The 70,641-nt window shown below is 43.6% G+C and overlaps 1 protein-coding gene and 1 long non-coding RNA gene across 2 annotated transcripts; one reads left to right on the forward strand and one right to left on the reverse strand.

Moving 5' to 3' along the window:
• The first annotated feature begins 17,863 nt into the window (after positions 1-17,863).
• LOC141370275 (uncharacterized) lies at positions 17,864-20,603 on the forward strand. The gene is made up of 3 exons (XR_012374176.1): positions 17,864-17,928; positions 19,411-19,570; positions 20,500-20,603. It is a non-coding gene; the product is annotated as an uncharacterized lncRNA (long non-coding RNA).
• Positions 20,604-30,017: 9,414 nt separating this feature from the next.
• On the reverse strand, positions 30,018-55,001 carry FEM1C (fem-1 homolog C). Its single transcript, XM_025860802.2, has 3 exons — positions 54,675-55,001; positions 53,096-53,829; positions 30,018-34,665 (listed from the first exon to the last, which is right to left on the reverse strand). Exons 2-3 carry the CDS (start codon positions 53,637-53,639, stop codon positions 33,356-33,358), a joined length of 1,854 nt encoding a protein of 617 aa, XP_025716587.1. The 5' UTR covers positions 53,640-53,829; positions 54,675-55,001; the 3' UTR covers positions 30,018-33,355.
• Positions 55,002-70,641: the final 15,640 nt, after the last annotated feature.

The following is a 70,641-nucleotide window of genomic DNA, read 5'->3' on the forward strand; positions in this document are numbered from 1 at the left end:
CTGAGTCACTCTGCCAGGTCCCCGGCTGGAGACCCTTGCATCTCCTTCCCTTCTCCCGGAGGAGAAGGTGAGCCTGGAGACTTCAGGGGAACCACCCAGAGCCAGTGTCCCGCCAGCTGTGAATAAAGACCGCAGTCCAATGCAGAGGGACCGTGGGGTATCTATGCACCAATAATTTTTTCCTGCTTAGTAAACCTTGAGAACAATCTGATGACTGGATTTTTTTTTTTTTAATTTTCTTCCAAAAAAAAAAAAAAAAAAAAAAAGTGCTCACACAGTAAGAGTGGCCGAGGAAGTATTAGTTCTGGTTTTTTGCAGTTGCGACATTTTCCAGTTGAAAATTGCTTCATTATCTACAGTGTCCTCTCTGCTTCCCCTCTCTGGCTTTTTGGCTTTCTTGAGAGTCCTGAAACTCCCCCATGCTTCTAGAGTGTACGAGCTTGTTCGAGAATCCATGCCATGACTGTGCAAGTATTGAAAATTCTCCATGGCTTGTCCTTTCTCTGAAAAATGCCTTCATGTTGGTGTCTCTCTAACGACCTTCAAGCTCATCATGAGCCCACATCCCCCTCAGTCTGTCCAGTGGGGTCTGGGATGCTGGCAATTCCAGGAAAGACCTCAACCAGTTTCCCCCAAGAATAAAGACCCTTCAGGACAAACATCTCGCTGGACCCAGGGCTCTGTTGGTTGGTTTGTTTGTTTTTATTAAATATATATATATATATATTTTTAAAGATTTTATTTATTTGACAGACAGAGACACAGCGAGAGCAGGAACACAAGCAGGGGGAGTGGGAGAGGGAGAAGCAGGCTTCCCTTGGAGCAGGGAGCCCGATGTGGGGCTCGATACCAGGACCCTGGGATCATGACCTGAGCCAAAGGCAGACGCCTAACGACTGAGCCACCCAGGATCCCTAAACATATATTTTTAAAGTTTCTCTTTAAATTCCAGTTAGTTAACATACAGTGTTATATTAGTTTCAGGTGTACAATAGAGTGATTCAATACTTCCATACATCACCCAGGGCTCATCACAACAAGCGCGCTCCTCGATCCCCATCACCTATGTCACTCATCACCAACCCCCACCTCCTCTCTGGTGACCATCAGCTTGTTCTCTAGAATTCTGGTTTACAAAGTTCTGGAGAACCAGGCTCAGTTCCTTCTGAGCACGAAAATGCTGTTCAGATGACAAGTCCAAAGCTACGACTTTAAGACCATATGTTGGGGGCGCCTGGGTGGCTCAGTCGGTTGAGCGACTGCCTTCAGCTCAGGTCATGATCTTGGAGTCCTGGGATCGAGTCCCGCATCGGGCTCCCTGCTGAGCAGGGAGTCTGCTTCTCCCTCTGACCCTCTTCCCTCTCGTGCTCTCTCTCTCTCATTTTCTCTCTCTCAAATAAATAAATAAAATCTTTAAAAAAAGCCCACACACACAAATCTTACTATGCTTTAAAAAAAAAAAAAAGACCATATGTTGGGCCCTTGCTCACTTTCCTACACTCTAAGGGAAGAAGACAAGGAAGAGCTATTATTGGTGTTTGGGGATGAAAAGTACTTTGTTCTAGAAGGTGAGAGCGTAGCTTCCACCACACAGTATTAGGAAACGCCACTTTCTGGGCGGATGAATCTGTTGGGACTCTGATCTGAGTTCCGACCAAGAAAAATCCCAAGACCAGTAGTAGGCTTCAGCAAAGGGGAGTCTATTGTCTCAGGGAAAAGCCAATGTCAAGGCTAGGTCTGTCTGGATACGTCATTCAGCTCGGCCGACGCCAGGAATCAGTCAATCTCTCTCTTGCTAACTATTCATCTAATTTCCTCTGGGTTGGCTTCCTTTCCAGTGTGCTCACAATGCTGAACTCCCAAAGAATCCTGGCTTTCACCCAAGTAGACTAAGGAAAGAGAGCTTCTGCTTCTTAAGAGCTCCACAGTAGCCCCAGGACCAAGTCATATTGGACTGGCCTGAGTAAGCTGCTCTGTATGACCAGCTCATGGGGTTTGGGTAATGAAAGGAGCTGACGGGCCACAGCAAAACTGTGATGTTCCCAGAAGAAGGAAAGGATGGAGGCCCAGAGCCACCCAGGCGCCCCTGAACTGTATTTATTGAAACGAATACATGCATAAGTGGACACATAGAGTTCAAACCCATGTTCTTCAAGGGTCAGCTGCACATTTCTACTTGTATATGTTTAAAGTGTCTTGGACAGGCATACCTATACCCTAGTGAAAGTGGTAGCTGGGACTGGGGTGCGCATACGTGGGGGTGGGGGCGCTGGGAATGGAGGGGAGATTTCAGCAATGTCTCTGATGCAGTTCTTCCTGAAAGAAAGTGCTATGAGGGGCGCCTGGGTGGCTCAGTCAGTTAAGCGTCTGCTTTTGGCTCAGGTCATGATCCCAGGTTCTGGGATCGAGTCCCGCATCGGGCTTGCTGCTCATCAGGGAGTCTGCTTCTCCCTCTCCCTCTGCTGCTCCCCCTGCTTGTGCTCTTTCTCTCAAATAAATAAATAAAATCTTAAAAAAAAAAGTGTTATGAGAACAAAGGAAACAAAAGTGGGGATGCACAGGCTTATGATGTTACCCCATAGATCCACAAAAGAATGAAATATGTACATGTATTATTCAAACAATTCAATAATTGAATAATAATTCAACAGTACAAAGAATTTGAATATTCATACAATTCTATGGAAAATTGGAAAAGGCAAAAGAGAGAAATGCATTTCATAGTGAAACCAAGAGGAAAGGAACTTGCAGTGCTCGGGGGGTTACTATAGATGCCTCGACCCCTTTCAGAGAACACAACCCTTTTACTCCACCCTCCTAGGAGCGAAGCTGTGTGCAAATGGGATATTTTTATTTATTTATTTATTTATTTATTTATTTATTTATTTATTTATTTTTTAAGTAGACTCCATGCCCAGCAGGGAGCCCAACGCAGGGTGTGAACTCATGACCCTAAGATCAAGACCTGAGCTGAGATCAAGAGTTGGACGCCTAACTGACTGAGCCAGGAGGCACCCCAAATGGGATATTTTTAAAAGAAATCATTGGAAAATCCTGAATGGCTTGATTGATATATGGTTGATAGAGACCTGGAATTTGCTTTGAGAATTTGTTTCCTTTCTTTCTCTTGATTTGTATGGACTCCTTCCATAGTAGAAACACAATAGCCAGCATTATTTTCTAAGCTTTGGAGAAATAATTAAACCCGGGCCAAGAAGCCAAGGGCACAAGAAGAAAGAAGCATACAAATACTTTAGGCAACTTCTCGAAAATTTCTGAAACATGCCCAGAAACATGGAATTGCAGATCTGCTAAAGAGAAAGGAAATGTGGGAGCAAGGCAAAGGGGAACAAAGACCCTCATGAAAGAGAAGTCAAATTCTATATCCCTCCCAAAGGGGAAAGAGACTAGGAATTCAAATAATTGTTCTGGGGTTTTGTTTTTTTTTTTTCACCCAGGCGCCCCTCAAATAATTGTTCTTTTTAATTTTTTTAAGATTTTATTTATGTATTTCACAGAGAGACACAGCGAGAGAGGGAACACAAGCAGGGGGAGTGGGAAAGGGAGAAGCAGGCTTCCCATGGAGCAAGGAGCCGGATGCAGGGCTCGATCCCATTTAGGATCATGACCAAAGGCAGATGCTTAACAACTGAGCCACCCAGGCACCCCAAATAATTGTTCTTTTAACTAAATACTCTCTATTATTGCAAAATAAAGAGTTGCAGGGATGTTGTTGACCTTCCAAATATACTTAAGGAAACATATTTTTACTTAGGAGAAAGGCAAGAGAGATGACATCAGTTACTTGAAAGAACACAGGGGTCCTCCAGCACCACTTGGGAAATTGTTTAAAAAAATCTGCTCTCATCTGTTAAAAATGGAAATTGAGGAATGAAAGGACTCTTGGCGCTTTGCTCCAGAAGTCATAAGTTAAAGGGGTAAAGGATACTTCTAGAACGCTACCGTGGTCACAGAAAGGACCGCCCTGGCTTGATCCTGAAGCTTCCCCAGGATCCCAGATCAGCTAACCGTGATTTCTACCCGTGGTCATGGTCAACAAGAACTATGGGATTTGGAGTTCAGTATTAGCACATGGCCCCTTCTTTCAAGGGGATCCTACCTGGTGCGTCCACCCTTCTAGAGAAAAGAGCGGAACAAAGATGAAGCCAAGCTAGGAAATCATGCACTAAAGAAGAAAGGGGAGGGAGGTAGCAATTTCTTTACGGACACTCCTGGGTGTGGGCACTTCACAAACATCATCGTCTGCTTTAATCCTTACAACCGCTCAGGGAGACAGGTACTTTCCTCTCCCTTCTTTTCAAATGAGGAAACAGGGATCAGGAGGTTAAGTACTTGCCCAAAGCCCCTCAGCTCCAGCAGGTGGCTCCATTGGGAGTGGCGGAGGGGGCACCAAGCAGTGCTGATGGGGGAGGGGGGTTGCAGCTCACACTCTCCCACCTGCTCTTAACCTCACTTCTATTGGGGCCAACCTAATTTCACACTTGGCCTGTATTCCCTGGTGCTCAAGTTAATTTGTAAGATTGCCCTACTTTTTTTTTTTTTTTTTTTTTTAGACAGTGACTCTATTTGAAGGCTCTTCGTCACAAGGGCACAAACATCTTTTCTAAGTGAGTACTATTTCTGCTAATGATGGGAGACTGGAACAAGCAGGAGGGCAGTCTCTGACTCACCCTCTTTGGCTCCATCCATGAAAATGGACCCCAGAGATTCCAAACAAGAGAGACGATAAAAGGCATGGCTCGGGCGCTTACCCTCCAGGGGGTTGCAGACTTGGGGACATGGCTTCTGTCTGACCCAGAAACCAGGCTTCTATGACTGAAATCTGTTCAGATGCTCGTCAAAAAAATATCTCTGCCTTTTCTCCCTCCCAAAGTGCCTCTGGAGCCTCAGCAGATCTCGGCTCAAGTATTCCAGAACACCTCCTCCCGTTGGCAAAGAAGGACTGGAACTGTCTAATTTTAGGGTCTAACAGTTGGCAGGCAATTAAAACCGTATTTATTATGGGCTTCAGAGGAGAATAATTTATTTATGGGTAAATTAGGATCACTGCAATACAAACATGCTCCCACGGATCAGGAATTTGCTATGCTCGACCAGGGACTCTAAGAGCTTTGCCATTTTTACAGTATGGGGCTTCCTGTCGCAAAACAAGAGAAAAGGTCCGACACTTCCAGTCTACTTTCAACATTGGTCGGCGCGCCTGGGCGGCTCAGTCGGTGGAGCAGCTGCCTTCGGCTCAGGTCATGATCCCAGAGTCCTGGGATCAAGCCCCGCATCGGGCTCCCTGCTCAGCGGGAAGCCTGCTTCTCCCTCTCCCACTCCCCCTGCTTGTGTTCCTGCTCTTGCTGTCTCTCTCTCTGTCAAATAAATAAATAAAATCTTTAAAAAAGAACGCGAAAGCAGGGTTCTAGTCAACACTCTATTTTTTAGCATTGGTAATGATTTGAAGTAAGGGATCAAAGGAAACTATCAACAAGAAAATCTCTTCCCCTTCCTGAAAAAAAAAAAATTACATTAGTGCTAACAGTTCGGAAAAGCAAGATGAGAGTATTTGGGGTTTGATTTGCTTTAAAAATTTTGCTGACCAGAAATTTAGGCTGGAAGTAGGTGAGTCTAATTATGAAGGCTTATTGGATGACATTGATTTGCTAACATAGAGAAAGTCAGGCTGTATTATTTCTCATTACATAAATAAATAAGAAAAATAAGTAAAATTGCTTACACTAGGCTACACTCCCAACTGCCCTCTCTGCCTTCAATTTCCTGTTTAAGAGTCTTCCAACCTAGAGTATGTCCTCACCTCCACCGCTATCGTTTTACGGAAAGGCACAAAGCATAAAAATACACACAAGCATGAGTCCCTTCCAATGCAAAAAGTGTATTGCAATGTTCTATGCAGGGTAAGACATTTTGTTTTTAACTTGTTTTTATGTCCTGATGTAGAAAAAAGTCTAAACCCTTAAGCTAGGATGTAGTCGTATAGCTTCCATTACATGACCTACTTCCCCCAGACTGGGGACAGACTGGTAACCTGGGACTACACCCTTGGGGTTATGTGTTTCTGCATCTTCTAAATCTCTCTCTCTCTCTCTCTCTCTCTCTCTCTCTCTCTCTTTTGAGAGAGAGCAAGAACTAGCAGGCGGGGAAGGGCAGAGGGAAAGGGAGAGCAAGAATTCCAAGCAGGCACCACGCCCAGCATGGAGCCCAACGTGGGGCTTGATCTCCTGACCCTGATAGCCTGACCTGAGCCAAAGCCAAGAGTTGGATGCTTCACAGACTGAGCCACCCAGGGAATGCTCTTTGTCTTCTTTTCCTGCCCCTGCTGACTATTACATGGGAGCCTGGGTGTGAGTAGTTACACATGATTTCCAACTAGTCCCTCTATGGTCAAACCCATTCAAGTATAAGGAGACATGAAGAGCTGATAATCACCCTGGGCCACCCATCCTAAATGAGTACACCATCCTAAATGACCCTCCTTGGGTCAGTCTTCATCACAGAACACGTTTTGTTTTATTTTGTTTTCATGGAAACATTCATTACTGTAGGAAATGATCTCACTCATTGATTTGATTCCTTGTTTATTGCCTGTCTCTTTTTACTACGACATGCTTTCCATGACATTAGGAAATGTGTCTTTCTAATTCATTCCTGTGCCCAACCACCTAGAAGAGAGCCTGGCACATAATGGAGATTCAATAAATGTTTGCTGAAGGAAGGAAGGCCCTAATGACTTTGGGAAATACAAACAATGGGTCTATAAGTGAATAGATAGTACTCAAGATAGCACTCAAGAACTTTAGAGTCTTGTAGATAGAAGGAATCTCATAGGTCATTTAGAGTTGGCAAATTTGTGTAAAAGGACCAGACAGTAAATATTTTAGGTTTCGTGGGCCACATGGTTTGTGCAATGATTACTCAAGTCTGCCACCGTAGCATGAAAGCCCCATAGACATTATGTACATGAACGAGCATGCCGTGTTCCAACAAAACCGTGTGGACAAAAATGGTCAGTGGTGCAATTCGAAGATATCTGTACCCCTACGTTTATTGCAACATTATGTATGGCAGCCAAGATCAGAAGCAACCCAAGTGCCCATTGATAGATGAATGGATAAAGAAGATGTGACATATGTATATATATGTATATACATTATCATAGGTGATATATATGTACACATGTATTTTATATATATAATACATATAATAATAATATATATATATATATTACACAACAGAATATTACTCAGCCATAAAAAAGAATGAAATCTTGTCATTGGCAACAACATGGATGGACCTAAAGCATATAATGCTCAGTGGAATAAGTTTAGCCTGAGAATGACAAATGCCATACAATTTCACTTATATGTGAAATCCAAAGAATAGAACAAAGAAAAAAACAGACTTCCGATACAGAGAACAAACTGGTGGTTGCTAGAGGGGAGGCGGGGGAGGGGATGCACGACGGATAAAGGGGATGAAGAGGAACAAACTTCAGGGATAAAATAAGTAAGTCACAGAGGTGGAAGGTGCGGCCTGGGGAATATCGTCAATAAGACCATAATAACATAGTACGATGACTACTTATCACGGTGAGCACTGAGTAATGCACAGAACTGTTAAGTCACTATCTTGTATACTTGAAACTCATATAACTATTAGTCAACTATACTTCAATAATAAATAAATAAATAAATAATAAATAAATGTAAAGAGGTTGAGAACCAGGGGGAAAAAAATAACACTCAGTGATGGGCTGAAGTTTGCTGACAAACCCACAGTATCCCAGTGGCTTTCCAAGAATACGTTTTACCAAGGACATTAAAGGAAATATAAGGATGTAACGCTGAGGCTTTTTATAAAGCTAATTGTTTTCAACTTAAAAACTTTTTAAAAATTTTTAAAATTTTTTCATTTTGAATTCATCTGGGCTGAGATCAAGATCTGAGCTGAGATCAAGAGTCGGACCCTTGACCAACTGAGCCACCCAGGCACCCTCCCCCTTTTTTTTCTGAGTATCTGTCCTTCCTAGTGTTTTGATCATCAAAACATTTCTTCAGATAAATGACAGTGATGATAAATTGATTTTGTAGTGTTAATATCCTTTCTTGGAACAACAAAAGTGGGCACCGTTAATGAAGTGCCACGATATGTTTTGGACATTTTTCCTCTCCAAGAAACCCAAACGGCTGAGAAAGGACCACGGTGCTCTCCCATACGCCCACCTCATTCGACAGCCGGGCTCTCATTTCTGGTCAAGAGAGCCCTTTCTATCTCGGGAAAGCAGGGGACGTTAGAAGTTGACAGAATCAGGGTGGTCCGGAGAACTAAGCACCAGGAAAAAGTCACCACACCCCACAGGACCGTCTTGGCAGATGACAAGCACCCCAACGGTCTGCTGCACCACACCTATGTTAGCAGGGGTGAAATGCCAGAAACTGCCTTGCCTGCCCCCAAAGAACAGATGCTTCTAGCACTGTGCCTGTCAAAATAAGTTTTCCCCTCCTCCTCCAGTGCCTGGGCACCGTCTTACTTTATCCCAAGCTCCCCCGAGGCTTGCATGGATCCCTGGGCTTAGCTGAAGTGAGGTCACTCACAGGACCCTCCCCGCGAGGCAGGTGGAGAAACGTGTGTTTAGCCCTCCAGCCACATTGAACAGCCAGTCAAGACAGAAGGGGATTGGACTGGGTGCTGAGTGAGCCAGTTAATAGCATCTTCCACGGAATCCTGAGCTCCAGAGCTCGTTACTGTTATCTTCACACAGGTCCAGGATACTCCAGAGGACAAGGGAGTGTCGGCCTGAGGATCTGTAGCATAACCACATTTTTGGGGAAGAAAAGTAGCCTCTTGCAAGGTTGGTGAAAGCCACACACGTAGGAAAGTGGAGAACTGGGAAATAATTATCCAAGTAACCCAGATCTCAAAACAACTTTGCCTGATCACTAAGGCAAAAGGTGAGAAACAAGCCAAGACCCTCGCAATTCAAATAATTGCTTCAGTCGTTTTTTGCACGTGCAGACCTATCTTTAAGTCCTGGACTTGAGGAGGGTGGGGCTGGGAGTTGCCTCTTCTAGGCTCACATTGGCTTCTGCATGCAGCTCTCAGACCTGAGTGGTAATGTCAATGAAGCTGCTTACCCCTGAATCCAGAGGGGTTCTATTTAAACAAAATACATCAAAGAATCATATTAGCTTCTTTTTATCTCTCAGTAGATCATTGCGGGGTGCCTGGGTGGCTCAGTGGGTTAAGCGTCTGACTCTTGATTTCAGCTCAGGTCATGATCTCAGGGTCGTGAGATCGAGCCCCGTGTTGGGCTCCACGCTGGATGTGGAACCTGCTTAAGATTTCTCCCTTTCCCTCTGGCCCTCCTCTTCTCTCCCTCTCTCTCTCTCTCTCTCAAAAAAAAAAAAGATAATTGTTGCTTTGAGGTAAGAGCTGGAAAGAAAACACTTACATAAGGAAAGTTTGACTTAAATAAAAATTGCTTGACGGGCCAGTTCTAGTATTCAGAGACCCAAGTAAACACACCAAAATGTCAGTAGTTACGTCTGGATAGTGACGGCAAAGACATTCGTTATTTCCAAATTTTCAAAATGATGCATATACTATGTATTTAACCCTTTTTAAAGATTTATTTATTTATTTTAGAGAGAGAGAGAAAGAGCGTGAGTGGGGAGAGGGGTGGAGGGAGAGAATCTTCAAGCAGAGTCCCCTCAGAGGATGGAGCCCGACACAGGGCTCCATCCCACGAGATCATGACCTGAGCCAAAACCAAGAGTCGGACGCTTAACCGACTGAGCCACCCAGGCGTCCCTGTATTTAATCCTTTTAACACCAGAACAATCTACTCTCAAACAGTGAATCAGGATATAGGTATTTCTTTTTAACGCATTTTAAATTTCTACCCGTTCAATAAATCTTTATAGTTCATTAAGTACAGGATGGTATCTAAGACACAGAGGCCCCCAAAGATGTTTGAGATATGATCCTTTTCTCAAGAAGTTCACAATCAAATCAACACAGTTTAGTTACAAATGGCGCATTACAAGTACTCCAGAAGGCATCAAGTGTTGTCAGAGATATTTATGGTAACAGAAGCTATTCATTTTGTGAGGAAAGCAATGTGAATGCTGATTTGCACATGTGATCCTTGGATGCACAAACTTTGTTATCCCGAGAGGGGCTGAGGGGTTGGGGACGAGGCAAAGGAAGAACATTGCATCACAGGGAAGAAAAACACTGCATCGTAGGGAAACAAAGAAAACAAAAAAACAAAGCCGTGCACACAGAGTGGTTAATGTTTGCTGAGAATCTCAGTTCAGCGGTGCCTCCATTTCTTAATAGAACCCAGTGACCAAAAATATCGTTTGTGCGTGTTTGTGCAACCAAGTCCTCCTCTGGCTTGAAACACATCAAAAAAAGTCATGGCCACTGAATCTTCTAATGAAACGAATTGGGACAAATGATGTTATGTGCCTCAGCCTATTCGGGCTGATCTAACAAAACACCACCAGGCTGGGTGGCTTATCCACAACGGACATTTCTTTCTCGTGGCTCTGGAGGTTGGAAGTCCAAGATCAAGGCACCGGCAGATTCACACTTGAATCCCTCTGGATCCAACTACTTGGGAGGCATATCTATACTCCGGGGAGGAAAAGCCTTATATATCAGGACTGACAAAGCTCCCCCGCCCAGACCCTGCAATGACCCAGGACTCTCTGCAGGAGGTGGTGTGCTCGAGTTGGCATTCTTACCACATGCTAGGGGAAGCTGAGAGTTAGACAGGCTTCATGGGGAAGACTTTTGTTCAACATATGAAAGACTTTTTTGCTTTTTTTTTTTAAGATTTTATTTATTTATTTGACAGAGAGAGGAGACACAGCAAGAGAGGGAACACAAGCAGGGGGAGTGAGAGAGGGAGAAGAGGTTTCCTGCGGAGCAGGGAGCCCGATGTGGGGCTCGATCCCAGGACCCTGGGATCACGACCCGAGTAGAAGGCAGATGCTTAATGACTGAGCCACCCAGGCGCCCCTTTTTGCTTTTTTTTTTTTTTTAATAAATAGAAAGTAACATTCATAGAACTGTTTAATCTTGCCAAGTAGTGAGCTCCCTAGCAGTGGAAGTGTTTGAGCAGAGACTGAAAATCAGCACAGGATGGAGAGCAGCCTGGCCCACCTCTGAGGTCCCTTCCAGAGTCCTATGGCCCTAGCTAAAAAGTGGGCTGGAATGTGCCATTTTTATTTGCCACATCTGTTCAGCTCACATGCCTGTGCATGAGAAAGTGTTAAGAGCATGCCAAGAAGCTGACTTTCCTACCGCACTATATTGTTGGGACGGTTAATTCTGTGTCAACTTGACTAGGCCCCACAGGATGCCCAGATGTTTGGTCAAATGTGGTTCTAGGTGTTTCTGTGAGGGTGTTGTGGATGAAATTAGCATTGCCATCTGTAGACTTTTAACATTTGATTAAATTAAAATTTTAATCAGTAGAGTAAAGCAGATTGCTCTCCATAACGTGGGTGGGCCTTGTCCAACCAGCTGAAGGCCTGACTAGCACAAAGAGACTGACTCTCCTCCAAGTGAAAGAGAACTCTCCAGCAGACTGCCTTTGGACCTCATCGGTGCTATCAGCTCTCCTGGTTCTTCAACCAGCTGGCCCACACTGCAGATTTGGACTTGTCAGCCTCTCTAACTGTGAGAACCAATTCCTTATAAACCTCCTTCTGTATACACGGAGTTCTGTTTCTCTGGAGAACCCTGATGAATATAACTTGCCTTATCAGTCTCCTGTGCTGACTCAGTCTCTAAACGTTGGAAGCATTCCAAAAGTCAGTCCTCGGTAATCTCCTGTATGTACATCTCTTCCGAGGTGAGACCAGCCAGGTCATGGATTTAAACATCATCCTCTATAAACCATTAGCCTTATAAGCCAGCTCCGACCTCCCCCTGGAGTTGCAGACCGGACTGCACTTCGAGTTTCTTCTTGGATGTCCAAAAAGTTCTCGAATTTAACATAATCTAACACAGAACTCGACCCTCCACTACCCCTCTCTTCCTTCACTCCCCCATCTTAATTAATGACACCACCATTCGCTTGGCTGTCCAGGCTCAAGACCTAGAAGGCGTCCTTGGTGTCGTCTTTCTCTTTCACATCCAACCTCCAAACCTTTAGCAAGACCTACGAGCTATTCCAAAATAGACCCCACCTCTAGCCACTTCCCATCATCCTTACTACCAGGCTCTGCTTCTACTCTATGTTTCCTCCCTTTCTTCTCCTTCCAGGTGTGGCGGTATTTTTAAAACATGAAACTGATCACATGACCTCTGTACTCAAGACCCTCCCACGGTTTCCTGTTTCTCTCAAAATAAAATCCCAACTCCTTCCCAGGGCCTCAAAGGCTGCCTCTGTTCCTCTCCCTGACTTTATGTCCTCTGGCTCCCGCACCCCAGCCTTCCTGCTGTTCCTGGAACACCCAAGCTCGTTCCGACCTCAAGGCCTTTACCTGTGCCATGTCCTCTGTCTGAAACACTCTGTCCCCAAATCTTCATGACAGTTTTCTCCTTCCCAGCATTCATGTCTCAGTTTCAGTGTCACCTCCTTAGAGGTCTTCCCTAACCCAGGGTCTGTCCCCTTTTCTCCCCTGACCTTCCACCCTGAAACACTGCTTTCATTTCTTCATAGCACCTATATTTCTTCATAACACCAGGTTGACCTCTGGATCTGGGGACCCACCTGTAGCAGAGACTGGGCCTCCAGAACTACCCAAAACTCACCCAGGGAGCGCCATGGGAAACGGCTGCCTCGTAACCCTACTGAACCTCGACAGGACGGACAAGGAGACACAGGTTTCCAGAAGGACAGGTTGAAGGTAGGTTCTGGGCTTGCTGCACGGGGGACAGGAGTGAAAGCAAAGCACCCCCATCTTAAGGGCAGGCTGACCAGGGGGAAAGAGCCTGACCAACTCTACAATCAGAGACTACATTTCCTTGAGAGTAAGGGATGGAGAAAAGGCCTGCTAGTGGAAGATCCTTCACGGAAACCTGAGGCCTGGGGAGGAGGGAGCCCTCAATTAAAGGTAATAATAAAAAAAAATACTGTTTGAGGTAATGGGCTGAAATGCAAGTAAGTTGGCTGAGTTGACTAGTTTATCTCTAGAAGACTGTTCTTCAATCACGACTCGGCGCTGGAAGAGATGCAGGCTTGGTGGTGGCATTCAACACTGTAATTAATTCCTACGGAGCATTGCTCACACTTCACTGGTGCTAACCCATGGCCCGTGAGAGCTCACACTGCCCTCCCCGCCCCCCCAACACCTCTTTTACAGGAATTTGGTTACATAAGTTAATGATCTTCCTACTTCTCCTGTCTTTCATGTCACTTACAAATTAACTTGCCTTTCTCTTCTATGGCTTTATTATCCTTCTGCACCTCTGTGAATATCTCGCTTAAATTGAAGTTCTGATTTCAACCAAGGATGCAAGATGGAAGCAACAGACTTACTGGGTTGAGTGGTACCATGTTGGAGGTGCAAAAAAAAAGGGGGGGGAAGAAGAAAACAGAACACCTTCTCCTTCTCCCATCCTCCCAAATAGGCCCTCATCATTCTCCATGTGACAAACGCTAGGTTGGGCCCCGCTCAGTGACTCTGCAGGCCTGGTCACCCTCACCTGATCGGTGCCCTGTGTTTGATCTGGATTTCCACCCTGTCTCCCAACAGCAAATCACAGGTCGGAGTGGCATTTTAACGAACTGTGAACACTTTCGAAGACAGAGCAACATAAACTGAAGATGGGTCTTCAGAAAAATGCACAAGGCTGGTAGTTGTTGTTTTAAAGCACATGCAAAGAAAACGTGTAGGAATGACAGCAGCATTACCTTGAGTGAATATCTGTATCACATCGAGCATCTACCTGAGAAAGTCCTGGGAACCGATGCGCCATCTCAAGCCATTTCTCAATACACCGATTCTTAACACCATCACCGTCTGAAGTCTTAGCTGTAACAGAGTAGCCAAGGAGCCCAAGAGTTTTTCTATCTTTCTTTTGCTAAATAGTCAAGCCCCAGTTTTATGAAAACCAGGATTTATTACTAAAAAGATAATGTCTCTGTGTTTCATCTAGGATTCCTCCATCCTAAGCCACAGAAACCACCATCAGCCAGTTTAGCAGGAAAGAGGGATTTATTGAGAGGCTATGGGAGCTGATACTCACAAAGGAAATGCTGAGGCACCAGATCTCGACGGGGACAGGAATAAGGCTACTCTGGGGATCGAGGGAGCCGAAAGAAACAGGGAGCCTCTTTGGGATGCCACTGAGTTCAACGCGTTCTAGTCATTTTTCCTCTGGATTCAATCCACAGAGACGGAGCATCCGATTGCCCTACTTTAGTGACTGTTCAGCACAGCAGTCCCACTAGGACTGGAAGCTGTGAAAGAGGGGTGAGTCTACCCAACCTCATCATGAGGCTGCCACCGGAAGACAAGCTTTGGTGTTGCGGGAGGGCAGGGTGGGGGTGGGACAGGGGAGGGGTGCATAAAAGTCCACTCCAGAGCACCAAGGGACTTACTGATGGAAGATGTTTTTTACTTAATCAGGTACTTTTTAGGTATTAATTTCATGACAGTGACTAATTTAATACATTAAGGAAAGCCTCTTTCTTGATGCCCTGGCTTAGCAATCAGGAACAGCTGCTCTGCTCAACGACTGTCCTGAATTTGCACTGGAGGGACTAAGTTAGATGCCACTGAAGATACTGTCCTCCCCCCACCCCGTCTCATTACCTGGAAAATTCTCTTCACTGACCTCTCACGGTGTGCATGCCACATACTTCTCTTGTGCTTCTCTTTTTCTGTTTTATGATTCAGATGTATCTAAATCTATGCACTCCTTAGAGACCCATAAGTTGACGATTGTTACTTCCCCCCCCCTTTTGCACTATTGTTATTTTAGGGAGAAATATGTACTCCACACATGGATGGGTAGACTGCCTTAATATTCCCTCCCATGAGTCTCTCAGTAGACCGATATTCTTTTATTTGTTTATTTGTTTGTTTACTTATTTATTTATTAAACAGGCTCCACACCCAGCAAGGAGCCCATTGCAGGGCTTGAACCCACAACCCTGAGGTCAAGACCTGAGCTGAGATCAAGAGTCGGGACACTCAACTGACTGAGCCACCCAGGTGCCCCTGGCCAACAATTCTTTAAATTGGCTTTTCCTTGTGGGTTTTATTTTTATTCTCTGTGTGAACCAAGAGCATGTGCAGGGCTCATTTATTTGTGCCTTTGGATTTTTTTTTTCTTTCTTTTTAAAGATTCTGACAGCTGAGGGAATAGTTGCTCTTCCCTTTCTGAGACAAGACTACAGTGGTAATTTAAGAGAAAACACTGTCAAGCTTGGATGTGTAAAATTCCCAGGGTCACTCACAGGCGCCCCGAGCGCCCCGAGCACCCCTCCAGTCGCTGCTGCTGTGTGTCTGCAGCGTGCGGGGCACAAATGGGTTGGCATCATCCGCGAGGGTGGGTTTGGTTTCGTAACTGCTAAGGAAGTGACAAGTCGCCAAGCACTATGTTTAGAGTCCCCGAGCGAGTCCTCTTCCCTGCCCACTCATCATCCAACCCATCAGCAACCCTTTAGGGGCTCCGTGTGAACGCCCACCTGCACCCTCCTACTTCCCTCTCCGTGACCAGCACCCTTGAGCGTATCCACCACCGCGACCGGCGCCCGGGGCGCACCCACCACCGCGACCAGCGCCCTGCGCGTATCCACCACCGCGACCGGCGCCCTGCGCGTATCCACCACCGCGACCGGCACCCTGCGCGTAACGACCACCGCGACCGGCACCCTGCGCGTAACGACCACCGCGACCGGCACCCTGGGCGCACCCACCACCGCGACCGGCACCCTGCGTGCACCCACCACCGCGACCGGCACCCTGCGTGCACCCACCACCGCGACCGGCACCCTGGGCGCGGCCACCACCGTCTCCCATCTGGACTGTGGAGAGCCTCCTCCAGTTCTCCCAGCCCTGCTCACAACCACCGCTGCTTCCGGCAGCAGCTGAGTTCTCTTTCAATCACACACAGCCTGTCAACTGCAGGTCAGCCCCCTCTAAGGGCTCCCCATCACACCCAGAATAAAATCCAAACTTACCCCCCATCGGCCACCAAGGCCGGATACAGTGCACCGGACAACCTCTCCCACTCATCCGCTGGGTCCTTGCCATTCCTTAAATAACCAAGCAGGAGCCCCCCTCAGGGCCTTGCTGTGCTGTCCTCCGAAGGCTGGGCAGCTCTCCCCTTTCTCTCCCTGTCTCTCTCTCTCTGGTCTCTGGCTGTGGTGATAGTCCTCTCTGAGCTGCCACCACAGTCCCATTCCTACTCACTCTCCATCCCTCTAGGTTGCTCTTAATTTTTCCCACGGAGCGTGTATTACTAGTTGAAATTACTGTATGGATGTCGGTCTTCCCCTGGAAGGTAAGCTCCAGATCAGGAACTTTGTGTGCATCGCTGCCGATTCTTCAGCCCCTGCTATGCGACCTGCCACACAGTATGCTCTTGGTCAAGGCTTGTGGGAGGAATGGATTCTCTGACTTCTGAGCACAAGGGTTTCTCCCGTGAGCTACTTGGGAACCCAGTTATCCTCCCCGGGGAGACTCTCTCGAGGGCTGGAAGGTGAGGAGGGGTATCTGACAATGTGGTGGTGTATGTAACAGGAGCATAATCGGAAGGGACCCTGCAGGTCTTGACCGTGTCACCCGGGCTCCTCTATCGTACCAGACTTGCACGGTCGCTGAGACCATTCCAGCAATTCTCAACTCCCTGTACCCTACCAGTCTTTGGCAAGAATGCACACGCACTTGAGAACACGGCAGGAGCACCTGCTCTTCGGCAAAGGAAACCACAACTCAAGGCCTTCTGAGAAATCCAGGCCTGCATTTTGACGTTATGGAACCTGCCCGCTCTCACTGGCTGCTGGGGTCTCACTCTACCCCAGTACAGTCTCTACAAATGGGAGCCTATCTTGGGGAAGGATCATGGCAAGAATGCCACATTTCGGGTCAGAAAAATCTAGGTTGGAAGTCATGAGCACTTGACACTTCACAGCCTGGTGACTTTGGCCAAGTGGTCGATGAGCTCTTCCCTGTACAGGGGATATGATACCACCCACTTCACGGGTTCTCCAGGGGCGTCGGCAGGATCCGGCCGCGGGGGAGTCCGGCCAACGGCCGGTGCCCAAGAGCTCAGAGCATGGCAGCACCTTCCCATCCTTCAGACCCTGGAGCTCTTTCCCTCTGTCCTCAGACACTCACGAAAGAAGGATCCGGTGGCCCACCCTATATGCTTTCTCCAGCATCGATATCTAGGCTTGTAAGGTTTGTTTTCTTAGCCTCACATAATCAGATGAGTTCTGCCTAATCAGCCAGAGATGTGGTCTTCCTTGGATAGTAACAGCTTTCAATTTTGCAAACACATTGCCTCTGCTGCATTTTATTCTCAGTGCATCACTAAAATGACAAGCTGCTTGCCTCAGAATGTATCAGGAATTCTGTTTCTTAGCAACACCCCTCCCACAGGCAACAGAAGACAGAACATAATTCCCTTTGGGCATTGGGAGTCGGCTCGGAATACGGAAAATGTGGCCCATCTCCCTGTCGAGGCAGAATCAGAAATCAGTTCGCCACGTTTGAAAGACACTACAGTGGAGACCCCTCGAAGGAAAGCTTTTGAAAAGCTTAGCACATTTCTCATCCCGGCCCCTGTGGTTACGGGGCTTATTTTTAAAGGTGTTACAGAATTTTAGCATATTAGTTTGAGCCTTGCTCTGCCTGATTCAAAATTAAGAATGAAGCTTTCCTGGTGCTAAGCTCTTTCCTGTTACTACCTTCAAGTCCATCTTCCAGGAAAGTATAACAAGCTTTCTTAGCTGCCAATAACAACTGCCCTCTTCCGTTTTGTAGTCTGGATTTCAGAAAATAAGAATTTTACATTTGCGATCAAGTACACGATACGTCCGTCGTGCGCGTCTGGTTCGTCTAAAGGTTAGATCCAAGCGAATCTAGCATTCATCTTCTCACCTACTTTTCCACCAGACGGTAATATTAGCTATTACATCTATGAGCAAATTATGTGCCGGGTGTTCTATTTAGCACACTTGTAAAGGCTTTATTTACTCCTCGTAAAATCCTTGTGAGATCGGTATTATTAATTCTCTTTAACTACAGAACTGAGGCTTCAAAAAGTTAAGTAACCAGCTCAAGGTCACACAGCGAGTAAGAGAGACTCATGCACTTAAGTAATACGTTAATTTTTACTCTAGAATATTTTACTCATTAGTTCCCTTTGTGATTTTGTGTTCTGCTCATTGCTGCCTTTGACCTAGTTTGCTGAATCTAATCGAGGGAATAAATAAAACCATGTGTGATTTTTACATTTCTAGAAAAGGCAGTATTCAGTCGTGAGCACTAAGGACACGTGAACACATTTTTAATTAATACTAACCCCTTTGATGCTGCATTTGTATGCTACAAAGAGAACATAGTGAATGAATCCAACACAGTAACCAACCAACCAACTAAACAAGAAACTCCAGTGAGCTTCGGACTTATTCTCTGAACCGATCAGTTTCTCAGCCACCAGCGCCAAACTATTTTTTCAGCTGTTTGATAATCAGGGTAATTTACTATGTCTTCTCCATGCCTGTGTCTGTGATTCTGTCATGTCCCGTGGGTAACTAGGAGACTGGCAAAACAAATGTGGTCACGATTATTTAAAGTGTGTTCCCATCTGATGGATCTAATTTTTTCTTAGACACCTGACATTTGAATGGCTATCATATTCTATGACTAAAAACAGTCTTGTGATTATCATTTAATAAGCCATCCTTAACCTCAGCACGAATACTCCAGCGAATGTACTCTCTGGTAAGCTGTTGACATAATCCAGCAAGTGCATTACCATTTCGCTCTACGTTCAATAATGTCTTGAGAGGATTCTCTCTCCGTATATGTGTGTGTGTGTGTCTATGTAGATATATCTATAGATCTCTAATATAACATGTGTATCTATATAGTATATGTTACATATACATATATAACAGAATAATCCTGGAATTCCAGTATTCCAGCACAAATGGAATGACACAAGATCCATTAAATACACATTTCTTCTTTTAGCTACCTTGAGACATCAGCCCATTGTTAGAGGTGTATGACATTCTCTTAAAGGGTCATGAAACACTCAATGTTTCGCAGACATGTAAATAGGGATAAAAATAGAACTTGTACTTTGGACACCAAAATAGCCCATAAGTGAATTTTTCTAATAAAGGAGAGAAAATGTGTTATATGAAACTTTCACCCTCTCTTTTGCCCTGGACGTTGCAGGCAGGTTCACGTGAGCGAAGTCTGCAGTCTGGGACGACAAAATGAAGACCTACCTTTCTGTGGCTCAGAAGATTCTCAGCCCCAGATCTTGGCCTCATTACAGGTTGCTCTAAGCAACTTTGTTTTCTATTGTGGCAGAGGAAAAACAATGTTCACATTCAGAAGTGAGTCCCGTGGGCATTCCCAAGGTCGTCTACAATTCTTAGCAAAATTATAAATCCATGCTTTTCTGACCCATTGACAAAGTACAACAATTCCAGGGAGAATATCAATATAAGAATGACTTTGACTCACCATTAACTCATAAAACTGAAGATCCTCTAATAACCCTTGGACTTGTGACCCATCAGTTTGAAAATGAGGCTGGTGATTTTGCTTAGTGCAGGGTGTTCTCTAATTACAAACACCTGGAGATAGAGGGCAGCTAAATCTACCACCCCTCCCACCTTAAAAAAAATTTTTTTTTAATATATAGCCAAGCTTGAAAGAAAGAAAAACTCTTGAGGTACCTGGGTGGCTCAGTCAGTTAAGCATCTGCCTTCAGCTCAGGTCATGATCCCAGGGTCCTGGGATCGAGCCCCGCATCGGGCTCCCCGCTCAGCGGGGAGTCTGCTTCTCCCTCTCTCCCCCTGCTTGTGCTCTCTCTCTCTCTCTCTCAAATAAATAAGTAAAATCTAAAAGAAAGAAAGACAGACAGAAAGAAAGAAAAACTCTTAAGTTTCAGAAATGAAGAGGGGATGCAAAGCCAGAGATTAAGCACAAGCTAATACCAACACGGATGGCGGTTAGGGGGGGGTCTCCTGGCTAGGGACTGAGGGTTCCACACCCATAGAAGGCAGCTCCTTGACTCCCAGTTAGACTGGGAGCTGGAAATGAATTTTGCACGTAATGTCAGGAACCCTAGAAAACTAGTCCATAAGAATAGGGGGGCCAAGAAAAACTCAGCCTCCTAGTCCAGAGAGGCAGCAAGGAGCCTTTGTTGTGTGTTCATTATTCTGCATCAGGTTAAATAACAAAAGGCTCTCACGTGAAACTAACTTGAAGCCCACACGCTGTGCACAGGATCCAAATTAATTTCACCCCCTTTTTATAGGGCTCTCGAGCTGAAAATTTAATGTAAAAACAAATTCTGGAACCCCTGGGGCCCTGGTTGCTCTGTAGGGATATTTCCTGGATGCATAGGTCTCACACCTGAAGAACTACCACCTGCTGAGGACTGCTATAAAAATAAAACTACACCCTTTGGGAGGAAAGGAGGTGTCACCAAGAGAGAGCACCATACACAGGAGGATTCACACCCCATGAACTCAAGACAATCTAATGAAAAGGAATCATGAAATAGGAACGTGAACCCAGTGGTCGGGAGAAACTGAAAAGGAAACAAGGATACTTGAACAAAGAGAGAACTTCTAGAAATAAAAAGAGACACAGTGAAATTTAAAAACCTAAGAGGTTGGACAGCCAATATATCCAGGAGATCTTAGAACTCGTGAAGGCAGGAACGGTTCAGGAACATGAGAGTCTAGTACAGGCACAGTGGAGAGACCACAGAAGTCTAACAACAGGTCCCATAGCAGTTCCAGAAGAGGACAGAGAATGAGGAAGAGTCAACATACAAATGTGGGCGATAATTTTCCAGAACAGAAGAAAGATATGAATCCACAGATTGAAGAATCATACTCTCACAAGGAGGATAAATAAATAAATCCCAACCTACATACTCTCACAAGGAGGATAAATAAATAAATCCCAACCTAGTCACATCATCAAGAAACTGCAAAATGCTGAAGACAGAAAATCTCAAAGTAAATGAGAAAAAAAAAAAAAAAAACACCAAAAACCCAAATCGATCACCCACAATGGAACAAAGAATGACTTCAAACTTCTCAGCAACTTTAGAGGCCAGAAGACAATGGAAGAGTATCTTCAAAATGCTGAGGGGGAACACTGTCCATGGAAAAGCGGTTAATATACATCTTTAAAATGTTTTCTGGGGCGCCTGGGTGGCTCAGTCAGTTAAGCGTCTGCCTTCGGTTCAGGTCATGATCTCGGGGTCCTGGGATCGAGTCCTGCATCGGGCTCCCTGCTCATCGGGGAGTCTGCTTCTCCCTCTCCCTCGACCCCTGCTCCTACTCTTGCACACGAATACTCTCTTATAAATAAGTAAAATCTTTAAAAAAAAAATAGTGTCTTCTGTATGCTAGAAAGAATTTTTCCCAAAAGGAAGTGGGCTTCAGGTAATGAACAGTGCTGTTTGCGAAACTGATAAATAAGTACGTTGGAGCCCAAAGGAAGACAAGAAAATGATTCACATGTATGGGAGGAGTGTTAAATCCCAGGTGAGCCATCCTCTGAGGAGGGCAACGACCGGAAATTCGAGAGGGAGGGGATAGGAGTGCAAACATCCCAGGGAGTGCGGAGCTCTGTTAGGACAGCATGCATGCTGTATGCATTTTCTGGGGCTGCTACAGTGATTTACCACAAACTTGGCTTCCAACGACAGCAACTGACACTTCCACAGTTGTGGCCAGCAGAGTCCAAAAGCAAAGTGTCAAGAGGATTAGTTCCTTCTGGAGGATCCAAGGAAGAATCAGTTTCCATGCCCCTGTCCCAGCTCTGGGTGGGTGGCTGTCCCCAGCCCTCGGGGTTCCTTAACCTGTAGCCACAACCCTCTGATCTCTGTCCCCAGCTTTGCATCTTCGTGCATGTGGCTCTGACTTCACATGGCTTTCTCCCTGTCTCTCATAAGGACACTCTTCATTGGATTTACAGCCCATCCTAATCCAGGATGATCTCATCTTGAAATCGTATCTGCAAAGACCCTTATTCCAAATAAGGTCACCATCTGAGTTTCTGAGTGGACATATGTTTTGGGGCGACAATTCAACCCAGTATACATGTTTAAAAAATGTAAAAGTAGTCACTAACAAAGTTGTTTTTCTTTTTTCTTTTAAATGGAATGTTAAAAATTCTAAACAAATAGAGGGAATTAAGAAAGAAAGAGAACAATCTCCCTGGAGGAGGCCAGGAGACCCAAAAACCAAGTAAAAGTACGGTAAAAGAAGATGGTAGAAATCCAAATGAATGAGAAATTACTTTAGATGTAAATAAGTTAAGATGCAATTGTTAAAAGACAGATTCAGATGAGGTTAAAAATGAAACAAACCTAAGCCAACATAGACCATTGCTGATGAAAATGTTTGCAGACTTGGGTAATATTCTGTTCACTATCTTCCTTAGCACCATAGCTTAGCCAGAAGTACTACATTCCCATTGGATTAATGTCCTGAAATCATTTTTACCTGTGTCAACATTAAGAACAGACTATAGGAGCACCTGGGTGGCATAGCTGGTTAAGCACCCGACTCTTGGTTTCAGCTCAGATGGTGATCTCAGGGTCGTCAGATCAAGCCCCGTGTTCGGCTCTGTGCTCAGCGCGGAATCCGCTTGAGATTCTCTCTCCCTCCCCCTCTGCCCTCCGCACACCCTCCCTCTCTCAAATAAATAACAAATTATTAAAAAAAAAAAAAAAGAACAGACTATAAACAGAGGCTACAGAACCAAAAAAAGGAAAAACACTGCCTTCAAACTAAATTTCTCCCATTCTAACTGTAGTTGAGAAGTTAATTTTTCTGGCTCAGTTTCAAGATTGTTTAAAAGTAGTTTTAGATGGCTTAAAAGATTAACGAAAGGTTAAAGCTGTGAGATGTATTTTTTGATCCCTCACTCATCTTTATCCTTCTTCGGATTCTACATCTTAGTTAAAAAAAAAAAAAAATTCTCTGAAATTCCAGACTACAGAGAACAGATCTTGTTACCAAGCCTGGTAGACTCTGACTGATTTTCAATAATGGTGAGCACACATTCTGAATGCACAGTATGGGCCAGATTTAACGAGTTCAGAATACAAAAAAGGTCACTTGCATGCACACACACACTCAAAGCTCCTACGATTTTATGTAAGAAAAAGTACACATTTCAAGTAAGATAGAAAGTACAAATTTTAGCACAATAATGATGTCAAAAAGATGAAGAAAATTCAGTCGGTTGCACTGTGTACTTTTCCTCTAAACCTCATTTCGATAAAAAAGACGAAAGAGCCAGTCCTAACAGTGTGAACTATGGTTTGATGGCGGGGGGGAAGGGGGGAAGGTGCACATTGTAATAGAGAAGCAATTTTCATTCAAGATCTCTCTCAATTTTTATTAAACCTAAAAGTCAGAAAAACCCTCTGCCCTCTGGAACCGTTGAAAAGTAGCTCTGTTTGCCTCTCCCCAAAAGACGGCTCCCTCTTCAATGGCAAGGCTGTGTTTGGTCTATTTATATCCCCAGCTCACTGTATCGGGCTTGATGGTCAACACATTTACTGAACGTGTGAGTTTATGTGATAAATTGCCCCCAAATTTATTTTCCTTCCGCCATAAAGACTCTTTCTCTTCACCTTTCAGTACATTGGCAGGCTGGAGGAGTTTAAGTTCTGAGAGTCAGACCCAACAGTGTCCTTCAATTTTTTTTTTTTGGATTTTTTTTTTTTAACCTTGATTTTCACACCACCACAGCAGAATTTTGTGTAAATATGCTGCACATATGCATGCTTATAAAAGCACAGGTACACGAGCAGCAGTCTGATTTCCCATAATACCGCAATGACCCTATAAATATAATTAACAGTCTTTCCAGGGGAGTTAGAGACTCCATGGAAGTCTTTTGAATTCCTCTTTACCTGAGAAGAGGAATAAAAAGAGCCTCTGGAAAGGTATGTATGTTCCATTTAGGATATTACAGATTGGGGAGGTAAAATGAAGAAACCCACAGTTGGGGCCTCAAGAAAACCCAGTTCAGTTAATAAATACAGAGCGCCATGTGTTATGAGGATTACTAGCAATTCCCTTATTTTGGCTTTCAGCACAAATTGCCTAAGGTGTTGGAGTATGCAATCATGGAGAATAATATCACTTTAATAATTACCCTTGAAAGGCTAATTAAAAGAAACACTCTTCCCTAACCTTGCCCCTGAACCCACTCCCCACCACCCTCGAACATTGCTTCGTTTTTAAGGCCTATTCAAGTGGCAGGAAGACCAGTTTCAGCAACTGGAACTTGTGATTCTATTTCAGTAATCACAACTTCTAAATTTAACGTGAAAAAGCAAGGCAATCAGCAAAAGCAGTGAAAAGATACTAGAGTCAGATCTGCTGAGGCAGGGAGAACAGTGTGGGTTGGCAACAGGTTAAATGTTTGTATTTCTACTTTTGTACATTATGTCTCTTCTACATTTCCTTGTTTTTGATGGTGAGCCACTGCTTTGCAGACAGAATCTTCCATCACACACAAGTTTTGTTGAGCACGAATGGTGTTGCCTTAAGTAACCTTGGAAAATGATCATTTGACTGGATACTGCAAGGCCGAGGGTGGTTCAGTTGGTTAAAGCGACTGCCTTCGGCTCAGGTCATAATCCTGGAGTCCTGGGATCAAGTCCCACATCGGGCTCCCTGCTCAGCAGGGAGTCTGCTTCTCCCTCTGACCCTGTTCCCTCTCATGCTATCTCTCCTTCTCTCTCTCTCAAATAAATAATAAATAAAATCTTTAAAAAAAGAAAGAAAGAGAGAAAGAGAGAGAGAGAGAAAGGAAGGGAGGAAGGAAGGAAGGAAGGAAGGAAAGAAAGAAAGAAAAAGAAAGAAAGAAATGTATATGAGCCCTGTATTGTGGGAGTTCAAGTTCTTGCAGGGGTACCGGGTTAGCAGTTCTGAAACCACTTCAGACGTACACCAGGGTTAGAAAAATAAGTAGATAAATTACAGATAATAGGAGCCGGCTTTCTCACAGACAGAAAGAAGCTGCAAAGCACAGGGACAAAGCTGGGATGAATCCTGGGGTGCTGGATGAGGAGCTGGAGACAGAAGCATGAACTCAGATTTATTTTCAGCACTACAGACAGAGAAGTAACTGTAGATATGTGTGTGCGCCTGGGTCAATATACACTCAACAAACACATCTGACCATCAAGGTTTGGGTTCTGAATACCATTCCCCAATAAAAAGAACGGGGCTCCTTGGAGAAATGGCTGGTTCTTTAGGGCTGAGGTAGACAAATCCAAGATAAGCCTGGTGCATTTTGTATGTCAGAAAGTAAGCAAGCCTCAGGGCACGTGGGTGGCTCAGTTGGTTAAGCGTCTGCCTTCGGCTCAGGTCATGATCCTAGGGTCCTGGGATCGAGCCCCATATTGGGCTCCCTGCTTGGCGGGGAGTCTGCTTCTCCCTCTCCCTCTGCTGCTCCCCCTACTTGTGCCCTCTTTCTCTCTATCAAATAAATAAAATTTTAAATAAAAAGAAAGGAAGCCTCAAAAGAAAAAAAAAATCAAAAAGATGTGGCTCCCAATGGCCAAAGCTATAATGATCTGAGTGACAAAACATTAATTATAGTATTTGATTGTAACACAGAAAAATATACATCCATGAGCCTATGCTGAAAAATGACTGAATGAGGGAAAAGGGACAAATTTCCCTTCTATTAAGAATTCCAAATAATAGGGGCACCTGGATGGCTCAGTCGGTTGAGCGTCCGACTCTTGATCTCAGCTCAGGTGTTGATCTCATGAGTTCAAGCCCTACGTTGGGCTCCATGGCTGGGCCTGCAACCTACTTTAAAAAAAAAAAAAGAATTCTAAATAATATATGCAGATACCCCTCTCTGGGAAGTGGAGCTTAATTCCCCTTCTCCTTGAGCAAGACTTGAGCTTAGCGACCCACTTCCGAAAAAATAGCGTATGTAGTAAGTCTCCAACAGAGAAAGAAACCTGCCTGACACCATCATAACCAAATGTTCAAGGTTAATATCACCAGTGGTACATCACGTCAGCATCATATACCCCCGGGAAGATGTAATGAGAATGGTATATCACCTCTGTGGTATTCTTCCCTAGAAAATCACAATCCCAAGAAAACACGAGAAAATATCAGACGGATCCACACTGAAGCACTTTCTACAAAATATCTGACCAGGACTCTTGAATCATGTCAAGGTCTAGGGAAACAAAGGTTGAGAAACTGTTAACGGACAAAGGAGACATGATGACCAAATGCAAGGTGGTATCTTAGATTGGGTCCCGGGACAGAAAGTTTTTCCACTTTAGGAAAAACTGAAATACAAATTAAGTCCATAGATTTGGCTAACCGTATTGTACCAGTGCTAATTTCTTAGGGTTGACAAACTAGGTTTTCATAAACAGGTACTGTGTACCTCGGATGTTAATATTAGGGGAAGCTACCCGATGGGTATGCATAGGAATATTGCATACCACCTTTGCCACTTTTCTGTAAATACAAAATTACTCCAAGAGTTTAAAACATTTTGTTGGAGTATTCAAAGAAAAATATCCTATAATTCTTACTAACTTGTACACGTCATCTGTGAAATAAACAATATTCACAATTCGACTGTGTATCAAGACCCTGAGAGGAATATCCCGAATTTTCCCTTAACACTCCAGGATAAACAGGTCACACTCATTTAAATTCATTCTTGACCTAATTCTATTTTCAGCATCTCCTGAATTTTAGCTACCTCCCACTATTTTAAGAATTTGCTTGTCCTGAACAAATTTAAGATTTAAAACGGAACAACAGAAGGTCGAGAACACACCTTAGCATTAACTGTGTTTAACTGGGAGGCAAGATGGGTGGTTTTCCTTTTGCTTAGTTCCCAAAGTCTTGGAGAGTGAGCGGATACGATCATCATCATTTGGTATAGCGCCTGGTACAGCAGAAATCTGATAATACCGACTCAGCACTGAACTGGTAAGGACAGGTACTATTAAAGAATCAAGGTGAGGATGGCTCCCAGAACCGTGCCCCAGCCTCCCGCCATAAAGGACAGGGCCCAGTGGGGGTGCTCTGTGGACCAGAGGCTTCGGCGGGAGCTGATGAGCCCCACCCAAGTCCAGCAACAAGGGAATTTCTGCCTTCCCTCCATCAGACCATCTCTGCAAATGGGTGGGGAGCATCCACAGGAACGTCTAGGGAGACCTGAGGTAACAGCTCTCCCTGGGGTTCCCCACTGGCTGCTCTCACCGCGTGCCCATGGGGGAAGCCCCCAAGCCCTGCGACCCCCACGACAGGGGCACCACGGTCACGGAGGCCTGGACATCCTGGAGGACAAGGGGCCTGCCCCGTGTAAGTTAAGGACCATCCAGCTCTCCAAGCAGAGCCTCCAAGCCCACACCGGCAGCCCTTTGTGAACACATGTTGCTAAATTCTGGGGACACCCACAACCCTGAAGTACCTGCAAGAAACGTCCTCAGAACAGGCGTCCCTGCAAGAGCCCTGACCCTGGCTGTCCAGCCTCACTCCCTATGTTGTCTTTTTATTTCTCCCTAGATGGTTTGCATAGGACTCTGTTATTTCAAGCTGTAGGGTAATTTTTCTCTCTTTGGTTTTTTAATAGTCTCCAGTTGGGCCCTTGTAATGAATATATTAAACACATTTTTAAAAACAGAGAATCAAGGTGTCAGGTGTCTAAGTTTTTTTTTTTTTTTTTAAAGATTTGAGAGAGAGGGCACGTGTGTGGGGGAGGGGCAGAGGCAGAGAGAGAGAATCTCAAGCAGGCTCCACGCTCAGTGCAGAGCCGGACATGGGGCTTGATCGCACAACCCTGGGATCATGACCTGAGCCCAAACCAATATGACGCTTAACCAACTGAGCCACCCAGGTGCCCCCACGGTACCTACTAAGTTTCAGAAGTAAGTATCATCACAAGCGATATTATCATCTACAAAGACATTCAATTATAAGGATGAAAAGATTTTTAAAAAATACCATTCCTAGGATCAATTAGTCCTGGTTATCTGTTATGTAAATAAGGGAAACCTGCCATTAACGAAGTTATATTTGGTCTTTCGGAAAAGGAAAAGAGTAAGTTAATGGATAAGGCTCACATAGATCTAAAATAACCAAGGAGACCTCACATTAGAACAGGCTGATTACTGGGAAGTTTTGCATATAATTCTTCTGTAACAGACACAATTTTTTTCCATTTAATAATTTTTGGCAATAACGTCAAATACTTTAAACCACTCCACTCACCTGACTCACATGAGTAAACGGTGGTTAATAACCACCCCAGATGTCTTAGGGGGACTAGAACTCACCAAGTCCTTCTTCAGTATGAATGTGTCTTAAATGTATCCTTTTGTAAGGTTACATTTTCAATTTTTAAAGGCAGGGCTCTGTATTCACTTTTGAAATCAGACATAAATATTAGATTAGGAAAATAAAACTGCGATAATTCTATTAAGCTGAGCTAATTTTAGGAGAGCAAATCTTACTTAAAAGTACCTTTACAATAAAATGTGAGGTAACACGGCGGCACCCAGGAACCAATGATTTTACAACTCCCACAATCCCCAAATTACTTAAGAAAAGAACGTTCTGGAGGGGATTGTGCTAAGTGAAGTAAGTCAGAGGAAGACAAAAACCGTATGAGGAAGACAAATACCGTATGACTTCACATCTATGTGAAATCTAAACAAAACACAGATTCTAAAATGCAGAGAACATAGTGGTGGTTGCCGGAGTGGGAGAGGGTGGGGACAGGCAAAATAAAGGAGATTAGGAAGAAAGAAAGAAAAAAAGAACATTCTGATAGTACAGAGATGGGAAAAAAGGATGAAAAGTATCTTGAAGAAACAGTATCCTTAGGACATAAGACTTTTTCTTGTTCAAATCCTTAAAAATGTAATTTTCTTATCTTTACACATTTGGAAGATTTCCTCTTAAATACCGGTGGTGGTCAGGGGGACAGCCATAGAACCAAGGGTAAGGAAGACTAAGGCTTAAAAGGGTTCTGTCAGAAAGATGACAAAGTCTGTACTTGTTACTGGTAAAGCAGGTTAATGATTCAAGTAGGGAAAGCCTATGCAGCTGGAGATTTCAATTTATGGTTAGAGTTTAGAAATGACAGCCGGAGCATTTTCCGGACCTATTAAAACTTTTTGTATTAGGAAACTTACCTATAAGAAAAAGACAAGGACTACCCAGATTTTACGATTTAAAAGTGGTGAAATTGATGAAATTTGCCTGCACAGTAATGTATTTATGACGTACTTCTGATACCTAAAACCAAACCAGTTAAAATACAAGAGTAAGAATTAAAAGCAGCCCCTCTCCCATGCACTGAACAACAAACAAAAGTCTTTCTGTATCTTAGCTTCTGTGGTCTTCACTGGAAAAGAAATGAGAACAAACTGTACAAAACCATCTTTTTACATAGAAGTATGAACAATGAATGCTATCTCTAACAGTTCTGACCATAAACTACCAAGTAGGTATTTTTTGAAACAAGCACACCATCAAAGCATTAAGACAGCATCAACCAAGTATGAAGAGTTAATACGAGGAGTGCCCAGGTGGCTCAGTCAGTTGAGCATCAGACTCTCGGTTTCGGCTCAGATCATGACCTCAGGGTCGTGGGAGTCCCACGTCGGGCTCCGTGCTCAGCAGGGAATCTCCTTTAGATTCTCTCTCTCTCTCCCTCTCTGCCCCCAGCCTTCCCTCCCCCCTGTACCCCGCTCTCTCTCTCAAATAAATAAAATCTTAAGAGTCAATACAAATGCGCTTGTATTTGGTGCAAATTTAATTTTATTAAACCTTACAATGAATGTTGTGGCGTATCATTTTCCATTATGTGACAATTTATTGGCTGGCATCTGAATACAGTACTTCTGAAAAATACACAATGGGGAGTGACAAAAGGGAGGAACTAGTTGTTTAGTGATATATATATGAAGGCGGGGGGGGGAAAAGAAAAGAAAAATGAAAAAAGGATGACGACCAATTAGTCTCTTCAGGATCTAACTCTAAAATGGTTAAATTCCAAGCAATAACGCTGCTGTCGCAGTATGCAAAAATACGTTATTATCATCTCGTCTGGCCCCCACAATTCTGATAATTACAAGGATCATTTTACCTGTAAAAGTGAACCTAAGGTTTCAGCTGGGTGATTTAAAGAGCAACCTTTTCGTATAGAATTTAGAGTCTTCCCAAGTCACAGTAGATGGGGGGGGGGTTCTAAAATATTATACATTAAGGGAGTCGCTGTACAAGTCAGCAATCACTTAACTTCAAAATCAGAATGGGCACCAAGTTTATTTTTTGCTGATTTGGGTTTTTTACGCCCCTGTCAGGTTTATGGGTAAGAAAAAGGACTCTTTTTTAAAATCTAGAATCCACTTGTCTTTATAAAGTAGACTGGTATCTAAACTGAGTAAAATGACCATTTCTGTTCCAGGAATGATCAATAGAGGAACATCTAAAATTCAGCAGGCCTTACGAGGCATTTTTACAGAGACATAATCAAAATTTATCAACTCCAGCCTACAAGTAGCTCATTAAGTATTAGAGTACTCAGTATCATGGACGTATTTTAATTCAGTCAACAATAATTTTGAGAATACTTTCTGACAAAGGCCTTAACAGTGTCTGAGGTCACGTTTATTAACCAACCTCCTCCAAAATAAAATCATGGACAATCTTGAGCTATCAAACAATTTGTCAAGAGCTCCTAACAGCGTTTGGGGAGATGGCAAACAGAGGAGAATTGTATCCTAACTGAAATAAGGCATTTTAGTTCTCGAGACTGAAGAACAGTTTTATGCAATCAATCTTTAGCGGTGGAAGATACGCCATGTGAAGAAATCCTCAGCTGCCCTGGAGTTGTTGGATTTAGGTTCACCCGTCAGGTAGTGTGAGGTGTGCCTTACCAAACTCTTCTCCCCGCCCACGAAAGGAAGGGGTAATATTAAATCACTGAAAAATCCAGTTGCTCTTTTACCCCCAAATTACTGAGATCTACTAGTGTCGATTTACTGCACATACAGTTTCCTTTAAAAAAAAAAAAAAAAAAAAAAGCTCATGCATACGTACCACAAGGTTAGAGGCAAATGATTTCAAAATGTTGATGTCTGCTATTTCTAGAATGTGTGTCTAAATCACAAACGGGTTAATCTATGTGGTAGCTCAAACGTTCCACCAAATTTGCCCATGGTAAAGACGGGTTTTAAAGCCTCTTCATCCAAAGGCTGGAGAGCGACCATGACCCGTTATCTCCCATTCACCCTTTTCGACGGTGAAATTCCATTCCCAACCTAGTAAAATAAGTGTATCTTTTAAAAAAGAAATTAAACCTCAATTACTTAACCAGAAAGTAAGTCTAATGCTTTTTATATTTACTACTATTCATCACGAGTTTTTGTTTTGTTTTGTTTACTGAATAAAGATGAAATAAATCTAAGCTGATTCTTTGCAGTGATGACTCTGTAAATACCATGACATCAACCCTCAGGATAAAATGCGAGCAAAAACCCAAGTGGATCCAGCTCATTCAACTCACAGGTACACTTGAATTTTTTTTTTTCCTCAAACAAATAAGGAGCTTTTTATTCAGAACAATTTCATTAAGACATTTGCAGGGCAAATGTGCCATCATAAATTTTATTCTGAATAACAATAAAGTGCTGAAGGATAATTACCTGAATCTTTTTTTTTTTAGTACTTTTCACTTGATCTTTTCTTAAAAGAGCCCTTTCTGTGGCATTAGAGAAGCTGTGTGGAAGAAAAAAACCAAACCAAACCAATAACAAAACAAAACAAAAAACCATACAGAAAGAAAAGCAGAGCAAAGCTAACTTCCAGTAAGGGGACAGGAAGCACTGCAACCTTTTGTGTTTATTAACTAGGGTGCCGAATAACTGAGACCAAAGTAATTCATGCAAGTTATCTTGAAAGGAAGGACACTGTTACTGACCTTGGATACTATGGCAGTAAATTGCATACAAAAATACCTTAATTATCCTAGATGCCTAGATCGGGCTCAGCAAGCATCATGCCCCTGACATGCTGTAGCTCTTTTTGTAACTAAAAGTGATCAATCGCTGAACAGTTCAACGGGACTCATTAAAGCTGTGTGATCAACTTTGAGGTTAAATTGAAGCAAATTCTCTAACACCTAATCACATCATCAGCACAAGCAGGACAACGCTATAGCAGCATGAAAGGTGGGTCACTTTGTAGATTCTTCCTTTTACTGCATGATATATTAAGATGACAGACCTAAATTTCAACTGGGTTAATGAGTTAGAAAAGATCTGTTTCCCAAATTTAGCACACAATAATTTCAGTGGATTGGAGAGAAAAACCTCAGAAGAAGAAGAAGAAAAACCAAACAAACAGAAAAGCCTGAGCTCAGGTAGCTAAGCTGTAGCTCTAAAAAATTGTCATGCTACAAGAGTACTACTTTCAAAAAAATGAACTTTGTAACAAACGTAACAGTGTTTTGAATTGAAGTTGACCAACTGCTGCATAGAAAAATGTGCTAACATACAACAGTCAAGTTTAAGCCGGTGCATAGAGGAGATAAAGCACTTATGGTAATTGCAAATGGTAACAGGTCCATAAAGGGTGTACAACCTAGCATGGGTCCGTAAGGGGGAAAAAACCGGTAAGTAGAAATAGGAAATAAACCAAGTGGAAAGAGGGAAGAAGCTTAGACAAGAGAAGGAAGAAGCGGGGGGGGGGAGGGGAGAAAGAAAGAAAGACCTTCAATTGTATAAAATTCACAAACCAGTAAAGTATAAAGACACCACTGAGAAACGGTGACCTCTGTCCCAAACACCCAACAGCAAACAGAACTGGAACAGATAAGCCTTTGGCAGACAATTTTAGAAATTCGAATAGGACATTACATTTCTCAATAATTCACAAACAATATATTATATGGTATATTTATATTAAATACTGGGAAACCAATCCTGGAAAGTTGATGCTTCTAATGCTTTAGCCAATGACAGCACGAGGACATCAAGCTAAGTGAATGCTGGTGTTCTCACAACAGTGCTCACGTATGAGGCAACTGTCAGCGATCCGTGCTTTCAAGAGTGCGACGCGACAGTCAGATTATCATCTGTGAAGTGAAACAAAGGTCTCTAGCTTTTCTGGGATATGCCCTTTATAATATATTCTATGATTCACAATGACACGAGCAGCAAGACACTGCAGGGTGGTATGATTTATGGGCTGGATCAAATTTTTAGCAATTTCCTTCTCATCCAGCAAGTCACTAGCAGTCTGCTTGTGCAAGTTTGTGGCATCAAAATGTGCACCTGATTTGATAAGGAGATTCATGATGTCGGGATGGTTGTTCAGAGCAGCGACGTGCAGGGGGCTGTTGTCGTCGGAGTCTCTGACGTTCACGTCGGCGCCACACTCGATCAGTATGGCCGTGACTTGCAGGGACGGGAATTTACACACGGGGTACCGCCCTACACAGGTGGTATTCTTGTCCACGGCCAGATGAAGCGGGCTGAAGTTGTTCTTCCCCCTTGGATGCAGCTTAAGAAACCTGTAGATAGTCTGCTTTTTGAAATGGTCCTGTTCTAGAGTACAAGGAACTTTTTCTAACAAGCAAATCAAGTGCAAAATAATGGAAAGAGCTTTATTTAACTGTAACGGGTCAGCCGGACACTGAGTTTGTTTGATAGCTCGCTCTATTTCAAGGACACTTTTGCACAGGATGCCCATAAGATCGTCAAATGTAACGGTGGTGCCCAGCAGGCCTTTAGCCCTATCTTGGAGCATAAACGAGAACAGTTCTGCAAAAGATAACAAGCTGCTGGCAGTCATGGGGCTTAAAGGATCCAAATTGTTCTGCTGCATATCCAAAGCATACTTCCAGAGGTTGATGCATCGTTTGAAATTTCCAGAGTCTGCATAGACAGCGCCTCTGTATCGAATATAATAAGAGGTATCAGGATGAGAAGGACCAAGAATACGTTCTCTAATTAATAGGGCCTGCATTCTCATCTCATCAGGGTCAGCGATAAGGCCTTCTAGTTCTTCTGCACTGTTCACCTCCTTGGCATAATCATAAGCCATTATTAGCGTCTGTGGTACCGGTTTGCTAATTATATTAGTCCTATCACTGTACCTCATGTTCATTGCCTTTTTCCAGTATTTCAAGGCCCCAAGCAGATCTCTCTTTTTGTCTACAAATGTAGCTCCCAGAAGCTCTAGAGCATTGATCCGTTCTGTCTTGCTGGTCTGTGCATGGTGAGTCAGAAAATCCACAATATTTGTGTGACCAGTAACACTCGCTGAGAGAAGGGGAGTCATCCCATAACCATCCTTTTCCATCTTGGCACAATACATAAGAAGCATCTTCATGATGTCCAAACTCCCAGATTCTGCGCAATCATGCAATGCAGTATTACCTTAAGGAGAGGAAAAAAAGAGATAACATATTTTGAGGGACCAGGAGACAATGCAGTACATGTACGTAGCCTAGGAACCTCACGAAAAGCCGGCGGCTCCAGGCGGACCTTAATGGGACACACTTTAACTTGAATATAAATGAGGAAAGAAAACAATCCTCGGCACTTAAAACTAGTGCGACCCACTGCAGGGGTTAAATAAATACTTGTTAAGTTTGTTGAATAAATGACCAAATTAGGCATGAAAAGATCATCAAAGTCACTAATGAAATTCAAAATGAATCCACAGCCTCTTGGGTTTTTTCAATAGCATTTGCAAGTGCATATTCTATGACTAAAAAGCGATGAAATGCAATTAACCAGCTAGTCAGCTCTGCAGCCAGTCACTTAAACTTTCTGGGTCAGCTTCCACATTTATAAGCGAGAAATCTAATCTAGAACATCTAAGATTCTCCAGTTTGAGTCTAACAGGAGTCAGAAATTATTTTTTCCATATTTCTGATTGCCAAATAAACTTCAGCTGTCTTAGTCAAAATTCTCGGTGACAAAGTACTTTTCCTCAGAAAGCTCCCAGGAGAAAAACAAGTCCAGTAAAATGTGAAAAAACACGTGGGTGGTTCAACTGGAAATTTAAAAGGAGCCATCTGAAGTGTCCTTTTGTAAGGGATTATTTCCCATTGTAATTTAATTTTTAAATATTCTCTGAAGATGTACTAAATGTTCCAATGCTGTCTTGTTCTTCCCACACGTGGATTCAAATGGACAACAGACACCGGCACATCTGGAAAAGCCCGTATGCACCATATGAAGACATGACAGCCACACAGGTATTTTAGCGGCCAAAGTTTAATGCCAAACATCTCACTACTTATCATAACAAAAATTGCCACACGGACCTTTGATATTTACCTACGGTGTTTACAGAAAACTTCCACAGTGAGTCACTGGAGGCGCAGGTGCAGCGAAGAGTTACGGGAGCTGGTGACTGGTGACACCGGTAGGTATCCTTAGAAAGAGCTGCCTGCCCAGGGCCGGCCCTTGGCTGACATTGGAGAACTCGCCTGTTCAGAAAACTTGCCCTCCACGGTAAGGGGGGCTCACTGTCTGTATGAACAATACAGTTTGTGCCGAATACCTGCTTTCTTTCTGGGAGTCTGGAATTTGGGGTATCTCAGGAAAGGGTGCCTCCGTGAACGGCATCCAATAAAAACCCTGGGCTCCAAGTCTCCTAATGGGTTTCCCTGGGCAGAAACTGCTCTGTGTCCCCTGTTATGAGGAGACGGCATAAAAAGGCCTGCACACAAGATTCCTCTAGGCCCCCACCTGTGCCTTTCCCCTTTAGGATCCAGCCACACGTCCTTATCACACCACTGTAATAAATGTTAGCCATGATTACCATTCTATGCTGACTCACCTCCAGATACGGGGAAGGCCTTGGGGGACTCCTGACACAGCATGGATATTGGAAAGTAGTTTAAACCTGAACCCTTCCCATAACAAATCTGTAACTAAAATTCGAAAGAGCCAGTTATTACACACTTGGACTTGAATCTCTCCACAGGTTCATCCTGTTTAGTCTTCCATGACACCTACAGGAAGTACATGATTACCTGCATACATTTATTCTGACTCAGGATTTCAAAGGTCTATAATGGAATGGTGTCTGATGGAATGTTTTAGCAATGTGTCTGTAACCAAGCACTGAGAGAGCCCGGAACTGCTGCCTACTAATACTAATGTTCATTCGTTCACAGTAATTTCAAGTAAACAGAGCTATTACTAAATGTATTTTTAAGATTAAGAATTTCAGATTAAGAATCTGAATTCTAAAAGAATCTGAAATCTAAAATCTTTCAGATTAAGAATCGCTTTTCCTCTAAGAAAGAGACAATATAAGAGAAACAGGAGGTTTAGATGGCATTCTTCTCCCTTTGGTCACATAAAATCAAGAGTAAGAATGCAAGAGAAGCCAGTTTTTTAATTAACCGAACTGCTGTATCAGAATACACCAAACACGGTGGGGGTGGGGTGGGGAATGTTTTGTTTTGTTTTGTTTTGTTTTAATAAAAAAACCTATAGAATAGTTTCACATCTAGTAATGGCAGAAGTGATATGATCACCCTCCCCGGTAATAACTTAAAAAGCTGAAAAATTTATTTTTAAAAATCTGTTTGCTAGCATGTAAAGAGCTAAAAAGAGGACAACATCCAGAAGAAGAAAGAAAATCAGAGAGGTCCAGAATTTAGGGAAGCTTCCCCCATGGCCTCTTCTGATTCTGGAAGCAGCAGTGAAAACACTTGAGTGGACCTTCTGACAGCTGAGCAGGGCTGGAAGAAAAAACTAGAGTCCAGAACCCACGAAGAGGGGACCCTGAAACCGCCCACACACTCTTGAGTTAAAGCTCAGAAGGGCTGCACCGCGTACTTAAAGACAAACTACAAACAGACCAGCAATTGGAGGAACCAAAATCCAATTTAAGATCATGTCAACACTGAACTAAGGAAATTCAGGATTGCTAGTGAAAGCAGTCAAAAGCCAAAAGCAAATACAAATACCATTTACAGAAAATATTATCTAGATACTATCTATTTACTAGGGCCCAAATTAGTTTTCATATTCTTTATATCTAATGTTTGGTATCCAATCAAAGGAACCGCAACACAAAACCAAAGGAAATAAGAGCTGATGGAAAAGCCCAACAGAAGATCCTGCTCACACAGTCATCAGACACAGACTTTAAAACAGTAATTATGCTGAGCAAAGTAAGAGAGATTAAAAAACAATTCTGAGAATTAGACAGAAAACTGGAAACTACAAAAAGGAACAAGATGGATGTTCTAGAACTGAAAACCTCAGTGGGTGGCTTTCCAAGCAGATTACGCATAGCTGAACAGAGAAGGAGTGACTGGAAAAATCAGTGAGATGAAAACACAAAGAAAGAAGCATGGGGGTGACAGGCTGGCAAAGTGGAGACACTGAGAGACCGAGGGAACGACATCAGAGGGTTAACACTCTTAAAGCCAGAATTCTAGAGGAAAAAAACGGGCCCAAAGCAATACATAAAAAGATAAAGTCTGAGAATTTTCTGAAGCTGGTAAAGTATTATAAACGTAGTAAGTCTTAGAAACACCAAGAAATTGAAATACAAAGAAAGTTCCCCAGAGGCACACTCCAGCGAAACTGCTGAGCACTCAGGCAAAGAGAAAAATTTCACAAACAAGGAAAAGGTGGAAATGACCTGCACAAGCGCAAGAGTTCGGCTGACGGCAAAGCTCTCACCAGGAACAGGAAGCCGGAGGACAACAGAATGGTATCTGTATCTTGAAAGCACTCAAGGAAAATAACTGCCAACTGAGAATTTTATACCCAGAGCAAGAATCAGTGTGAATGCAGGGCTGTTTGAGGTGAGAACAGAAAGAGAAAACCCATTATTACTGGCAGACCTAGTACTACAGGGTGTTCTCCAGGCAAAATGAGGATAAGCCACATGGAAGCATAGAGATACAGACATAAGCCTCAACAAAAAGGATAAATTTGGGAGAAATACTGACTTCGAAAATAACAAGTGTCTCGCAGGGCTTGAAATACATACAGAAGTCAAATGTGTGATAGCAAGAGCATAAAAGTAATGAGGGCAATTGGAATTAAAGTATTCTAAAGATTTTTGCATTGCTTCGACAGAGGTAAACTCAGAAATTTACGTTATTCCTTTGATAAGTCGAAGCAGTACAGTAACCACTAAAATAACAGAGGGTATGCATCTTATTACTACATACTCTCTAATACAGAGAGAAAAATGAAGTAAGAAAAAAATAATTCAAATGTAGACAAAAAAAATGAGAGACAAAGAACACAAACCAGGTAGGACAAATAAAAATCGGAAAGTAGGAGAGTAAAACCCAAATATATCAGTAATTACATTAAATGCAAGCAAACTAAACATTCCCATTAAAAGACACAAACTGTCAAACTGAAAATAGAAATATGTAAAACTCAACTACATGCTGCTTACAGGAGACACAACCTTCGGTACAGGGACAGAAAAAGGCTGAAGTGAAAAAAATTATACCCTATGCAAAAAGGAACCCTAAATAAGAAAGCTGTCTGATATTAAGCTATCAGACTAAGGAGACGTTAAGGTAAAAAGCATGGTTAGAGATAAAGGGAAACATTTTACAAGGATATAAAATCCAAAGAACATAAAGATACAGTATTTCCAAATTTGTTTTTACCTAAAAACATAGGTTTGAATTATATAGAGCAAAAATCAACAGAACTCCGAGGAAAATCAGACAAACCCACCAGCACCAGACACTTGAGCCGCCTTTCTCAGGAAGAGAAGAACAAAACCAATATGGGGAGAGAAGATTTGAACACAATGAACAAACTTGATTTAACTGAGGAATATAAAGGAACACTGGACTTAACACCTATAGAATACCATTTTCTTTCAAGGATATAGGAAAGAATACACACACTGACCACATTCTGGCCATAAAGTGAGACTCACAGAAACAGCAAGGGACGGATATCACTGATTATCTTCTAAGTCCACAGTGCAAGTTAGAAATCACTCACACACACCCCCCCACACACCAACAGCAACAACAAAACACTAGAAAAACCTCCACAGATTTGAAAATTTAAATACATACTGCTAAATAACCTATGTGTCAAAGAAGAAACCCCAATGGAAAAACAGAAAATATTTGTAACCGGATGAAAATGAAAACCTTAAGTAACAAATCCTGTGGGATGTGGCTGAAACTGTGCTTCTAGGTGCACCCTAAAAAGAAAGGCTTTAAAAAGATGGCTCAGTTTTCATCTCAAGAAAGTAAAGGAGAAAAACAGTAAATGAGACCCAGAGAAAGTTGAAGCGAATCATAAAAGCAGAGATTAATGGAGAAGAAAAAGGTATCCGGGGCGGGGGCGGGCGCAGAATGGGGAGGAAGGGAGTTAAAATAGCCATTCACTCAATAAATCCAGTTCCGGGGGCGGGGGGGGGGAAAGTATCCATATGTTAGCACACCATTTTTCTCTTTTCCTGAATCTGATGTATTAGCGGTTGCCCCCTCGTAATCTTATATTCATAACTAGGCAAAGCAGAGAAAATACTCTACAAACAAAAAGCAGGGAAACTGGTAGTAAAACAAAAACCCATGTCTCCCAATTGCCACTGCAGTGTACTGTACATTCCTGGGGTCATATTTTAAATGCTAGTCATACTAGAATCTGATGAGTAAGTTCTATCTAATACAAGCCAAACCTCATAATGGAACTCCACCGATCACGTTACTTTCCAACTCAAAACCTTTCATGTTTCCACAGTTGAAAACCTTTAAGATGGCTTTCAAAATTCCACAACACTGATTCTCAAAGCACTATCTGTGTGAGGCAGGAGGGCAAAGAGGAAAAGAAATCCAGAGTTTCAGAAAACGTTATGTGAAGTAAAGCTTAATCTTGGTTAGTGGGAACACACACAAGGTACACTATGAGAAATGGATCTGAAAAGACCGAGATCTTATATTTGCCTACCCTACTTGTCCAGCCTCATTTTTCATGTCCAACGTGAATGCTGCACTGTGAATCTTGCCAGGAGCTGGCCAACTTTTTCTATAAAGCGCTCGATGGTATTTTTAGGTCTTGCAAGCCGTAATGTCCCCGCTGTAACCACTCAACTCTGCCATGGCCAGAAGTAACCGTTGGCAATGCATTCAATGAATGGAGATGGTCTTGTTCTAACAAAACTTGACTTACGGACACTGAAATAGGGCTTTCAGGGCATCTTCATGTGTCATAAAGTATTATTCTTCATTCAATTTTTTTTCCCAACCATTAAAACATAACCTCTTCGCTGTCAGGCAGCACAAAAACAGGAGGTGGACAGGCTTTGACGCCTGGGCCCTAGTTTGCAAACACCTTCTCCGGGACATTGCCAGTACCTGCAGTTCACATGGCGGAGACCCTACTTACACTTCCCGTCACTCCATCCTAAGTGTCCCTCCGGGCACGGGGGACAAGCCTGCTCACTTCAACCTCCACACCTCTGCGCTTCGTTTTTCTGTAATACACTCTTTCTTCTTTACCATTTTAACTTCTTGTCCCTCAAGTTCCAACAGCAACATCAGCCACCTAAAGAGACTTGCTTGTTGATACCACACCAACTTGTCATTTTGAGGCTGCCTGGTGAATAAATGTGTCACTCTTCCTGGTGGGTATTCCTATTACATGAACTAATAAGATATTATGTAATACCTTACAATAGGTACAATGTTACTGCCACAAACATCAGTTTTCTTACCTAAACGGTCTATTCCTAAAGGACACAGATTCTATATATTTCCTTTATATCCCAACTAGCAGTTAGCACACTGCTAAGGTTAAGGTAAGAGCCTTAAATTGTTAATACTTGATTATCAGAAAAAGTGATTCAAACTTAGCTTCTGAGGATAAAATAAGTTTAAAAAGTAAAGTCTTAGGAGAGAGATCGTAACTCCTCTAACAAGTATATGACCATCACACTTTCATGCCCTCAAAGCCCTCAAAAAGTGCTTCTGAATTATAGCCTAGATCTTGACTCCACAAAGTTTAGAAAAGAGAAGCTTCAAAAACAAACAAAAAGCTTAATTTTAAAGCAACTATAATTTTTGTCTCAGGTCCAAGTCTCTCTATATAGATTGCTTTGATGAAGTTGTAATCAGTCCATATACAACTGTTACCTGCTTTTCTCACACATCTTGGTCATTTTCTCCTGGTAAGTGACCAGTACGCAGTCTACATGAACTCCACAGATACTACATCATCATTCTTAATGGCTTTATGGTAGAAGTTCCAGTAAAGAGGCATGTCCACGTTCACATAAACACTTCCCTGGCTGATGGGATATCTGCACTGCTTCAGAATTTTCACTTTTTTAAAATTAATGCCTGGGCGCCTGGGTGGCTCAGTTGGTTAAGCAACTGCCTTCGGCTCAGGTCATGATCCTGGAGTCCCGGGATCGAGTCCCGCATTAGGCTCCCTGCTCAGCAGGGAGTCTGCTTCTCCCTCTGACCCTCTTCCCTCTTGTGTTCTCTATCTCTCATTCTCTCTCTCTCAAATAAATAAATAAAATCTTTAAAATTAATGCCTAAAAACCTATAAGGACAGATAATAGGTGACTGCCAGGGGGTGGATTCTGGGAGAAGAGCTGACTACAAAGGGGCATGAAAAACTTTCTGTTCTATCTTTATTGGACTGCTGGATAAACTACAGAACTTACACAACTATATACTAAAAAGGATGGATTTTATTGTGTATAAATTATACTTCAATAATTAAAGGACAAAAAAATTAATGCCTAATTTAAAACAGAATCACAAGTATGTGAGAGCTTAAGATACATCTCTAATTCATTCCAAAGGAATTAGACAATCTTTTAAAAGATCCACTTTTATAGTATTCTTTCTGGCACTAGAATTAATTTTGAATTTTAATTTATATTACTTCTGTACCTAGGTATATAGGACATTTTTCCATGTCTATTCACAAACTTTATTTTTACAAGTCTATTCATGTTCCAGTTTCTGGAATTATCAGTCTGACTTTATTCATCTTATAAAATGATCATCAGCTATCTGCAGTATTTGCTCTATTAACAGTTTCATTCAAGAGAGCTATGCTTTCAAGATGAAATGCAAGTTCTTGTGAAAACATAAAACAAGGTGAATTTAAAAATCAAGTTACTATGTTCTTGTGGCCAGTGTGTGCTAAGTTACATGCCAAAGACCAATAAAATCATATATAATTTTTGCTAGGTAACATCAGTGATTTAGACTTTTGGTGCATAACATCATATGCCAAATACTACTGAATATTCAACTCAAGCATTTTCCCTCAGTTATGTGCCTCTGTGTTTCCATAATACAATGGAAGATTTGGAATCTCTACCTCATAATGTCTTAATTTTGTACCCTCAGAGTGAGAAAGACAATTAAAAATAGAACACAAAGTTCAAAAATACTACCAGGCATCTCAGATGAAATCAAGGCTATTTAGCACTGAAATATAATTCACCTTTAAAGGAAAAAAAAGGAAGAAAATAAACACTGTATTATACAATTCTCAGTGTCTGACTCAGAACATGTTCATTTGGAGAAAAAATAAAATTTCTGACACTGAATTCATTATGGAAAATTCTCATGATTTCTCAAAAGATATGTTTGTTAAATGGACATTTAAAAATCAAGCTAGGGTGCCTGGGTGGCTCAGTTGGTTAAGCGACTGCCTTCAGCTCAGGTCATGATCCTGGAGTCCCAGGATGGAGCCCCGCATCCGGCTCCCTGCTCAGCGGGAAGCCTGCTTCTCCCTCTCCCACTCCCCCTGCTTGTGTTCCTGCTCTCGCTGTGTCTCTCTCTGCCAAATAAATAAATAAAATCTTTAAAAATAAATAAATAAAAATCAAGCTAATGGTCCTTAAAGTGTTAATTCAGTTAAAGTATTTATACAGAAAGTTAAAATAGTATGATCTAAATATATTAATTTTCAACTATGTAACTTAACCTTGAAATAGTGCTAAGAATAAAAAGTAGCCATATTCGTTGAGATGCTTCGGGGATGGATACTAAGGGAAGGAAATGATGCAAGTGTTCAAGCACAAAAACATGGTCACCAGAGGGGAGGTGGGTGGGGGATGGGGGAAGCAGATGGTAGGGATTAAGCAGTGCACCTGTGATGAGCACCAGGTGATGTTTTTAAAGTGTTGAATCACTGTATTGTACGAATACTACATTGTATGTTTATAATGGAATTAAAATAAAAAACTTAGTAAAACAACAAACAAAAAACATGGTAGTATTTCTCAAGAAGACCTATCTAAAAGTACTAATCTTAGTTGCTGTTAATTCTAAAGAGACCTCTAATCTTTTGATAGCAGGCATATAAAAGATAGGGATTCGTGTAAGTGCCTAACAAAGGGGTAAGATTTTCCTAAAATAAGTAATCCCAAAACATACCAGTATTTTGAGTAATAACTAGTTGGAGCCCTTAGAGTGCCCTCGCTCCAAACCAGATGTTTGGGTTTGACTAAATAATAAGTAAGTGATTGTTTGCATGAGATTGTTACCAATCAACTAACGACTTAAATCATACAAGAACTTCAACACAGAATTTATAAATATCTCAATGTGGGTAAGATTACTTAAGAGTCTCCAGGATTAGAATTAAGTCCGTTTCAAACCACTCCCAATTTCCATTTTTAATGAAACAAAAATGTTCTCACAAGGGCTGTACAATATTTTACAAATACAAATACAAAATGTCTACTATAAAGTGCTTTTTCTAGAAATATCAATTCAACAGATTCTGCTATTTTGTAAAGTCCTCACACGGTTCAAGTTTTGTGTGTGTTTGTTTTAGTCAAATACAGTTGTGCTTCTCAAACTTTAATGTACACAGTCACCAGAGGATCACAGTAAAATGTGGATTCTGATTCAATTGATCTAGGGTGGATCCAAGGGAAGCCTATGCTGCTGGTCTTTGCTACTTTGAGCAGTAAGGAAATAGAGGAAGAATCTTACTTTCTTGTTTGCTATATAGGTATCTGCCATAAAGCTTAATATCTAATAGTTATATCAAGTCATATGAAGATAAGCTGAAAAGAAGGGTTAGGTCACAGCCCTGTTTTACGCCACACAGAAAATGAAACTCCACCATTCCTCTTTACGCTAAATGAAAACATTAGATGTCAGAGCAGGAAAAGGGTGTGCTGCACCACTAGATTACACAGTCTGACCCACAGAAACATTTCTGTCTATGTAGGAAAGGGTATCAGTAAACTCTGCAGTGTTTTCTTAACAATTTTCTTGTTTAAGTCAAATCTAAGTGATCTATAGTTGAATATTTCAAAAATTAGCTTGTAAAATAAAATCCAAGTTGCTGTGACCAATACCATCAAAAGAGTGAAAAAAACAATGTAAACTGGTGCAACCACTGGGGACAAGAGTATGGAGGTTCCTCAGAAAGTTAAAAACAGAAATACCACACAACCCAGTGATTCTGTGTTTACCCAAAGAAAACAAAAACACTAATTCGAAAAGATACATGCAACCCCTATGTTTATGGCAGTATTATGTATAACAGCCAACCTAAGTGTCCACTGACAGATGAACAGATAAAGAAAATGTGTGTGTATATAGACAATGGGTTAATACTCAACTATAAAGAAGAATGAAATCTTGCCATTTGTGACACATGGATGGGCCAAAAGGTATTACGGTACGTGAAGTAAGTCAGACGAGCAAAAAACAAATATATGGTTTCGCCTATATGTGCAATCTAAAAAACCAAATGACCAACCAAACCAAAACAGAAACTCATAAACCACCAGAGGACTGGTGGTTTCCAGAGGCAGGGTGTGAGAGAGGATGGGTGAAACAGGTGAGGGGGATTAATAGGTAAAAACTTCCAGTTATAAAGTAAGTCATAAGGATGAAGAGTACAGCACAGGGAATACAGCCAATAATACTGTAATAACATGGTATGGTGACAGATGGTGACTGCACTCATTATGGTGAGCACTGCATATGTTTAACTCAAATTACTACACTGTATACCTGAAACTAATACAATATTGTGTGTCAACTAGACTTCAATCAAAAGGAAGGAAGGAAAAGAAATGGGAGAGACATTTTATAATCACCTCAGTTTTTACCAAAAAAAATTAAGTTTGTGACCAGTACTCATTTCACTTGTTCCTCTTCTTTTTACTGGTGTATCTGACTCCCTTTCTGTTACTCTTAACTTCCCTTGTTTCCTTGAAGAAAAAAAAAAAACTAAATTTACTTGAAAAAAGAAAGTGAAAGAACAATCTATAGAATGGAAGAAAATATTTGCAAATCATATATCTGATAAAGGACTTGTATTCAGAATATAAAAATTACTCTTACAGCTCAGTAATAAAACAATAACCCAATTTTAAACCGTGCAAACAATATGAAGAGACTTCTCCAAAGAAGATAAACAAATGGCCAATAAGCACATGAAGAGATGCTGAACATCACAGCACTGAAGAAATAAAAACCAAAACCACAATGAGATACCACTTCACACCAAGATGGCTATCTCAAAAAAGAAGAGTAATAACAAATGTTTGTGAGGATGTGGAAAAACTGGAACTCTCCTACACTTCTGACAGGATGTAAAATGGTGCAGTTGAGCTGTTCCTTAAAAGGTTACACAGAGTTGCCATGTGACCCAGCAATTCCACTCCTCCATCTCTGTCCCAGAGAAATGAAAACTTACACGCACACAAGAACTTGTACATGAATATTCGTAACAGCCTTATTCTAAGAGCCAAAAAGGAGAACCGATCCAAATGCCCACTAACTGATAAATGGATAAATGTGGTCTATCTACACAAGGGATTATACAATAAAGAGACTAAAGCAATAAAAAGAAATAAAAGTACTGACACGTGCTACAAAATGAATGAGCCTGGAAAACATCACACTAAGGGAAAGAAGCACACCACAAAAGACCACGTGTTATGCTTCCATTTATTACGAAATGTCCAGAACAGGCAAATGCATAGGGACAGAAAGATTAGCCGCTGCCAAAGGTTACTGCCTCCAGGGTGGGAGAGGAGGGGGAATGAGAGTAAGTACTACTGCCTATGGGTTTTGCAGGGAGGAGGTTGTGGCAAGAGCCACACAACGCTGTGAACATACACTGATGTGAACACTTAAATGGGTGAATGGTATGTGAATTGTGTCTCAAAGAGGTTTTAAAAATCAAAGTACTTGTGTTTCTGGTAGAAGTGTAAGTTTTGACCTTTAGAAGCAGCAATTAAAGGGTCTCTTACTGTAACAGATTTGCTGGAAATGCACAAAAATAATTCTCACCTCTCCTCTTTAGCCTACTGTGCTTGCCATCCATTCTTCTTCAACTTTGTAGCTGGGACTTGTAAGAGGCCCACGTCCAAAGATGGGGAGGGGCCTGCGATTCAACTGCAGAACAATGCTGATCCCAAGTATTTTATTCCTGGAATAACTAAATGGTATGGGTTAAGGGAAGAAGTGAGAAGGGGTAGAGAGAAACACTTCAGGATATCCAAGGAGCACGAGAAGGTTCCTCCACTTAGGATGTTTCCCTTAGCCGTGTATATTCTAACTCTAGAGATACTCAAGGACAGGAGTTCAAAAAAAAGGAATCAGAACAGAATCAAATACAAACTGTGCCAAGGTTACCATGTGCCTTCCTTTCATTAATTGTATAAGGCACTGAGTTCGGAGCATATGGAAATTTAACAACACAGGCCCTTGAAGCTCACAACAAGGTTAAACGCTAAAAACATCTGCATCCAGAGGTTAGATGAATTCTTATGACTCAAAGGGAAATCAGAAAGTGCCTAGGAGATGGGTCCTGACATCTAGCGGAATTTTAAGGCTAAGAGGAACTGAGCTAAGGGATCAGGACTAAAGCAACCAGTATTAGTGTAATTGGGTGAAAATTACACAATGTCAAAACATCAACATTATAATTCAGACTTCATTAAAATTCCCTTTCCGGCCGTTGTTCTTCCCCAAGCGTGGGGGACAAAGGGAAGAAAGATGTTTTTGGCAAATCTGCACCCCCTCCCCCATGACTTCTTTACCCGGGCCTTTCCCCACCTCTATCTTCCACCACATACATTCCTGATGTCTCAATAGCATACGTCTCCAGAATGCCAAGGGCTTCCGGAATTCTGTTTTAAAGAAACAACTGTGTAATCTAGGAAAATCTGATAAAGATGAACTCAGCGAGGGAACCACTCATACCCAATGGTCAATAAGTAAAACAGCCTCTGTCTTAAGTTCGTGCGGCTGAAAGGGCAGGCGAGTTCAGGATCTACTTATTTTCTCCACTTCAGTTCAATTGTGAGTATTCACGTTCACAATCCAATCTCCAGGCCTAGAGGAACACGATGAGTACTTCCCCACTGCACTCAATCTACACACTTTCTACCCTGGGGACACGGAGAAGCGTGCCAGGGGACACAGAGGGAAAAGACGAACACTCACAACTTGCAGGAGCAACCTGATGAGGTGGGATTAAAATGTTAATGAATTCAACCAGTAAGTCATTTAAACATTATTACTAAATCAAAACAAACACAGATACACCACAGAAGAGAAGGAAGTTTTAAGTCCCTCCCTCTAAATCTTGGAAAGTAGGTGTGTGGAGGTTGACCAGCAGCTGAGTAGAACACTGGAAAGTCAAGAAAGAATGGACAACTTCTGCTTCCAACACACAGAAAGTCAAGTATAGTAGAAGAGCTTACTGATAGGACAAGGGTCATTTTCTTTGTCCCTGATCTTAACACCAACCGTTCTTAATTTACAGGGGAGATTTTCTTACCTGAGATTCCTTTGCACTTACAGTGCTTAAAAAAAAAAAAAAATGGGATTTCTTTATTTTTCACATTTTCTTGACTGAAATACATCTATCCCCTAAAATGCCTATACTATGGGAGACAAGTGATATAACATGCCTGGGGTTTGCTTTAAACTACTGCAGAAAACAAAAGGAGAGGAGAGAGAAATATATTTTTTAAAACGTTGGCAAATGTGGATAACTGTTGAAGCAAGGTGATAAGTACACAGTGGTTCGAGTCATATTCTTCTCTCCACTTACACAGAAATTAGAAAATTTCCATAATAAAAAGGCCGATAAATTGCCTGAACTAGCTCTCTCTCCAACCCTTTGAAAGCCAGCTCTACTTATGAGCCTACATGAATTTCTCCCATTTCTGGAGTTCTATCTGTACTGCTCATTTTTCATAGTTATGGTCTTCATTTCTTACTTCACATCTTCATGTATGGATTTATTTCCGTAGTGAAAGAACAACAAAACAGTGCTTGCCATCAGGGAGTTTATAATCCTTTCTCTCTTAAATCCAACCTCTTTCATTCAACAAACTTCATTTACCAAATACCCACTATGAACCAGACACTGTCTAACACCACATGGATACAAACACCAGGCCTCTAGCCTTAAAGAGCTCACAATGTAATAGAATTAGAATGCAGTTAGGTGGGTTCCCCCTGGCAAAAAAATCCCAGTTATTTCTCAGCTGAAAACTTTTCACTAGCTTACCTCTGCACAGAGAATCAAACTCCTTTTCCTAGAAGTCAATGTCCTTTATAATCTAGTCCTGAGTGCCCTTTGGTCCAAATATGCCTACTTTTCCACTTCCTGGATCCTCCAACGTTCTCAATGTGCCTTTCCTTATGCCATTTCCTAAGTAAGCCTTTAAAACTATCAAATGCACTCTACGGATCTGAACCCTGACAATCCTTTCAAGGCCCAGTTCAATGTCTCCATGAAGATCACACTCCTAAAACCCATCAGCAGAGATTCACACTATTCCTTTAGCAGTTAACAAATGCAACGTCCTTATCTTCTCATAAGCCTCCACAATGTCCAACACAATGTCTTGCCTACAGAAAATGCACGGTGATTATCTTATTACCAATTTACCTAATTACCTTTGGGTATTTAAAAAGACTAACCCATGCAGGAGCACAGCCTGCCTCTTAGGGCCAGTCTCCCCAAACCCAACTCAGAGAAGTTCTTCTACTGGTCTGTAGTACTCAAATCACTGCCCAGTGGTATCTGCGTGTAAAAGCAGAACTGAAGGGCTAACGTAACTTTACCAGAGATCCTATTCTGAATCCAACAATAACATTAAAAAAAAAAAAAAAAAGAGAGAGAGGGAAAACAAAGCAAGCCAAAGATGACCGTAACCATGAAGTGCTGAAGTCAATGTGGTGGCTCTATGGGCTTGTCTAATCACTTCTGATTTGGGGTCTACGGTTTTAAATAGCAACCCACTCTCCTGCTGCAAAAATCAACTGCTGTGTTAAACTGGAGACGTATTCCTAAATATCTCAAAGTTTTTCTCCTCTTTGTGAATGCCATGAGAAAACAAAGAACCCACCGTCCCCGCAGGTAATGAGCTGGTCAGTGATTAAGTATTTCCAAGAATCAAATACAAGAAAGCACTCACTGTTGCTGCACTTAGCCTACTATGGTTTAAGTACCTACATTCGAACCTGTCTCTTCCACCGAACCATGAGCTCAAGAGCAAGGAGTCAAGGACTGGAAAGGCTGTCTTACTCAGCTCTGGATATCCTAAAGTCTAACAGCCTGGTACACTGAGGGACTCAGGAAGTGCTCTCTGAGAGAATGAGAGAATGAATTCCACCGTTGGCTAAAACCTGTTCGAAATGCCAACAGCCTGTTAAAAAGTCATGGGGAGAAAAAAGTTAAAATAGTATATTTAAATGCCAACTGCCTGTTAAAAAGTAATGGAATGTAGAAGTCATGTGCATTTGATGTTTAAGTAGACTGAGCATAATCTACTGGTGGTTTCTTCCTTCACAACAATTTCCAACAGCTGACATATACCATTCCCTAAGAAACTATTCCATTTTATCCCAATCTCATCACTCTTTTCTACTACTTCTTGGATAGGGCGAAAATGTGTGTGTGCAGGGGGGGATCCTTTCTTGATGCTCTATCAGATAGACCCTTTGCCAGTGTTCCTGCCTCAGTTTCAGTTGGTTCTTGCTTTTTTATTATGCACCGACCCATAAAAAAAAATCTAGAGCCAGTGAGAGAGTGATTATCAAAGAATGGAAGTTTCGGGATCAGAGTGGGGGAGGGTGCATATACACTTTAATCTGCCCCCAATTTAATTAAGAGTCACTGTCAAAATTAAAAGGGACCATAATAGGTAAAAAGCACTGCACACATACACACACACATATTTACATACATAGATATATGATATATATTTGTAGGTATACAAAATTGACACTATCTGAAAACAGTTTTTGGTATAAAACTGTTTTCTCATGTTACATGTAATTTTTTTGAAAGGCACAAGTACTAGATACTGATACAGGGGGTGGGGTGGAAGGACTCTAAAATTAGATCATTTGACCAAAAACAACTCTAGAATTAGATCATCTGACCACATCCTCACATACAAGGCCGTATGATGATGGTGATAAAAGGAACATTCTTCTGAAAAAGCAAAGGTAATCGAGTTAGATACCTTTCAGTTCATCAGGGGAAAATGATCACAGGAATATGAGCTACTTATAGTACAGTTCTCGCACACATTCTATCTCCAGAAGACTATACAAAGCAACTTTGAAATCCATAAGGGAAACAGTACCACTACTACTCATCTCTCCAGTGACCTAAGAGTTCAAAACAACTTCACTTAAATATGTAAGTTCGACAATCTATATGTTGAATGAATAAAAAGCCCAAAACAAAGAAACAAAAAATCCGACAAGCCTAAACAAACAGCCATCCATACCTTCTAACACTTTCTCTGCTAGTTATGATTTCAAAGCATTCCCGATAATAACATGGTCACATAAACAGTAACTGTTCTCTTAAAAAACAGCATTCTTTCAAGGAATGAATGTTTAAAACAAACAAAAATGTCACGCTGTCTTCTAAGCCAACAACCCACCTCAAAGAGATAATCAGGAACAAATGAAAAAAATGTCTAAGAAAGAAGGTCTACAGAAACATTTTGTCTCCTACTGAAAAACCAGAAGCAACAGAAAACTCCATTAGGAGAGTAGGCAGCTTGAAATTAAAGGGCTGTAATTAATGCCATTAAAGATATTACTGATTAAGCTAAAAAAAAGGTTAGAAAAGAGCATATAAAATAAAATTACATACATCTATGTATATAATAAATTCAGAAATATCTTTGGGACGATTATCTCTTAAGTGGCATTTTGTGAGATTTTTATATTTTCTCTGAAAAAAAAAATTTACAGAAAATCACAATGAGCCTGCATCATTTTATATCAAACCTTTCAAAAAAAAAAAAAAGACCATACTAATTTCAGTAAAATCTGTCCAATAACTACGTACTGTCCCATAATGGTGTGGTTTAGCCTCCCTGAAAGGCAATCAGACACCATGACAATGATAAATGCACACTTTGATTCAGCAATCCCACTTACAGGTATCTATCCTACAGCTATTCTCACCCAAGTGTGCAAAGACACACTTTTGTTCAAGAATATTTACAGAAGCACTGCTTGCACTGGATGTGACCTAACTGTCCATCAACAGGGCCTAGATAAATTATGTAGATTCATACAATGAAATACTGTGCAGCCGCCACACAGAATGAGGCAGTTCTGTGTGTTGGAGTTGAATGACATCCAAGATAATTTAAGGTTTAAAAAAAAAACAAAACAAAAAACCAGTATGTATCAACTAACAGAAGGGAAAGGGGAAGGAAGAGACATAGACAAGTGTACCTGTGTTTGCACAGACCATCTCCAGGACACACAAAACCCCGTAAATAGCGCTTATAAATAGTAGCTTGCCAGTGGGCTGGAGGTCTAGAAATCAGGGGTGGTAAGATTTTTTCATTGTGAACATGGTCAATCAATTTGAATTGTTTGAATTTTCTTTTTTTACATACAGGTAGGCTACTTTTAACAGTTTTGTTTTTTTTTTAAATGGGGCAGCAAATTACTTTGCTGTTGTATAAATAAATATGAAGGGGAAAAAAGGGTTTCCAAGTATCAAAATATGTGACCAAAACAGCTGTTTTTAAAAGTCTCAAAAACAAAATTCTCAACTATCATTTTCTGCTTTAGGCTTATTACAATCCCTGAAAATTACACCCAACAGTAAACCTGAGCTCTTCTTTTGGACAAAGGTGTTTACACTGTTGCTAGCCAACAAATCCAAGTCTGTCTAACCTAGTCCTTGTTTTGCTCTCAGGATTGCAGCAGTTTTTAAAATCTCTTTTCTCTCTTGCTATTTTTAATACATGTTCTATGTGAAAGGTTTTTCTATTGGCCACACAATAAACAGAGAATAAGGGAACAGATTTTCTCCTTTTCAACTGGTATTAATCCTTCCAGGTCAGTGTGGCCTGGCCTTCCCCGACAGAATAACAAACGAAATGCCTAGCTAAGTCACATAAGACAATGACTCACTAAATATAGTAGTTTCTACTCCACCGCTGTTCTTAAAAAAACAAAACAAAACAAAAAAACACCAAAGCTGAGAAAAAAACATTACATTGAAGTATATTCTCAAGTGGATTCAATGCAAGCCTAAGGGCTCAGATCAACTGCCACTAACATCCCCTGTAACTCTGGGGAACCCAGGGATTGGAAAGGACTCCAAATCAGGGACAGAAAATGCCCCTTAACATCGTGACTGAGGTCTTTGTATCACACTTGTTCAACATATTCTCAAATACCGGAGACACGACCAACAAGGGTATGCTGGAAGGGACGCCTCATCAAAACAGGTCTGTCAGTGTTGGCTGACTCAGCAGCCACTGGTTAAAGTTAGGTACCAGACTTCCTGAAAATAATGATAAACACTTAGAAAGCAGAAATGAAGAAGGTGAACTCACCTTTAACGCTTTTTCTATTAACATCTGCCCCCTTTTCAAGTAAATACTGAGCAATCTCTTTGTGTCCTTTGTAACACGAAATCATCAAGCACGTATGCCCATGTCGGTTGGAAACTTCCAAGTCAGCTTTGTGTTCCACAAGGTACTTCACTATTTCCAAATGGCCATCGAAACAGGCAGCTCGAAGAGGAGTGGAATTGGTTAAAGTTGTGTTGTTGACAGATGCTCCATGATTTAACAAAGACTGCACCACCTTCAGATGTCCCGCGGCAGAGGCGGCCCACAGCGGGGGAGCCCCCTCGATGGTTTCGCCGTCAAAATTGACCGAGCCCCCCACTTCTATGGAGGCACTGCACTGCTCTAGGAGGAACTCCACCATGTCAAGGTGCCCATACCTGGCGGCCATCAGGAGTGGCGTGGCTCCATTTGTTTTCTCAGAGATCAAGGAGGAAACCTCCTCTTTGGATTTGCTTGCCAACAACTTGGTGAGAAGCCGGAGTTTGCCATCCCGAGCTGCGTTAAAGACTGCTGTCTTTAGATCCATTTATGTCCAGTTGAGAGGCTGCGCTTTTCTTTACCCTTCAAAGCAAAACTCCCCAGCTTAACTCTATCGACACAGGCAAGAGTTACAGGAACCAAAGTTCAATGTTAATCACTGCACCTCAAACGGATATAAAACCACGGAGAGTCTGTTGTCTTGCTGCCTTCCAACATCTGACAACCGGAGCACCGAACTAGAAAAAGGAAAAGGCAAAGTAGCAGTTTTGAATTTCCCAGAGGTAAAGGCAAAAACACTATCTAGGTTTTCTTAATTTCTACTCCTAGGCGGCGGGGGTTGGCGGGGGGCGGCATACTTTAGGGACTACTCAAGCCACCCAAACACGGTGGGAAAGAATACAAAAAGGTGCACACCGACCCCAAACGTTTTGGTGGCAGGCCGTTTCTTTTCTGTACACGGTAAACTGAAACACTACAGGCAACTGGTTTTCTCGCCTCCCTAACCAGCCTAGCTTTGTTCTAGTTTTTGCTTTGCACACGCCCAGGGAGAGTACAACCGAAAGAGGCAAGAGACGCGCGGGTTCAGAAATGTTTCTCTCTCTCCCATCTGCAGAGAGCGAGCCAAGGGCGCGAAGGCCTCGCGGTGCCCAGAATGGGTTTCGAGAAGGAACAAAAAGGTCGGACACAGCAAACCGCGGCCAGCTAACGCCAAAGCCCTCGCCCTAAAGCTTCTCTTTCCTTTAAAACTACTCGAGGCTCTCAGGAAATCCGGCCGCCTTGTAGCGAACTTCGCCCGCCCCATTTTGATGCCCCCCCCCGCCCCCTCCCCGCCAGGGATCGCAGGTTCCTCCGACCACCGTCGCCCCCTCCATAACCTTCACCGCCACCTTCGCCAGACCCGGGCGGTCCCTCCCCGAGCGACCACGACCCCTGCCCGGGCGGCCGCCGAGCCTGGGGCCTCCAGCCCTGCGGCCGCCTTCCTCTGCCGGGGGCTCCCTCCTTCCCCTTCCCGCCAGGGCCTCCCCGCGGGCGCCTCAGGCCGCAGCCCGGGCTCCGGCGGGCCCCCCGCCGCCGCCACTACCTGCCCGGGGGCTGGTCCTCTCCGCCGCCGCTGGCCGCTCGGGCTCGGGCCGCCCCCCTTAAATGGAAACCGTTGTCCGCGCCGCCGCCCGGGCCGGCCTGCTCCGCCTGCAGCCGCACAGCTCCTCCATGCCCCGCGCCCCACAGGAATGAATCCGGCCGCGCCGTTCGCCCCGCCCCGCCACGCCGAGCCGCCTCCCGCCCTCCCTGTCTGCGCGGGCTACAGCAGCTGCAGCGGATGCCGCGGCGGATGGTGTAATGGGCTGCGGGCCGGGGGCCGGACAAGCCTGAGCGAGGTTTCACATCACTGACGCGGCAGCCGCGCCATTGGGCCGGGGGAGGGCGGCGGTCGCCGCGAGCAACCGCGTAGGGGCGGGGCGGGGCGGGGCCGCAGGGGGCGGGGCCGCGAGCCCGGCGGAGGACGCACCAGCGTGAGGCACGCCGCGGGGCGGGGCGCCCCGAGGGGGCGGGGCCACGCCGCAAACGGGGCGACCCGGGTCCGTGGCGGTGGCGGTGCGAGTATCTCGCGGGCTTCTCCGCTCCCGCTTGCCCGCGCCTGTTTCGGGAGGCCGGTTTGCGGGACCTTCGGGTCCCACGGCCAGAACTTCCAGAAGGGTGGTGGCTGTTATTACTCCCTCGCACCCATAAATACTCTCGGACTACCCTCCTCTCTCCTTTTGGTGGAAATACACCGAGCGCTTAGATCTTGGAAAAACAAAACGAGAAAAACACTAGAAACAAATTTGAGAAAAAAGATTCGTTTGGGAGGCTGCCAATCATGACTTGTTCTTTTTTTTAAATAAGGACTCTACAGAGTAAAAATTTACGAAAAGTGGTAATATTTCAGAGCCGCGTTAAGTCAACAAGGTCGAGCTCCTGAACTCTTCCAACGTTATAAAACCAGGAAATGAAAGAAAGCTAAAACGTTAATATGAATAAAGAGTATATCATAGAGCAGGAAGGAAACTTACCAAATTTATGACGTTAAGACATGGGATGTATTAAACCACTTGAAGAAGAGTGTAAGCACGTTTGGGGAATGACGCCCATAGTGAATCGTGTTGAGAAAATAGTGTTTGAAAAACTGATCATCCATCTCTTGAAAGCTTTATTTTGGGGAACTTAAACTTGCACCCAACTCCTTGGGTACCACTGGGGAAAAAGAGAATATTAGATTAGACAGATTATCTGACCCCAGCCTCACAAAGGTAATCATTATTTTAAAAGACATTTCACACATCACAACTTCATTTTTGCTTATTGACTCACAGTGTTGTCGAGAAATTTATGTAGTTTTGTAGTTGATGTAGTTTTGCATAATTGAAGTCCTGATTTTCATACAACTACATATTTTGCTTTTTTCCCTTACCATACTCTATAAAGATTTCTCATGTTTTTACAGTCTTAATCATTTTTTATTTAGGTAGTCAGTATACAGGCTCCACACTGGTACCCCAAAATTGAAGTTCGGGTTACTAGCATTGAGAAGAAAATATAGAACAGAATATAAAAGATCAGGGCAGGCTTCTTTAACAATCTACCAACCCAGAAAACTGGCCGTTTTATCCTTAGTGTGCAGGTCACAGTTCTACACTCCCAAGGTACAAAATTACAAAATCCCAGTTACAAAATCCCAACCAAGACCTAGCCTGAGCTGACCTGTCTCTCTTACCAAATTCAATAAGATGATATAAGTGGCCTGCAACCTGAGATGTGCACTCCCCCAGGGGATTTTCAAGGGGTAGGTGCACACTTAAGATCATTTTAAGACCACTTGTTTATGAACCTTCAACTTGCATCTATATTATTTCCAGAAACTGATTTGCTGTTTTAGAGAATGCAGTCAAGGTGTCTCTGTGTTTCCTTTCCCAACTGTATCACCATAGCCTTATATTTTCCAAATTGCAAAAAAAGGGGGGTGGCATAACTCTCATTCACTGAGAACCTTAAAAGGGTGCATTATTCCAGGGTGTAAAAACTTCAGGGAACCTTTGTCAGTTTTTTATCAACTTAAAATACTGGACTGTGTTGAGAAAGTATATACTTCTAATGGCTGTGTAACAAGTTCTTCTGCAAGTCATATGATTTCCAAATAATTGCTTTCAATAAAGGATGACCTTAAGATCACTAAATGAGTATATAAATTAGAAGGAGTTCAAAGAATTGAAAAGTTCAGAACACCTTACAACCCCACCTACTTAGTAATGGTAAAAACATTCTTAAAATTTACAAAAATGAAAAACAAAACATTGATGCTAAACTATATCTTTCTTGTAAGAAGTAGTATTCAACAAATACATGCAGTAATTGTAAAAAAAATTATGTCTAATAATTTAAAAACTTTGTAATATATTTTATATTATTTTGAGTACTTGATTATTACTAATAAATATATCTCAATCTAGAAGAAAATGTTTCAGCACTTAGCCACAGGAAAATTAAAAATTGAAATTTAAATGTATATATCTTTTCATTGCAGAGAAGTATAGTAGGGTGATAGCAAAAATACATTCAAACACAGAAATACAGGAAATTAGATATAATCCTGAGGGGTGAGAATATGGAATGGAGTTATAGTGTAAAGAGAAAAATAAACTAGGCAGACTATACTGTAGGTAAAGAAGAGGCTTTTCATATATTTTTAAAATGGTGAATAGTAGGCATAATCGCTCTGGTGTTTACATTTTATTGGATTCATTTAAGAGAGTGACTATGCCATTTTAAAATGTCAATGTTTATAGTATGCAGGAAATTGCCTCCTTTGCAACTACTTAAACTTATGATGAAAAATTTTAAATGTTAACCTAAAAATATGCAAGAGGGTAAACAGTATTTCATGTAGTAAGCAGAAATGTTTGAGGACCACTAATTTTACTCATCAATCCCCTATTGGAGGTTGTCTCCATTTCTAAAGATTTTGGCAATATTTGTTTTTCTAATTTTTTTTTTTTTTTTTTTTTTTTTAGTTTTTACTTTTCTTAAGGAACCTTAACTAAAATTCCTTTGGTTTTTTTGTTAAATGGTTTTACATTCTTTTTCGAAACACCTGCCTTCTCCCAACCCTCTCTGAATGGGAAGTAAAAGGTTTTTGTTCGGTTGGGTTGGTTGGATAGGGGTTGGTTTGGTTGCTAAGGCTTTGGATTCTGGTTTAATCAGCAATTATTGTCTCCCTAAAAGCCTCAGAATGCTCTGGGGGCTATATACCAAGAAGAACCATGGACTCAAGTTCTAAGGAGCCTCCAGATGGTACAGGTGGGAACTAGCGGACTGGAAAAATGGGGAGGGACCCAGAGGGATGGCACATAAAATGAGGCACCACAGCCAGGAGCCAAGGTGAATCCTTGGTCTGCTCTGAGGGGAGTGGGGTGTCACCTGCATCCACAGCTCTGATTCATCGGGCTTGCGGGAGACCCAACGCTTTACAGGTGTCTGTTGAGGGTACCTCCCTGGGAGGCCCCCAGGACACTGGGAGCCCCGAGGCACCATCATCCCATGCCTGAAAGGGTGATGGAGACCAACTGGACTAGCAGAGAGAGGGCACCCTTATTACCAGAACAACATACATTTTCAAGCGTATAAGTTTTCTTCTTTTCATGTATTGCTTTGGGATAAATTTCCAGGAGTTAGATTATGGAACTTCTTTCTGGCTTCTCATACATACTGTCATTCTGCTTTCCCAAAGAGTTAGGCCAATCTGCAATACGAGCAGCAAAGGAGTGTGCTGAATTCACCAAACCGTGCACCCACTGAAGGTTACATTTTAAAAATTCTTCTAGAATGTGTAAAATGATGCATCAAATTTCCCCAAATTTGCCTGGCCACCCTTGTGATTTGGGGGTCCATATAATCTCCTGTAATTAGTAGGGTATTCTTTCTACAGTTTCCCTTCTGGGGATTTTTTTTTCTTAAGTTTATTTATTTTTTAATAATCTCTACACCCAACGTGGGCCTCGAACTCATGACCCCCCAGATCAAGAGTCACACGCTCCACTGACTGAGCCAGGCAGGTGCCCCTCTTCTGGGGATTTTCAAATGTTTACTTCTTGCTGGCCTCTGCTTAAACCAGAAACCTTAGTGAAACAGTCCGCTTGCACGGTTTTGGTGATCTTCATTAATTTGGTCTGATTTGGGTGAATGAAAAAATACTTTTTGTTTTCAGTAACTGACTGGACAGCAGTTTAATTCAGAAAAGCATGAAAGGAGCCTGCTTTCATGAATACAAAAGTAACACAAAAATAGCACATAGCCTCCCCCACGCCATTCAGAAACGCCTTTATCGTATGAGAAACCTATTTTATCAACACCGATCGATCATTTATTTAACCAAGGTCTGAAGGATTTTAATTGTTATCAATCCATTCATCGTGTGCATAGCATCACCTGTGCATCGTGAGTCCTATTGTGTACTCTGTTAGATGCTAAGTGAATACATGGATCCTTGCTTTCAAAGAACTCATGGTCTGTGGGAGAAACGTAGCTATAAACAGATCAGAGTGAAATATGTATATAAACAACCCTGAGGGCCCAAAGGATGGAGCTGCCAAGGCTCCTTGGGCGACGCTGGGAAGGAGGTGTGGATCCTAAAGAATGAGTGGGAGTAGGCCCAGCCAAAAAGCAGTGGGAGAAGGGAGGGAGCCCAATGGAGAAAGCAGGGAGATGACCGGACACAGGTAAACGGCCCCTCCCTTCTTCCCCACTCACCCCCACCCCCAGACACAGGGTGGTACCCTAGGCAACCTTCTGAATGTGCAAAATCCCAGCTCCCCTCCCACAAAATGAATCACAACTCAGCATTTCCTAGTTGTACGACTCCACCAGAATTCACATTCTCTAGGCCGGCTGCCCTCTTGGAAGTTTCAGGAGGAGCTCGGCCGGGTGCAAGTAATCTACTTAAAGCAAGAATACATCCAGGGGGTACTCACCTTTTACAAAGGAAACTCGTGAGCCCCGATGAATCTTACCATCATAGAAGTAAGGCAGAGCAGAATTCTTGTAGCCGGGACCTTTCCGGATTCCCCCTGTATATTTTGGCCTAGCCTCTCTTTCCTTCCCTGCACTATGCAAAAGGAGGAGGCAGCAACTCGATCACCAAATTCTGATCGTCTCTTGGCACCGTCTCCCTCACTGGCATGCTGCCATCATCTTACTCATCACATTATCACCAGCTAGAAATCCTGCATCATTGTAAAAATATCTGCTTCTTTCCTCTGTTAGCCCATTTCCTGAAGTTGTCAGGGCCCTGACCCCAGCTCTCTAGGAGCAATAGATGAGAAAGATCCTGAAGATTCTCAAGAACTGGCTTCCACTCCTTGATAGTCTCCCCTGATACATCCCAACCCAGCCCACCCAACAATGTCCAGAAGTTCTGACACAGAAGCCCGAATTTCTCGAAGAGGTGAGGATGTAATTGGTCACTCAGAGCAGGAAATCTGTTCTGAGGATCTTGAAGAGCTAAAAAGAGGCTCCCAGGTGTGGGCAGATGAAAGAGGCCAGAGTCACCCCAGATATGAGGCCACTGTCAGAAGCACAGTCCTGTCCATCAAGGGCAGCTGACAATGATCCATGTGTTCATGACCTTTAGTCTCGGCCCTTCTTCCTTCCCTGACCTCTGTGCCTGCCACTGCCTGGCTGCCCAGGCCTGTGTGAGTGGCCACTAATCAACCAGGAATAGCTGCTGCCTCACCAGTAATTCGTTGGCCTCAAGCCCCAGTCTGGCAGATGCGTCTAGTAATTATCCCCCCCTGAATATTTATCCATCTCACCTTTTTTTCTTTTTCAGATTTCGGCATTTGAATTTCTTTTGAATATCTGAACACGTCCCTTTTTGCAAGCTAGGAAGCAGAATTAAACTAAGGCATTCTAGTCCTCTAGGGATCCAGACCGAGTCTTGGTGATCTTCAGCAAAATGACATCAAGGTGCTAACAACAGGCTTCTAAACTCTAAATAATAACCACCTATCTACATTTTATTTTTTCCCTTAGGAAACAGCCAAAAGTCCAGTCCTTAAAGGCAGGATATACAGAACATCTTGATTTACGAAGGACAGAATGACCCAAATGATATGCTGGCTAATTTATGGGTAGACCAGATGCACGCTGACCAAAGACTGGTGAACAGAGAAAGTATTTACCTGTGGGAAACTCGCTCTGAGGTTGAAAAAAGTCCTGGCTGCTGTGAATAAGAGAGCAGGTAAAAAAAATTATTACAGATGCACCCGCACCAACACTTGATTTTGCCGAGGTCTTCCACTAGAACACAGACTTAGTGATGAGTGTAGGGGGGAGATGCTTACATTGTTCTCAAAATAAATGACTAGTTGTAGGAAATTTGACCTCATGGACCCATTCTTCCATTTGCCACCAGAACAAACTGCCCATGAGGAGGATGTAAAAAAAAAAAAAAAAAAAGGTGAACTCTGGGGGGCCCAGTTGGTTGAGCCCCCAACTCTTGATTTCGGCTCAGGTCTTTTTTTTTTTAAAGATTCCATTTATTTATTTGAGAGAGAGAGAGAATGAGAGCTAGAGAGCACGAGAGGGAAGAGGGTCAGAGGGAGAAGCAGACCCCCGCTGAGCAGGGAGCCCGATGCGGGACTCGATCCCGGGACTCCAGGATCATGACCTGAGCCGAAGGCAGTCGCTTAACCAACTGAGCCACCCTGGCGCCCTCGGCTCAGGTCTTAAGACCACATCTCTCCCAGACTCCAGGCCATCGTGAGTGAGCCAAACAGTGCAGGGTCTTATCCAGTCCTCGTAAGATGAAAAAGCCATCTCTTCTTCCTGCAGCAGAAAGGGCCTCGACATTATTGTTTCTTAGGGTATGGTGCACAGATCTTACGAATATGGGCCACCTAGGAAAGTTATTTAAGGGGAAGACTCCTGGAACACATTCTTGGAAATTCAGATTAACTAGCTTTGATGTGAAACACAAGAGTCTGCGTTTTAACAAATCCAGGAGATGATCCTTCCACCCTCTAAGTTGGAGAACATGGTCTTATGGGTTCTTGGCCAACTTTGGAAAGAGAATGTGACATCACTGGTGGGCATCCCAGCACTGTTTCTCCCGATTACCTTAGTGTCTACTCATTAAGACTCACTGGACAGAAAACCCAAGACAGCCGTTAGCCAAGAGCAAATTCAGCCCAGGCCCAAGGATGTTGGCTATATGACTGACAGATGACCCCACCGATGCTGTAAGAATTGCTTATTGGGCAATTTACCAACCTGGTTTACACCCTGATGAGCCATACCTTAAGTGAGAAATCCTGGTGTTGAATTCTGTCGCTGCCCAGACTGTTGTCACATAGGCTGGGTTCCTGTCAGTTGCAAACATATGAGACTCCACCCAATGTCTTAGGAGCCACGCTTTATTAGAGAGAGAGGAGTCCGACCACTTCCAATCCAGTAGCCCAACTAGGTCCCCTTTTGCCCACCCCACCCTGGGTTTAGGGCACTCCTCCCCCTTCTCCCAGCCCTGGGAACAAAGCCACCACGACTGCCCCTAAGCCCCTGAATGGTCATCTGGTGCCTTAGTTCGTAAAGAGCCTCAGAAGTGAGTTTGGCTTTCACCACCCTCACCCCTTTGATGTTTTCACCATCTTGTCTCAGTTCCAGACTCCACTTCAAAGTTGCCTTCTACCACGCCCACTGATGTACCCCGATACGGGAGCTCCCAGGCGCCTCCTTAGACACTCAGCTGGAAGGCCTCCTACCCCCCGTGCATTGGGATGAATTATTAGTGACGATTCTCTCTCTGCCAAGGTGACGACCTAAATTCGGGGGTGGCTGCAACACCTCCCAGGTGCTCACGGCTCTAGAAACCACAGGCCACCATCTGTCCTGCCAGTGGAATCCGCTATTTCCCAGTGTAGAATTGTGTAAGATGGTTCCCCCTGAGGATCAGCCCCACCTCATTTCCCATCCCGGTGACTTCCTGAGCATCGAGGGACCCTGTCCACTGATTCTGGGTCTGCCACCCCATCTTTAGGTCCTTCCTGCAAGGGCCTGGCATGGTTCACTGCTGACCTCTCTCTAAAGAGGCCAGGGCTACAAGAGTCACTTTCCCTGACCCCTCCCACTTGCTTCTGGCTTCTTTCTCCTGCCGCCTACTGGTAGCTCCAACATAAACTTGTGCTGACCCCAACCCTGAGCTCAACCCTGACGCTGAGGATTCTTGTTCCTTTGACTCTTGCTGAAGCCATCATGAACACACCTTCCAACTCCCCATACTTCTGATTGGAAACACTCTGGCCACTGGCTGCCTGAATCGTCAACCAAAGCTGCTGTGTTTCCTCACAATAGCGGCTCCTGTAGGGCTCTTCTATTGGCATTATTCTCTGCCATGAAGTTGTTAGTTCTTCAAAGCCTGGCCCACGCTGGTAGGTGGGCGCCATGCTAAGTCTCAGCCTCTCTTCCTGTCCCCGGATGGCCAGAGTAGCCTACTGTTCTCACAAGCCAATCTTGGGTCATGGGTCCTGGTCAGAAGGGGAGAAGGCCCTAAGTGTCAGTTTTGTGAGCTCCGTGCTCTTGCAGAGGGCCCTTGAGGAACTGTCTGAAGACAACATTTGTGGTAGATCTGGGTTGTAGAGGGAAGTCTCCCCCTCGAGAAGTGTAGATTGAATCCTCGGGAGCAGGCTAGCTGATGTGGCCTTGAAGCGGAGCATCCATCCTACTTAGGCTCATGACAATCGGTCAGTTTTCTAGGTTTTATTGTACTTTGGCTAAATCAGTTTGCTATTTATTTTATTTTATTTGACTTTACTTTATTATTTGACCTAAGGGTTCTCCCAGGCCTTTTGGACAGGCTTCAATTCCTTAGTCTACAGCACCCAGTCCAAGAACACCCACAACCCCTCACCTTCTAGGTCCCTCCCCATTGCAAGTAACCCTCTGATTAGTCATTCATGGAGGATAGGTATATTTTGCCCATACATTCATTCACTGCTTCCCTTGGTCCCTTCGTCTCTCAACATGAATTTTGAGCTCATATGCACTATGCCCAGCAAAGAGACCTGGGACGCAGAGCGCATGAGCAAGATCACGTCCTACATGTCCTCCTGGAGCATCGGGAGTATCTCACGTGGGCTGGGGGAGGCTGGGGGTAGAGCTCTCCGGAGGCTGTGACAGTTGGAGTTGTCACAGAGGAAGAGGTGAAGAAAAGTTCCAGGAAGGGTGAAAGTCTCAGAGGCAAGAGAGGACCTGGCTGCTGAGGAAGTTCCATGTGGCTAGGAAACAACCCAGACAGGGGAGTGGTGAGAAGTGAAGGGAGAGTTTGGAAGGAGTCAGGGCGTGGAGCAGCTTGGGAAACCACGCAAGAGAAGCTGAACACAATGCTAAGGCCATGCCACTTTCCTGAGCAGGCCAGGCAGTGCCACGTTTAGCCTCTGCTAGCCTAAAGGCTGCCAAGTAACCATCGACTTCTGTTTCTACTGAGAGCAAGCTGGACGTGATGCTAAAAACACCTGGCTAAGTCACTGGCTCCACAGCCAAGGGGCGGTCCCGAATACCAGTCTTTCACCCAGATCTCAAGTCTGCCTTCCGGATCAGCACGTCAAAAAGCCTGATTTGTCCATGTTCCACTTTACTTTCAAACGACAAAATGCAGATAAACAAGCCCACACCCAAACTCTAATCCACAACAACACGCAGCTAAAGAAGCCCACACCCAATCTCTAATCCACAACACCCAAACTCTAATCCAGTGCATATATCTATTCAGTAGGTTCTGGGGCTAGAATCCCTTATTATTCCTGCCCAGAAATGTGGTGTGGGTGTTTTTGGACTGGGTGCTGTAGACAATATCCAGGGTGTGGGGTTTTGGGGGGGTAAAACCACCAGACTGGGTCCCCTAGTTAGAATCATGTACCTCACTGCTAAGTCTGAGTCTATTTCTACATCAGGCACCACGCAGAACCAGTGGCAAGAAGACTCAGCCTCTGCCCGAGTTCCCAGACCAAACCAGATGTGGGGCAGGCAGATCCCAACCCCCGTCACCTACTCATCAGAAGGGAAGCTCCGACCTCCAGGAAGGGATGTGTGAGCTGAGACCTGAAAGGAGGGGTGGAAATTGTAGCCACGCGTAGAGGTGGGAGTAGAGGTTCCAGGAATATGGAACTGGGCGTTCATTCTGCCGCTGACGATAACAGTGAGCATTTATTTCTTGTTTCTCTGTGGAAGGGGCTGTGCAGAAAAGCTTGAGACTGGTTGCTTTATTGATTTTCCTAACGCCAGAAGCACTGGGACACAGATGGGGAAACTGAGGGATGGAGCGGTGGAGTAACTTGGACGAAATCGCACGGGCAGTCGGCCAGTGGCAAGTGGAGTGGGAATCCGGACAGTCTCACCGCAGAACCGAAGCTCTTGACCGTGGACCATGGTTCTCCTGCTCATGCCGACCCTGTCCCGGCCTCCCTGTTCTGTGAACCAGTGCACCCCCTCCTACCACCTCTTCTGTGTTGGGCTTCAGCCCATTGGAGTAGGAGTTCATTTATTTGCTACTGGCAGATTTTTGAACAACAGGAACAAGGAAACAGAACCGACGGCGATACGCACTTAGGAAGGAGAAACACGGGATGTCTGCGAGCGAGCACCTCAGGGGCCTGACGGGTATTCTCAGGGGTCAGGGTGGGCTGCCCTGAGGAAAGGACATTTGACGAGAAAGCTGGAGGAAAAACAGCCAACCGGTGGGAATGAGCAGAGCAGGCACAAAGAGTGGTCCGGGGCAGGGGGGAAGCAAACATCATTGATCAAAGGCCTGTTGCAAAGTTAAAAGCAAAAAAGAAAAGATGTGATGAGCACTGGGTTAACTATTGAACACTACATCTGAGACTAAGTATGTACTGTATGTTGGCTAATTGAATTTAAATTAAAAAAAAGAAAGAAAAGAAAAAGAGCTCAAGGCACTCGGGAAAGTCAAACATGAGTGGAATGTAGCGGGGGAGAGTCAGGGTGGGACAAGCTGCAGGAGTAGGCAAAGCAGCCCGCCATCCACCTCACTCCACCCTCAGGAAAAGTCCAGACAGACTCATGATGGAGGCAAAGTAGGTCTCGCTGGGCTAAGAATTAACCTGGTGATGAATGCGGTCCTGGTGCTCTGCAGTGTGGTCCCTATTAATCCTCGCAGATGGAGGCATTCATGCCCTAAGTCCCTACAATTGCTCTTGCCTCCTTCAACTCATGTTCCCCTCCCCTGGCCAGAGAGGAATGCACGTAGATCATGCCGCTCCTCTGTGCTCAGGGGCTTCCCGCTGCTCTTAGGGAGGAGGCCACAGACGGTGATGTGGTTTTCAAGGCCCTCCAGGATCTGGTCTCCACTTGCCCCACGTGCTTGGTTCTTACCATTCTCCTCCTCCAAGCCTTCCTTCCCGCCATCTTGGTATTGCGACCCTGCCTCTCTGGCACGCTCTTGCTCAGCACTTGGCTTCAGGCCTCACGCACAGCCCTTTCCGAGTGAATGCCTACTTCACCATGCTGCCTGTAGGCCTCTTAACGGTCCTCTGTACTTTCTCTACCTTGAAAGGCTAATTAGGAGCATGTAGTCCCATACGTGCTCCTCGCTGCAGTCAGGCCTTGGTTACTGTCAGCTCATCTGTGCGCTCCATGGGCCTCTGCCCCATCCCCTTGTGTCACCTGGTGCTGAGCAGCCATGCCGGGAACACAAGACACATGCAACAACTATTTGCCCAATTTCTCTTGTGACGCTGTGTGCTCTGGGAGGTGGAGGGGAGAGAATGGTAGAAGAACAAAGAATGTCTGCAACAGCGTCTCTAACAATAGTGTTGTTCATGGAGACCAGTTTCTCCTCATCATCAAGAATTTGCATGAATGGGGGCACCTGGGTGGCTCAGTCAGTTAAGCATCTGCCTTCGGCCGCAGGTCATGATCCCAGGGTCCCGGGTTCGAGCCCCACATCAGGCTCCTTGCTCAGTGGGGAGCCTGCTTCTCCCTCTGCCTGCCGCTCCCCGCTGCTTGTGCTCTCTCTCTCTCTCTCTCTCTCTGACAAGTAAATAAAATCTTTTTAAGAAATAAATAAGAATTTGCACGAGTGAAGAATTTTGAGAATGACTTCCTCTGAAGAGAACACAGGTCACTTCCAGAAGGTCTTCTAAAACTCTGCACTCTCCTTGCCTCCAGGCCCAAATTGTGTGCCTGCCACATTTTTACAACATTCCTAAGGCTACTAAGTTTGGGGAGTTAGCACACCTGCTGGATGACGAGAACATAGGCTTCACAGGCAGGCAATTCAGTTCAACACCCATGTATGGCCCCTACTAGGTGCAAAATAAGGCAGAGTCCCTCTCCTCGGGACCCGACAGTCTGGTGTGGGTGACAGACACATAAACAGGTAATTTGAATTTAATGGGCAAGCTCTGAGAAAAGTATGCAGAGCACTGCGGAGGCAACCACCTCCAACTAATCATGTGTCCAAACAGCAATAGCTCTTGGAGTCTCAGGTTCCCGAACTGTACGACGGGCTGAACGTTCCTACTGCCAAGGGCTTGCTTTGAAAACTGAACGAGCTAATATTTGTAAGACACTCAATATAGTGTTTTGCACCCAGGAGGGACTCAAGAAGGAGTATCCATTAGATTGTCTTAATAAGGCCAGCCCCGGAGTTCTCGGCCTGTCTCTGCTGACCAAACACGCGTGCGTCTCCAACCACACGCTGAATCTTCACAGGCCCTTACGCACTGTCGTAACTGCAACAATGACCCACTGTCACGCTTGCCAACTAGAAGTGACAGTTATATTAGCACCAGTCCACGACTGCTACTCGAGAAATGCCCCAGAGAACATTCAGTGCTGACAGTGGGTCCAGACCCTTGTTTTAATACGTGAAGAATGAAATGTCCACATTATCACTGTCACGTCTCCCCACTGTCCTCTGCTCACTCTGTCCGCTAGTCCATTTTCTGCTCTGGTGCTAATGTGATCTCTGGCCTGCTATTCCAACACCATAATCCCCTCTACTCTAACCAGAAATCTCAAAGATTCCCTCTGAATCAGAATCAGATTCGTGATTGGGTTCTAGGTTTCACTTACTAGGTGGTCCCTACCTTGACTCTGTCTGCTGCAGATCATCAGAAATCTCTCTTTTTTGCCTCTATCAGCCTTCTCGTGACTTTGTCCAAGGGTCCCACTCAAGACAGATTTGCATGGATGAGAGTGCTCTCCAGTGATATAGGATTTAAATTAATACCACTGCCGAAATTCCCCCCAAAGAGCCTTCCATGTGCTAGGCGCTGTGCCGAAAGTAGGTGTTGGTGATTTGTTATTTTATATTAAGAAGTTAACTACCCAAATGCAAATGAGATTCAGCTGGCTTTTTCTTACTGATGAGATTTGACTATTCTAGAGAAGCCCTGGCTTAAGGAAATATGAGAGGCCTTTGTTTAAAGTATTGATTGTAAACTTTTTTTTCAGTTCTTTGATTTCCTCATGTTTCCTTCTTGAGATAATCATCTATCAGATGACCATTCCCGGTGGATGCTTCTTACTTCAAGAAGTCATGGTCTTATGAGTATGAGCTCACTGCTGGGGGGAATGACTCATAACCTGACATGTGGTGGTTAACATCCCTGTGCTTAAAAACTGGGGTACCAGGGGCGCCTGGGTGGCTCAGTCGTTGAGTGTCTGCCTTTGGCTCAGGTCATGATCCCCAGGGTCCTGGGATCGAGCCCCGCATCGGGCTCCCTGCTTGGTGGGAGGCCTGCTTCTCCCTCTCCCACTCCCCCTGCTTGTGTTCGCTCTCTTGCTGTGTCTCTGTCAAATAAATAAATAAAATCTTTAAAAAAACAAAACTGGGGTACCATTTTATTAGCTTTATAAACATTTGGGTTGTAGTATGCTTATCAATATATCATGTGTTCCTATGTATCTGCCATAAATTCCTCAAGATACCTGAAATGTGGGCTGCACAAAAAATCCTACCACTGCTATGGGAGGCAGCATTCTAGGAATGACTCCCAATGACCCTCACCCCGAGGGCAGGACCAAGAGTCTTGAGGGAAAAACCAAGAGCCTGGAGAGTGAAACACAGAGTCAGGGAAGATTACTTCCAACCCCTGAAACCCAATGAAGTTGGCCCAGTTGGATGTAAAAACTGCCTTAGGCTGGGGTGCCCGGTTGGCTCAGTCAGTTAAGGGTCTGCCTTCGGCTCAGGTCCTGATCTCAGTCTGCTTCTCCCTCTCCCTCTGCCCCTCCCCCTGCTCATTCTCTTTCTCTCTCTCAAATAAATAAAAAATCTTTTAAAAAAACTGCTTTAGACTGATGGTTCTTATGTGCCTTCATTTACCCCCTTGTTGAACAGAAATGCTCATAACAGTCATTTCCTGCCCGAGCCGCCCCCGGGGCATGTAGGGGTAGATAACTTGTCTCTTTAATTTCACAGATCCACAAATACAAAGGAATTATGCTCAGAACTCATTGTATCCAGGAGGTTGATCAGCATCTGATTCAGATGATGAATATTTTGGACTTCTGAGCTGACCATTTTTGGAGGAGATTTGGGACTCTGGACTGACGCTATAAAGGAATAGAAAACCCCCAGAAACCTTTGGAGGAGGTGTGTGTATTTTGCACGTTGGGACAGACGTGAATGATTGGGGGTCGGAGGGTGGACTGAAGTAGTCAGAATCCTCCCTACCCCCCAGCCAGTGTCCCTCAACCTTGCACAAATCTCACTTTTGTGAGACGTGTTAGTGCGACGAGATGTCGCTCCCATGATTACAGGACATTAAATATCCACCGGGAGATTATGCAGCGAGGCTTCATCTCATTACACGAGCCCTTTCCAAGCAGAGAGTTTCCTCTGGCTGGTGGAAATCAGAGCAATTTGAAATCAGAGTCAAAGCAAGAGAGCATGTGACTCAAGGGAGAGCCTCCCTGGCCTCGACAGCTTCTGTTGCTTCCGTGTTTCCAGACTGCCTACGAAAGGGAAGGCCAGTGGTCTCTGGGAGTGGATAGTTGCACCCGGCTGCTAGCAAGAAAATGAGGACCTCAGTCCTAGAGTCAAAGGGAACTGACTTCTGCCAACACCCTGAATGAGCTTGGAAGCAGATTCTTCCTCCAGGGGAGGGAGCCTGCACCCAGCTGATACTCTTGAGTTCAGCCCTCTGCAGCTCTGAGCAGGGGACCCTGCTCTCCTCTCCGGATCAGGGACACGCAGAACTGGGAGCTGACAAGTGGGTGTTTCCTTATGACATTCATTGTGGCAATTTATTATGCAGCAAGAGAAAACTAACACAATTCTTTTTTTTTAAGATTTTATTTATTTGAGAGAGAGAGAGAGAGAGAAAATGAGCAGTGGGGGAGGGGCAGGGGCAGGGGGAGAAGCAGGCTCCCACTGAGCAGGGAGCCCAACTCAGGGCGCAATCCCAGGACCCTGGGATCATGACCTGAGCCAAAGGCAGATGCTTAACTGACTGAGCCACCCAGGCGCCCCAAAACTAACACAATTCTTAAATACGCCTTGACTCTGCTCAATCTAAGTTTGCCTTTGCAGAACTCAAGTCAGTTATTACTCAAATCATCCATTGCTCATTGTCCTGAAGTTATGATGACTCAACAGCTAATAATCACATATCCCTGCTTCCAAACTCAATCAAATCACACAATTCCATGTACCTGAAATCCCCCAGGGGTTATCATAATCCCAGCAGTGGAACTGAACAAAGTCAGCATTCTGTAGGTGAGAAGTTTCCTGAAGGACTTGAGTGACCGCAGAATATGGCGGGCCACCAGTGGTTGATGCCAACAAAAGAGAGGGTGGCAGGCACCTCAAGTCATGTGGGTGCGGGAGGCAGGCTGGAGGTAAGGCCAAGAGATGTTTCAAGGATCCAGAGCCCTGGGTAAGATATTAAGGAAACAAAGGCTCAGGGACATGAGCAAAGAGCCTACAAAACCCGTCAGGAAGCAGCCTAGGAAGACTGAAGCTGACCCGGGGGACTAGCCACAGGAGGAGACCTCACACT

This window comes from Callorhinus ursinus, unplaced genomic scaffold, assembly GCF_003265705.2.
Source record: "Callorhinus ursinus isolate GAN/ISIS: 27379988/994484 unplaced genomic scaffold, GSC_fseal_2.0 scaffold30, whole genome shotgun sequence".
Lineage (NCBI taxonomy): Eukaryota > Metazoa > Chordata > Mammalia > Carnivora > Otariidae > Callorhinus > Callorhinus ursinus.

Excerpts from the sequence above, each read along its gene's own strand:
- FEM1C (XM_025860802.2), bottom strand. The coding sequence starts at position 53,639 with ATGGATCTAAAGACAGCAGTCTTTAACGCAGCTCGGGATGGCAAACTC. Across the intron at positions 34,666-53,095 it reads TAATAGAAAAAGCGTTAAAG|GTAATACTGCATTGCATGAT; the intron begins GTGAGTTCACCT and ends CCTCTCCTTAAG.